The 72,089-nt window shown below is 39.3% G+C and overlaps 2 pseudogenes and 4 gene segments (V, D, J or C); all 6 read right to left on the bottom strand.

Annotated features, from left to right (window-relative positions):
* Nucleotides 1-9,754: 9,754 nt before the first annotated feature.
* On the bottom strand, nt 9,755-10,196 carry LOC118575296. The segment is given in 2 exon segments: nt 9,755-10,071; nt 10,151-10,196. Coding segments are annotated over 2 exon segments (363 nt in total).
* Nucleotides 10,197-18,438: 8,242 nt separating this feature from the next.
* LOC118575294 lies at nt 18,439-23,689 on the bottom strand. The segment is given in 3 exon segments: nt 18,439-18,494; nt 23,191-23,541; nt 23,644-23,689. Coding segments are annotated over 3 exon segments (453 nt in total).
* A 7,113-nt stretch (nt 23,690-30,802) lies between these two features.
* Nucleotides 30,803-31,365, bottom strand: LOC118575293. The segment is given in 2 exon segments: nt 30,803-31,215; nt 31,320-31,365. Coding segments are annotated over 2 exon segments (459 nt in total).
* A 14,752-nt stretch (nt 31,366-46,117) lies between these two features.
* LOC118575292 lies at nt 46,118-46,732 on the bottom strand (annotated as a pseudogene).
* A 5,104-nt stretch (nt 46,733-51,836) lies between these two features.
* LOC118575291 lies at nt 51,837-52,414 on the bottom strand (annotated as a pseudogene).
* Nucleotides 52,415-67,381: 14,967 nt separating this feature from the next.
* On the bottom strand, nt 67,382-67,891 carry LOC118575313. The segment is given in 2 exon segments: nt 67,382-67,713; nt 67,816-67,891. Coding segments are annotated over 2 exon segments (378 nt in total).
* Nucleotides 67,892-72,089: the final 4,198 nt, after the last annotated feature.

Here is a 72,089-nt window from a genome sequence, read left to right as displayed (position 1 = left end):
AGCTCTGGGTCTGGAGCCATGTGTACCATCAACTATCAGAAGCAGTTCTATCACAGCAGTGCATACACCAGAAACCTTTTTTTTTTTCTTTTAAACTAGCAAAGGCTAAATCTACCATGCAGCAGAGTAAAGTGCCGCTTGTAGACTCCTCATTCCTGCCACATGGCAGGTCAGACACACATGCCAGGAACCCGCCATAGTAGCTCAAACCCACAAGCTGCCACTAACTTAAGAAAAACAACTAGGAAGCTGTTTTTAGCTCCGGTTTAGAATCTTTTTTTTTCCTCAGGTTTTAGGTGGAAACTCTTGACAACACGTTGGGCGCCATTTATAGTTAGAGTTTTCCTGCCTGGCTCAGTCAGGACAAATCTCTCTCACCCACCAGTCCCATAGTCGCTCAGACCCAACCAAGAAAGCACACAGAAACTTATATTGTTTATAATCTGTATGGCCATGGCAGGCTGCTTGTTATCTACTTCTTTTATCTTAAGTTAACCCATTTTTGTAAATCTGTACTTTGCCACATGGCTTGTGGCTTACCAGTGTCTTTACATGTTGCTTTACATGGCGGCAGCTGGAGGTGTCCCTCTCCAGTCTTCTACTTCCCAGAATTCTCTTCTCTCTTGTCCCACCTATACTTCCTGCCTGGTCACTGGCCAATCAGAACTTTATTTACACAGAGCGATAACCACAGCAGATGACTATGGCAAGTTTCCTCTCAATGTCTTGGTATCTGAGGGCAATGAATTATGTGCTTTTTTTGGCAGGAGGAAAATAACAATTTGTGATTTGAAATAAAATTTGCAGTAGCATATCTCTCTCTGTCTCTGGGATTCTCTGATGAGTTATTTACACACTCAAATACCTTTGTGGAGATTTGTCCTGCATGCAACATGAAGAGCCTGAGTACTTCAAAATGCCTTGGCAGTAGATAACAGATGAATTCTTGAATTGTGGTCTTAGATCCACTTGATAGATGCCTTACTAGTACACTAGAGCATCTTATTCTTTTCAGAGGCCAGATATGGAAGATTCCCCTGTCTTCTTGTTAATCCTTATTTTCCAGTTGGAGGAGTCAGAAGGGTACTTTCTTAAGTCACTGGTATTTCAAACAACAATTTGAATTCAATATAGACTTGCATAATCTCTTGCAGGGAACCATGGACATGTGGTCTAGCTTTTTGTGAGAGGTAAGCCTTCTAAGTTTTATGGGTTATGGTTCATGGCTATTAGGATACTGTATGGTTTTCACTTCTTGAGAAATCCTGGCACTCCCTCAGGCCATGTAACATGCAGGTCATTCCCTAGAAATCAATGGAATATATAGAATTTTCACAAAAATAATTCTTAGACATTAATCTTGCTTACGCTGTATAGTTTGTAAATGACATTCTATCCAGGAAGATGCAATTTTTCTTTGAGGCAACTGCCATTATATTCTGTTTTGATAAGGGTATAAAAAGTCTGATTTAAACAAAAAAAACACTAAAATTGTCTTGGCTTCAGGCTTGCTGAGACTCCTTTACCTGGTCTGATTTTCATTCCCACTGACCATAGTCAGGTATTCTTGACTCGTAAGTAAAAATTGGCTGGCAATTATAACCTTTAACATAGAATTCGTCTAGGGGTTTCATGCCTGTCCCAACACATTTTCCATATGATTGCATCTATACTAATCATAGTACATTCATATTCATATTATGGAGAGAATGTCTTATAGAGGAACATGAACAAATAAGGTTCAAAGATAAAGCCTTTTCACTAATATCACACCCTTCAGATTACTAAGTATCACAGCAATTATCCAAAACCAATGTTCTTTAGAACAAATGTGACCAATAATGGACTGTGAATGATGATGTATCTTGTAGATCCTTGTTCTCTAAAGGGTTGAGATGATAGGGCAGGATGCTGGGACTGGGAAGGCAGAAAATATGAGATCAGAAAATAATGCATAATTGAACTGGACTAGACCCTCTGCATATGTGAGACAGTTGTGTAGATGGGTCTGTTTGAGGGGCCCTTGGCAGTGTGATCAGGATCTATCCCTGGTGCATGAGTTGGCCTTGTGGATCCCATTACCTATGGTCAGGCACCTTGCTCACTCTTTATGTAGGGAGAGGGCCTTGTTCCAGCTTTGACTGAATGTACCAGGCTTAGCTCTCTCTGCATGAGAGGACTTAACCTTTTAGAGGAGAGGATGGGTGGTAGGTCTGGGGGAACAGGAGGAGGAATGAGAGGGGGATCTGTGTTGGTATGTAAAATGAATAAAAATTAAAAATATATAAATTAAATAAATTGAAAAACATATTCTCAATTAACATGTACATATAGTAGATCAATTTATGAGTTTTGTGAAAAATAGCACTTTTAACTTGTGTCTTAAGGTTTTATTTGATGTGCCGAGGCACCATGATTATGGCAACTCTTATGAAAGAGAATACTTAATTAGGCCTAGCTTACACTCTCAGAAACGTAGTCCATTAACTTCATGGTGGGAAGCATGTTGGCCCCCAGGCAGACATGCTGCTGGAGAAGGAGCTGAAAGATCTAGATCTGGATCAGCAACAGAAGGAAGGAAATGCAGATCTCAAAGTCCACTCCCTTGTCACACACTTCCTCCAACAAAGCCACACCTCCTAATAGGGACATTCCCTATGGGCCTATGTGGGTCCTTTAATTCAAACATTACATTCCACTTCCTGACCCCCATGAGGTTGTAGCGATATCCCAATACAAAATGAATTTAGCCCAACTTCACAAGTCCCAATAGTCTACTAGAGTCTCAATCTTGTTTAAAAGTCCAAAGACTTTTCTGAGATTCAGGCAATCTTTTAACTATAATGACCTGTAAAATCAAAATGAAAAATCAGATCACATCCTTCCAACTTATAATGGCAATGAATATACATCACCATTACAAAAAGGTGGAAAGATAACATAGTAAGAAAATGCTGGACAACAATAAGAACAAAAGCAAACACCAGACTCTGCATCTCCATGTCTTTTTTTTTTTTTGGTTATTTTTCTTTTTTAAAAATTTATTATATTTGTGTTTTAATTTTACACATCAGCCATGGGTACCCCTGTCCTCCCTTTCTCCCGTCCTTTCCCCCTCCTTCCCTCCAGCCCCTCCCCTGCATTCCCATCTCCTCCAGTGCCAAGAATACCCTGGGAATTCATTTCAACCTGGTGGATTCAGTACAGGCAGGTCCAATCCCTCCTTCCAAGCTGAGAAAGTGTCCCTGTGTAAGTCCAAGGTTCCAAACTGCCAGCTCATGCACTAAGGACAGGTCAGGATCCCACTGCCTGGGTGCCTCCCAAACAGTTCTAGCTATTCAATTGTCTCACTTATCTAGAGGGCCTGATCCAGTTGGAGGCTCCACAGCTTTTGGTTCATAATTTATGTGTTTCCATTCATTTGGCTATTTGTCCCTGTGCTTTTCCAATCTTGGTCTCAACAATTCACACTCTTACTGTCCCTCCTCTTTTTTGACAATTGGACTCCTGGAGCTCCACCTGGGGCCTTGCCTAGGATCTCTGCATCCACCTCCACCAGTTATTGGATGAGAGTTCCAGCTTGAGAGTTAGGATGTTTGGCCATCTGATCACCAGACTAGGTCAGACCAGGCTTTCTCTCGACCATTGCCAGTAGTCTACAGTGGTTGTATCATTGTGGATTTCTGTGGACATCTCTAGCACTTTGCTTCTTCCTGTTCTCATGTGGTCTTCATTTATCATGGTCTGTTATTCCTTTTTCTCCCTTTCTGTTCTTGATCCACCTGGGATCTCCTGCTCCTCTAAGCTCTCTATCCTTCGAACTTTGCCCTTAATTACTCCCACTGTCATCCAGGTTGTTCATGTAGACCTCATCCATTTCTCTGTCATTGGGAGATCTCTGTGTCTTTCCTAGGGCTCCATTTGTAGGTAGCCACCCTGGAGTTGTGTAGCAGTCTAGTCATCTTTGTTTTACATCTAGTATCCTCCTATGAGTGACTACATACCATTTTTGTCTTTCTGAGTCTGGGTTACCTCACTCCATATCTTATGTCAAAGCACTCTTCAGATAACAAATTCCTCTCAGATTTTTTCACTGTAAAACAGTTATTTCTCTTGGGCTGCTTTATTTCCCTGTTATTAGATTTTCTTGGAAATTATCTCCAACATCCTGGGGTATCAGAGGAAATCCAAGCTTCACCTTCATAGCTTCACACAATGACCTCTATATGCCTCCATGAAGGGATACTCCTGACATATACTTGACTTTAGTGGCTTTCCTTTCATCTCAGAGGGGAGATTCCAAAACCTCTTTGTTCTATACTTGACTCTAAAGCCAGAAAATGCCAAAGCTGCCAAGATCACTTGCTTATTGGGCCTGAACATGGTCCCTCATTCATTTACATCTTCTCCAGATTTCTATTTTTTTTATTATTTTCCTAGCTGCCTGTAGCATGAATTTTAACAGGTCTTATTAATAAAATCAAACCTGAGCCAGGTATTGGGGTGAATGCTGGAAGATCAGAGAAGCAGAACAAGCCACAGCCACCTCACTTTACCAGTTTTTAGCTGATTTTGTTTCCTCGGGATAGAAGGTTCTGAGTCCTCATCCAAATGGATCTCAGCTGAACTGTTCCATTCAAAGCCTAAATGGTTAACCAGCCTACTTCCTGATTTTCATGGTTTTTATACCTTTCTGCTTTCTGCCATTACTTCCTGGGTTTAAAGGCTTACTTCCTGGGATTAAAGGCATGAGTCACCATGCCTGGCGTGTTTTGAGTATGTCTTTAAACTAACAGAGATATGCATGGATCTCAGCATCCCAAGTGATAGGATTAAAGGCGTGTATGCCACCATTTTCTGGCCTCTATATCTATATCTAGTGGCTGTTCTGGTCTCTGACCCCAGATAAGTTTATTAGGGTGCACAATATTTTGGGGAACACAGTATCACCACATTTTCTTTTTTGTCTAAAATTTTAAAAAGCTTATACCTAATACAAAGTATATCAATAAGTAATATATATAATATATATATATATATATATATATATATATAATACTTAAACAATGTCTAGGCCACTGCCAACCTCACCTTACTGACAGCTCAGCCTCCAAAGAGACCCATTTCCTGCATACCACAACTCTCTGCCTTTCTGTCCCTGCTCTCTTACTTCTCTCTAAGCAGCTATATCATTTCCTCTTTCTGCCCAGCTCTATCTCTTCCTGTCTGTCTGTACAGACCTCCAGACATCCATGGTTAGTGCTAGGATTAAAGACATTTGCCACCAAGCCTGGCTCTGTTCAGTGTATGCCCTTGAACTCATAGACATCCTGATGGATCTCTGTGTCCTGAATTCTAGGATTAAAAGTGTATGCTACCATTGCTGGACTTGTATGTGTACTATAGTGCCTGGATTTTTTCCCCTGATCCTTGGATAATTTTTATGGGGGTACACAGATAAAAAATCACCACTCCTCATGAACCTGCCCACACATGTCCAATCACCGTCAGCCCCACTATTTCCCATGCTTCTACTAGGTTACCCATTAAGCCCACTGAAAGTGCTCAATTGCAGCTCTTCTAATCCAAAATATCAAAGTCCACATTCCTCCAAGCAAAAGCATGTTCAGGCCTAATATAGCAATATCCCTCTCCTCATACCAACTTCTGTCTTAGTTAGGGTTTATTGTTGTGAGGAGACATCATGACCATGGCAACTCTTACAAAAGAAAATATTAAATTTTTGTTTTATTACAGTTCCAGAAGTTTAGTCCTACCATCATGGCAGGAAACATGGCAAAAATTATGCTGGAGTAGGACCATGAGTTCTATATCTGAAGAAACAGCAAGAAGGAAGTGTATATAGACCCTAACACCCACCCCTTTTCGATACACAATATCCCATATAGTCATATCTACTGTGACAGGCCATAACTCCTATTATTGCCACTCCCTATGAGCCTATGGGGAACATTTTTATTCAATCTACCATAACAAACTTGTAGGAAATATACTTATGTGACAGTACTTTAGGATAATAAATATCACTTGCATTCTAAGAGACTGAAACCTTTGCCAGACCACACAACCAGGATGATTAATAAACTTTGAGGTCATTTATAAATTAAGATTGCTTTCTTACTGTCTACTACTCATTTTTTTTAACTTGCTTTCATGAGCATACAGTTATAACCAATCTTACTTGTCTTGGATTTACCATGCAATCAGCTTTTCCACCTAAGATAATGTACAGCTCTAATCTTAAGTTGTATGTTTCTCCAAGCTCTTGACTCAAGACTAGTTCAAGTGAGTTTGTATGAAATGTGGGATAATCATTTGCTGAAAATACAAAATACAGTTTTGAATACATCTTATAAAACAAATACGCAGAATAGTTGAAGAACACATACAGATAATCGTGGATAAATGATGTTATTTGTTGTACTGTTTCTTATTTGATTCAGTTGGAGTCAAACATAAAGGATCATACTTGTAAAATTCTGTGAAAGATTAATTCTGTAAATATGCCTCATTCCTCTCTGATGGTGGCTTTGTGGGTTGTTCAATGAATACAGAGAAAAGATCTTTGTTAGCGGACACACACACACACACACACACACACACACACACACACACAGGTAGGGAAGAAATAATGAATACAAAGAGAGATTGAATCACAGATATAGACAGAGATTAAGCCTCATTTAGCAGACAGGGACAAAAGGAGACACAGAAAGTATGAAATGTGAGTGCCAGTAATCACTAGGATTTTTTCTTCCCATGAAGTGAGAGCCTTTTAAGTAAATTTTAAATACCCCAATGGTGTACAAAAATTGTGATAAAGTTTATATAAGAGTTTGTAGCTGATAATCAATCAGTCTCCATAGCAACTTTTTTTCTGCATGAAGACCCTCCAAACAGATAATTTTTTGGTTCGAGGATACAGGTTCTTACTTGCTGTGGATATAGCTCTGTACAAATAAAATTCTGTTTGCTAGTATCCAGGCAGGAAGTATAGCTGTGACAATTAGAGAAGAGAATTCTGGGAAGTGGAAGACTGAGGCAGAGAGACGCTGCCTGCCGAAGCCATGACAAGTGAGATGTAAGGTACTGGTAAGCCACAAGCAAGATGGCAAAGTATAGACTAATAAAAAATGGGTTAATTTAAGATAGAAGAACTAGATAACAAGAAGCCTGCTGCAGCCATACAGTTTGTTAGCAATATAAGTCTCTCTGAGTCTACTTGGTTGGGTCTAAGCGGCTGCAGGACTAGCAGATGAAAGAGGGCCGGAAAGGACTGGAGAAAACTCCAACTACACTTACTTCCTCAGGTTATAAAGCAAAGGGAGAATCTTCTGGTACCTGTGGTCTTGAAAAAGCTCAGCTTTCACCAGGAAGAAGGGATGGCAGAATCCTATTTCTGCATCCCCAGAAGAGATATTATGCAAACCAAATCATTTACAATGTACAACATATATTGTGAATGCTAACTTAACCTCAACAGTCCCTCTTTTAGAAAGACTTGAATAAGAAGACAAGGAAATTCACACAGATTATATAACAAACATTATGGAAAAACTAGGAATTTTAATCTAGGACAAAATTTTATGGGAGTGAAATGTATTTGACTGATGATCCTGATGATAACATAAAAACAAGTGTATCTACACCCTGATATGCAGCATATTTTCAGGGATGTATGTTTACCTGCAAGTCATAAGTATGTACACACAGTGACCCAAACATGCTCTTTAGCTGATGATCTGTTACACTATTCTACAGCTTCTTTCCACTAAGCTTATATATAGCAAAACATCAAAATCTCTGAATATCTTTAGCTCATATAGCATGTCTTGAAATAAGAGGTGGTCGGGCTTGGGAAATTTGATCTAGGGAAAGAGGAGAGTTGTCTGAGGACACAGCAACATCTTCCACACAGGATGATTTATAGCAAAGGAATCTACCCATGTTTAGCAAAGACAAAATAATCAATGTCAGCACAGATGCTCCCTTTTGAGAAAAACGATTCCTCAGTTAACTGCCCTGATATCTCACTTAGTGAAGAAAAGGTGTCTGTCACAATATTTATACAAATTACAGTGTAGAAACATGGGAAATTTGACAATGGAAGGGCATATTTCTGTTTCAACATTTCATAACTTTTCTATAACAAAATAGAACAATAGAGAGAAGACTGAAAATACAGAAATAATTTAAGAGTCAGTGTTTTACAAATTATCATATTAAGAACAGACTTCTCTGGAGGCAAATACTAATCTTTTATTTGGACATTTGAAACTAAAAGTAAACCACAATTTACAACATATCACAATGTGGTTTTGCAATGTAATAATGTCACTTGAGCCTGAAAGCTAGAAAGAAAGAAATACTTATTATGATTACAACTGGAAATTTTCAGTGAAGTTGAAAGAAGCCACAGACCCAAGTCCTGAGATCTTGGATCATGACAACCATGTCTAACCACCTCTAAAATTCAGATTCAAGCCTCAAATTTAGCTTTTATGACTAAAAGGTTTTCTTATATTTTAATCTTTTTGTGGTGATATTTTATCTGAGTTATAACAAATAAAGCTTGCCTATGAATCAAAGAAAAAAGCCAGCCACAATATTAGACATAGAGGTCAGGCAGTGGTAGCATACACATTTAATCATAGCATTCGGAGAGCCGAGATACATTGGATCTCTGTGAGTTCAAGGCCACACTGGAAACAGAGCCAGGTATGGTGGCACATACCGTTAATCCCAAGAACTAATTGACGATAGAAGTAGGGGGGTCTATACAAACAGACAGGAATGATAGAGCTAGGCAGAGAGAGGAAGTGATGTAGCTGAGCAGAGAGAGGAAATGAGATACATGGTACAGAAAGATACTTAAGGAGTGATATATATGGTCCCTCTCTTGAGACAGTCTTGGGGCTAAGGATTTCATAGAGGTAATGTCATTGCTGGCTTATTCTGTTTCTCCAATCTTTCAAATCTCATCCCAATATCTGACTCTGTTTTTTTTATTATTATTATAAGACCGTTTAGCAATTTGTGTTACATCTTATAATTGAAGTTTTCTTCTTATCCTTTTCCAGTTATGATTTCTGAAAATATTCGTGTGTGTGCGTGTGTGTGTGTGTGTGTGTGTGTGTGTGTGTTTGTATTTTACATTTCACTGCACCATATCGTTGAACACCTGTAAATAATCACTTCTTGGGCTATGTATGTGTTTTGTCTTCAAATACTCACATTCATTGTGAGGCCACTAAGCAGACATACTGCAAGCATGGGTGTCTGCTGATACTTGTTGTCTACAGTGGCTGTTCTGGAGGCCAGCACTTTCCCAGAGCAGTTGAGATTTCTACTCTCAGTTGTAAGCCTGAAGATCACTGAACTGTTTGTCTTCCCTGATATCATGAAACAGGCTGATGTTACTCTTTTTAATTCATAATTTAAGAATTGTTTGTGGAAAGATTATTACATTTATATTAGGATGTTTTATAATAACTATAGTTTTTATACCAAGTTGATGATACTGTTCAGTGGTTCATCTCCTTTTTATGTGGCTTCTTTTTCAACATATCATGGACAATATTCAAGTGAAGAACAGAGATCAATTTTCTGAGTGTCCACCCACTAACCTCGGAATTCTGATCAAAGACCAAGAACAAGATACTTTATCTGTTGCTGTTTGGGCACAGCAGAACCATGTTCCCTCAGGGTTTCTGACACCATCAGTATGTGGTTTTCACACTGTGTTTCTCGCACAGTAATAAGTGGCCTTGTCTTCATTCTTGAGGCGACTGATCTGCAGGTATGCAGTGCTGACAGAGGTGTCCAAAGACAAGACAAACTGACCTTTGAAATCCTCAGCATATATTGGATTCCCAGTGTTGGTGTTGATACAGCCCATACATTTCAGGCCTTGTCCTGGTGCCTGCCTCACCCAGTGCATTGAATAGTCTGTGAAGGTGTACTCTGAAGCTTTGCAGGAGATCTTCAGTGACTGTCCAGGCTGCTTCAGCTCAGGTCCAGACTGCACCAGCTGAACCTGTGCTTGGACACCTGTGGAGAGAACATGGGAAAGTGAGGGGTCATCAAACTGCCTCAGTTTCCTCTGCAACTCTGGGATCTGTTATCTTACTTTGGACAGCTGCCAGCAGGAAAAGGAGACTCCACACCCACTCCATGAAGTATGAGATTGGGACACAGTAGTTTCTGGATACTAATACAGCATTCCCTTGCTGAGTGAGTGTGCAGAGAGACTCAGATTTCTGCTCTAAAGTCTTTGCATAGGCCAGATTTGCATATGACCTTGTACTGAACAAAACCAGACGTACAATCTATTATACAGAGATCCATAACTCTTGGTCACCTGTCAGTGTCTTTTGTTCATGTCTTCAGGCAGGTTATGTTGTCCCCTAAAACCTCAGCTTGAGCTGGGTCTGCACACTGATGTACTCACCCATGCACCTCACAGTCTTACTCCTGATCCTGCCTAACAGGGAAACAGTGGCCTATGCCTCACATTCATCATGTGCCTGTTCTATTCTGTGATCAGACTCAGTGACTTTGTCCTTTTCACTGGAGCTGCCCTCTACACACTAAGACCTCTGCAGCAGTCCTTCCTTGCCTATTGCTTCTAAGTGGGTGCTGTTCTCTAAGGCTTAGGGGCCTCTGCACTCTCATATCAGTGTCTAACTGTTCTTGACGAAGCAGGAAGAAATAAAGTACATTTCAATTTAAATTGATAGAAGCTATGCTCTCCATTTGCATAATTCATGTAATTAAAGTTATAGATCTGGAAAAAAGTGTTAGGGGATACATGTGGAAATTTGGAGAACATGATGTACTATAATTAACATAAAATTAAAAACTATTATAATAAAAATTGAGAAGCAGACTTTATAATAAAGAGTAGTTTAGATATCTGAAGAGAAGGATCAGTGGTTATACACATATGTTGATTTTCATAAGACCTGAGTTTGATTTCTAGTACCTACATCAGGTAGCTCACAACCACCTATAATACTGGTTCCAGGGTAAGCCAACTCTTTCAGCATCTTTGGGCAACTACAAGCATGTTCACATACCCACACAAGAACATGGACACATAATTAGATTTTGAAAACAAAGAACAGTTTATTAATCAACAAACCTCACACTAAAACATAAATTTGAATTTACTTTTTGTAATATTGTAATTGCCAATAAGTCTGTGTTCAAATATGAAGAAATTTCAGTACAGACGATCTGTTTTGGATAATTTGAAATCTCATGAAAAACCTTTGCTCATTTTAAACTCATTGCAGCTCTTTTATAATCCAAACATAAAACTGCACATCATTACAGGAATCTGATTCTACCTACTTTCCACATTTGATGCTTGTAATGAGATAGAAAGAGCAACAATACATTGAGTGATAGAAACAGAGTTCATAGAATCATTGGAAGCAGAGTTATGAATAGGGGCAGGGGGAGATACTAAGGATGTCTAGGCATGTTTTGCATCTGACTTAAAGTGAAGCAGTGTTGTTTGAATGTGGATGTTAGTCTGTGCTGATAGTGTGGACTAAGGACAGGCAACTATAGCAGGGTGCAAAACAAAAACAGTGGGGTGACACAGGAAATGAAAGAAATGAGTAAAAGTGTGCTGCGCACATAGACCAGACTTTTGTGCTGCACCATCCATGTTCTTGTAGCACACTGCTATTTGTCAAAGAAAGTCAACATTTGTCACCTTCAAAGTCCTGCTCTTTGTTCTGCCTACTGGGCAGGGAGAGGAAGTCAAGGCAGACTGGAAGTCCTTTCTGGCCCTCTCTGAACCTGGCTCAAGGATACAATTGAAACCACAGCGATTTGGCGCCCCCTGATGAATCATTTCAATAATTATTTTTATCAATAATGTCTACTAGTCTTTCCTAAAGCATTCCAATGTGTCAGGGAAAAATGTGAGGAACAAATCGTGTTAGGATTAATGAGGCTCATAGGAGAACTATGAACCAGAGTGGACGTATGAGGGATACCACAGGTATACTGAAACATCCTGACACAGGACAGATGTTAGAAGGCAGAGGGATATACTCATGTAATAAATGTGGTAATAGAGAATGTAGAGTGAAAGTCTTGGTCACAGATGATGCACTGTAAACTCAGCCAGTGATCCAATATCAATGGAAAATTTTAGCACAGGGGATGAGAATAACTCCACTATATGTCAATATTTCATGTATAAAGCTCTTAAACAAGTATGGATTAAATTTCCTGAGGTATTAGTCATTCATTGTATGGATAGCATTCTCCTCTTCTGCTCATCTAGTCAATACTTAAATAAGTGCTTAACATTCTTGGTAAATAAACCAAAAGAAAAAAAATTAAGGAGAGTTCCAGATAAAATACAAAATCAATCACTTATTTAAGCTACATTATTTATAACAATCTTAGTTATTTAAGACATATTATTACTCAATAATAAATTCACCATCACCCTCTCAGTTTAAAATTAGCCAAATAATAGACCATGAATTACTTACAAAAATCAGGACTATGGCATTATGATACTTTCTCATCTGTCTCTCAGAGCTAAGGATTTGGCTCTGCTTTTAAAGTTGATTTCTGGAGAATGTCAGTAAAACTCTATAAGAAATGCCACACATAAGCAGAGTGACTTGCTAGTTTATTCAATAATGCTGATGCTAAAGCAGTAGCTCCTAGAATTAATTCCTTATCAACCACTTTTTCTTCATGACCATCACCTACTGGAATTACATTCCAGTAAGATTCTGGCCTTATAGACATTTACACATGTCATAATTATCCAAAATTATCTGTAACTGCTTATTTACAAGACATTTTAGACTTGATAATGATGGGAAGGATATATTTTCAACAACTTACTGGTTAAAAGCCTAAAGAAATCATTTTGTCATTAAATGTACTTACATATTCTTTAAACATACCTCCAGATGAAATGCAAAACAATCACTTTATAAATCATTTATGATAAATTATTACTCAACAACAAATTTGCTATCATTCTCTCAGTTTAAACTTCCAGCAAAAGTTTTACCACAACTACTTACAAAAATTGGGCCATGTCAGTTGGGCATGTTTTATTTTGGGACAACAGGGTCTCACTATATAGCTGTGGCTTACCTCCAATTCACTATGTAGACCAGGCTAGCCCCAATCTCAGAGATCCACTTGCCTCTGTCTCCCTAGTGCTGGTATTTAAGACATATACCACTATGCCTGGGTTAATTGGCTATGTTCTTATCTGCAGGTTATTTCCACCCTGGTAGTAATTGTCAGGTATCAATAGCATGCTAATGTAGAACTAGAGATAACCTTTACCCAGAGGATTCATTTTTAAGATTGTTTCATGATACCACATAGCTATTTCCTAAAATTATATATAAAAATCCTGTAGAAATCTTTTAAGTCTTTTGCAGATGTCTCTTCAAATGAAAAAGAGCATATTTGTATAAAATTATATACAAATTCCACATGTTCCCCCCAGAAAAGATAATACTCATCCCTAGTTGTACAGCTCAATACTCTGAACTTACCATGATCAATTAATTTTTATTAAACATTTCTTAACTATTGAATAACTTAACTGTCTGTTGGTATTGTTCTCAATCTGTTCCTCTTTTAGTAAATGCAAGACAACCCAACCCCACTACTAATGTTACTTCACAATTAATTTTCACCTTTCAGATGTCTATATGAGAATGTATTCAACAGTTTTCATAACTCATATTCATGCTCATTCTAATTTTTCAGCTCTGTTAACATCTACTAATGCCAACCCAACATTTTGGCATCCTCTTGGCCCCGAGTACTTTCTTTTTATGATATTCAAAATATCTTTACAGGTATCTTTGTCTTTACCTTCTGAGGAAGCATGATAGATAATCAGTTCTGATTTTTTTATTTGATTTTTCACCTCATTGCAACCTGCTAATGGAATTAGTCCTTGGTGGTTAAAATCTAGTGCCATTAGGAAAACAGATATTACTAATATTGCAGAATTTGGACTTTTCAAATATGTTCATGTAGTGCTTGATAATTTTTCTATTATAATTGTTGCTTTTGCTCACATGATTGAAACAATTATGAATACCCTTAGCCATTTGTTATACACCTTAACTTTTCTAGGTAATTCATTACAACTAAAAACTGATAATGGTCCTGCTTATCCTAGACCATACTTTAAAGAATTTTGTAATTGATACAATATTAACTATGTTACCAGAATCCTTTGCAACCAATGGGGTCATTATCATGAAACAACACAATCCAGTATTAAACGAAAATTCTTTAAAATTAAAGTATATATATATATCCCCATGCTACATTTAGCCATGATAATTTAATTCTTTTCATTTATAGGATAATGCTTTTTCTCCTTCCCCAAAGCATTTTGCCCCAAAGAAGACAGAGTCTAAAGAATATATTAAATGGAAAGTTCTAGAAAATAATTGATAGAAAGGGCCAGATGTTCTTCTAACCTCAGGGCAAGGTTATCCTTGTGTCTTTCAAGAAAATGGACTACATCTCTCTCTGATGCGTCTGACCAGGACATCATCCCAGATAAAAGTGGACAAATAAAGTAGCATATGAAGAAAGACAACAAACCCATCAAGAGGAGAAGTTTCAAGAGAAATAGTAGGCCTATAACTTATGGACACACTAAGACCTTAACTCGCCAAGCTTAGAACTTAGGGAAACAACACAGACACAATATTATCGATGTCTAAATGATGCTGTTATGTTTACTGATTTTCTTACATGTTATTACTTAGCTTGTTAATGCATAATTGAAAGGCATTTGTCAAATGGTGTAACAAGCACACTGTAATGGGAGACAGTATGGTATGATATTGTTTTGCAATGCTAAGCATTATTTTTAGGATTTTTGTTACCAGTCCAAGAAATAATAACTGAAATAAAAAGAGACCTTTCAAAGATTGCTTGTATTAATGTCAATCTATTAACATTAGAGCAAAAGTATGATTAGAAACTATTAAAGCTGGGCGGTGGTGGCTCACACCTTTAATCCCAGCACTCAGTAGGCAGAGGCAAGAAGATCTCTGTGAGTTCGAAGCCAGCCTGGTCTACAAAGTGAGTTCCAGGAAAGGCACAAAGCTACACAGAGAAACCCTCACTCAAAAAACCTAAAAAAAAAAAAAAAACTATTCATAAGATGGGTAAATTAAGAAGCACAGTTTTTCAAAATATAAATACTATAGATAATTTGTTGCTAAAGCATGATCATGCTTGTCAACAGTTTCCTGTCATGTGTTGCATTAATGTATCAGATTTCTCATACTCCCAATATTCAAACTTTGATCTGCATAAAGGGATAAACAAAATCTGTCACATTACTGTTGAATTACCATTATGATTAAGATGACTTTCTTCTCTCTTTGGTTAGCTATTCTTATAATTCTCTTATAATTTCCTGTGTTAGTTACAGTAGTAATGCATTCAATCTTGACCTCTATCACAGCTATTGTTTTCTCTTTAAGAAATAAAAAGGAGAGATGCTGGTGCATGTATGTCCTTGTACTCACAGATAAGCTTTGGAGAAACTCAAAGTATTAAACACTCACTGTTGTGTCTTCAAAGGGAGAGATGTATAAATTATTTTCTTCCCAGAAGTCTGTTAGCGGACAAGGCTAACAGCCTCATGTCCTTTGTACTATCTTTGTGGCCATGACCATACTAGATCCTCCCCCAGAACAACATCATGAACTGGTTATCTCAGTTAATTCATAGAGCCTATCTGTATGTAAGATGTCATTTGTATGTTACAAAGTGTTTCAAAATACTCATGTGTTAAACTTTTTGTGCATATGGGATTGAGATAATTATCATCAGGAAACTTTTTATTTCCCTAAATTTGTCCTGTGCTTAAATGTTTCTAAAATAAACTACTCTAGAAGTTTGAACCTAAATCCACTACTGTGGAACTGAACTACCTCCTTGCCTCCTTTAGACTGATAGTTACTCTTCTGGCTATGGTGGTCTAGGAGTCCCAAAAATTGTGGCTATGTGGGTGGATAAATAATTGTTGTGTTTAATAGGCTTTACTACTGGGTATGACTACTGATTTCTCTTTTTCTGTGGCAACTTTTATAGCATGTTCTGATACTTTGAAAGCTAGTATTCGATGAGGAGGAATCAATTTGGCTCCCTCTCAATTCCTCTGATCCTTGTGCTCAAAGTGTGTAGTGTTTCTATAAGAGGATCTTACCTTGACATTCTCAGAGGAATTGAAAGGTGATGAAAATATCCTTAGGGCATGGACAACTTATCAGATTCCATACCCACAAAATAGAGTGACTTGTCGTTCCCAGAAATGAGCTGCCAATCATAGGTCCTCAGACATGGGTAGGGCTTCAGAAATCTTTCTCCCATCCATACTGGAATTTTGGCCACCTTCTCTGTTGTAGATAGTGTATAAAAAGCCACTGTTCCTCTGAAACCAAGTGTCCAAAGGTTGTGTCACATCTGGAATGTCATCCTTTCCCAGCAGCACTCCTTCCCACCCTGTGGCTGTTAAATTATTTCCATTTCTTCTTCTGTGATATTACCTAAGCCTTTGGTTGGACAGGTAATAAAGACGACCTATGTATTTACATTATACTGTCTTCCCTGTGAGAAATGACTCCTGATATTTCAAGAACAATGAAGGAAAACTCTAATAACAGCACATGAATATTTCTGGCTAATTCACAAAGGAGATCCACCATCTTAAGACAGCAACATTTACTACCTTATATAGACCTGAGGCTTATAAAATCCACATATGCAGCCGTCCTTGAATCTCTCTCAGGTCCCAGGTTAAACTTTGAACAATTTAAACAGAGACAGCAGACTGCAGTCTGGCCTCCTGGGATGATTAGAGATTTACAGAGGAAAGATATTGCCTATCTACATCAATTTTTTATTTTTTTATTATTATTATTATTATTATTTTTTACTAAAGATGACATAACTACCAACCAAACTTAATGATAGTGTTTTCTTGCTCTGCTCCCTTGAGCTGCCCTAAAAGGCAAGTTCTTTGGTATAGGAATGGGCTCAATAGCTATTAATAAATCAAGACTGTCTTCTTTTGTTATGGAAATGGAGCTTCATTGGAGGTCAGTCCTGGTAAACAAATGTTTATAGAAGTTGGTTCCCAGCATGTCTAAACTTCAATTATGCTACAAACTTTTGTAACAAGCAGGTTCGCTATACTACTCATCATACACTCAGATTAGTGGCAGCCTTCCTTTGCTAAATTCTACTTTGTGTAAAAAATTTCCTAAGTAGGTTGATATTGAATCCTTCATACCATCAATTTTATCACTTCAATAATGTTCTCCTGTATCACTGCTGAGTGCTCAAAGTCACATGGTGTCAGAACTTTGACCAGGTGTGAGTCAATACAGTATACAGTATCCCTGACACATTTGAAAAAAACAAACAAACAAAAAACTTATCTGATCCAGGTAAACAGCAATGTAAACTAAAGTGTTACTGTGTGTGTGTGTGTGTGTGTGTGTGTGTGTGTGTGTGTGTGTGTGTGTGTTTTACGTGTCACTGTACCATGCCTTTGAGCACCTGTAAATATTCAGTTATTGGGGTATATGTGTGTTTTACCTTCAAATGTTCACATTCTTTGTGAGGAACCCAAGCAGACCTAAGGCAGGCACATTTGTCTGTGGTTGATTGTAGTCTACAGTGGCGGCTCTGCAGGCCAACACTTCCCAGCACAGTTGTCTTCTCCGTCTTTTCATTCTCCGTTGTAAGCCTGTAGACCATTACATTGTTCATGTTCTATGACAGCATGACAGAGACTGATGTTACTGTTTCTAATACATAATTTCAGAATTGTTTGTGGAAGTTCAAAACATTTATTTAGGGATGTGTTATAATAACTATAGGTTTTATACCACATTGATGATACTATTCAATGTTTCATCTCCTTTTCATGTGGCTTCTCTGTCACAGCACTTAGACTATTTCATCAAAGAACAGAGATCAATTTTCTATGTGTCTCACCATGAACCTCACAATTGTAGTCAAAGAGCAAGGGCAGGGTATTTTCTCTCTTGCTGTCTGGGCACAACAGAACTACCTAACCTCAGGGTTTCAGACACCCTCAGGATGTAGTTTTCACACTGTGTTTCTCACACAGTAATATGTGGCTGTGTCTTCATTCTTGAGGCCACTGATCTGCAGGTATGCAGTGCTGACAGAGGTGTCCAAAGAAAAGACAAACCGACCTTTGAAGTCCTCAGCATATGTTGGATTCCCAGTGTTGGTGTTGATCCAGCCCATCCACTTCAGGCCCTGTCCTGGTGCCTGCCTCACCCAGTGCATTGCATAGTCTGTGAAGGTGTACCCTGAAGGTTTGCAGGAGATCTTCACTGACTGTCAAGGCTGCTTCAGCTCAGGTCCGGACTGCACAAGTTGATCCTGTGCTTGGATACCTGTGGAGAGAACATGGGAAAATGAGGGGTCACAGAACTACCTCAGTTTCCTCTGCAACTCTGGGATCTGCTGTCTTACTTTGGGAAGCTGCCAGCAGGAAAAGGAGTCTCCACACCTACTCCATGTGGTATGATATTGGGGTACAGTAGTTTCTTGAGACAAATCAGGTACTCCCTTGCTGGTGAGGGAGGAGAATCTCAGACTTCTAATCTAAAGGTTTTGCATAGGGCTGATTTGCATATGACTAGGCAGTGAATAAAATCAGATATACAATCTAATATACAAGGATCTGTATCCCTTTCAGGGTCTGATGTTCATGTCTTCAGGTGAGTTGTGTTGTCCCTCTAGGCCTTAGCTTGACCTAGGTTTGCACCTTGATGTCCTCACTCATGTGCATTCTCGCAGATTGATCCTGTCTAACATGGAAACAGAGGCCTATACCTCCCATTCATCATGTTCCTGACCTATTCAGTGGTCAGACTCAGTGATTTTATCCTTTCCAGGGGAGACAGCTCTCTGCACACTGAGACCTCTGCAGCAGTCCTTCCTTGACTATTGCTTCTAACTGCATGCTGTTCTTGAACTGTTAGGGTCCTCTGCATTCCCATATCATTGTCTAACCATTCTTGATGAGGCAGGTAGACATAAAGCTCATTTTTTTAATTAATTAATTTATTAATTTATTTATTTATTTATTTTACTTACATACTTATCTATCTATATATCCATCTATCTATATCTATCTATCTATCTATCTATCTATCTATCTATCTATTTCTTTCTTTATTTTGTTTTTTCAACACAGGGTTTCTCTGTCTAGCTTTGTGCCTTTCTTGGGACTCACTTGGTAGCCCAGGCTGGCCTCCAACTCATAGAGATCCGCCTTGCTCTACCTCCCAAATTCAGAGATTAAACGTGTGTGCCACAACTGCCTGGCTCATTTATATTTAAAATAATGAAGTATGTGTCTCTCTTTACATAAGTCACTTAATAAAAGTTACAGATTTGAGAAAGTATGAGGGTATATGGGGAAATTTGGAGAAAATTATGTATTTATATTAATATAAAAATTAAAGATTAATATAATAAAAATGATAAAGCAAACTTTGGAAGAGATAACTCCTCTAGCCTCCTTGATCACCCACCCTCATGTTCTTTACCCACAAAAAGAAAAAGGCACATAATTAGGATAATAAGAACTTGAAAACAAAACTTATTTTCAGAATAAATCAACTTATGTGAAAAGACTTAAATGAAAATATAAAATCTAGGTTTATTTTTGTAGTATTGTAACTGACAATAAATCTGTGCTAAAATATGAAGAAATTCAAACACAGACAATCCATCCTGAATAAATTGAAACCTCATGAAAAGCTTTATTCATTTTTATCTCATTTCTCCTCTTTTACAATCCAAACTTAACTGCACACCATTACTGGATTCTGATTCTACCTACTTTCATATTTGATTCTTGTAATGAAATACAAAGAGCAACAATATCTTGAGTGATTGAAACATACAGAGACTGACATCATCAGAAGCAGAGTTATGAACAGCATTGGAGGGGATTGAAACTAGGGAAGTCTTGCATCTGACTTAAATTGAAGCAGTGTTGTCTGAATGTGGATGTTACTATGTGCTGATAGTGTGGACTGAGGACAGGCAATTATAGCAGGGTGCAAAACAAAAACAGTGGAGTGAGACAGGAAATGAAACAAATGAGTACAAGTGTGCTATGCACGTAGACCAGACTTTTGTGCTGCACCATCCATGTTCTTGTAGCACAAAAAATGCTTTTTGTCAAAGTAAATCAACAATTGCCAGCTTTCAAGTCCTGCAGTTTGTTCTGCACACTGGGCAAGGAGAGGAAGTCAAGGCTGACTGGAAGTCCTTTGTGGCCTTCTGTGCACCTGGCTCCAGGTTCCAATATAAACCATAGAGATATGGGGCCTCCTGATGAATCACTGGCTCCCTGAAGTTTGCTGGTCTCACTCTGATGGTCAGAACATCACGTTGACTCCCTTTACATAAAACATCTTGTCAGGGAAAAAGTCCTGTCTCAAAGTCATGGCATGATTTGGACTTGAGAAAGATGAGATTGCAGAATTAAATAATTTTCTGATATTTTCAGATTATGACTTGAAATCATGTCTTTCTTTTCTTCTGCTCTTGACATGTGGATAAGCATAGGTGACTTCTTATGGAGAGTGAAACTGTTGGATAACCAGAAACATTTAGATGTAGCCCTTGTCAGATACTGATGGGGTAGGGCAGGCATGGCTCTGTGTGAGATCTTATGATCAATCAATTCCTTTTGTGATGTTAATAGATTCTTGGTCTGAGTGCATACAGAGGTGTCATAATCAGTGACAGAGCCAAAGTGTTGGTCTTAGATGTGTTTGAATATGTATCACCAAGGACAAGAAATAGGAAATTTTAGTTTCTGGTGTCCTCTGTGCTTCTGTCTATCTCACTGTGGAAACATCTCAGAGCCTCATTGAGAATCACATATATGTTTTCCTCATGAAAGTATGCAGATGTATGGCAATTTATGGAAATAGAACATATGTTTAGTCATTCAAGATCTAATGATTTCTGCAGTAGATTGTCATAGCTTATAAGGCAATGACAATCTGTATATCAATTGTAATACACTTTCCAAACTTTGGTATTTTATGGAAACCACAATGAGGCAAATTGATGGAGCAAACGTTAACTCTTGGTTTTGAGTATTTATCCTCTTTCTACAAGCCCACTTAGTGTTCCCTTTAATTCTGTGTGTGTGTGTGTGTGCGCGCGCGTGTGTGTGTGTGTGTGTGTGTGTGTGTGTGTGTGTGTGTGTGTGTGTGTTTAAGATTTGTGGATGTGTACAGTTGTGGACATAGGTTAGGGTGCTTGTGCGTATAAACAAATATAAAGTCTAGAGGTAGATTTTGAGTGTCTTTCATCTACCACCTGATAAGCCATCCTTAAAATAGAGTTTCCAACTGAACATGATATTCATCAATTAAGCCTAAATGAATTCTCTATAAACTTCAATGATCCACTTGTCTGTCCCCAGTGTTGGAAGTATAGACACCAGCTGCCAACCCCAGCATGCTACTTGGATACTCGGGTTCCCAATTTGAGTTTCTTGCATATACAACTACTTTGTCAACTGAGCTGTCTTCCCAACCCCCAATTTTCTTTCTTTTAGGGCATTTGTGATTGAACCCACGGCCTAAAATATACTAGGTATGCAGTGTGTTACTGAGGAATATCATTGCCCTCACTTGTCACTCATGTTGAACATGAAATCATTTCTGCAGTACCTTTCCTGTGACCGTGTGGAAATGACATTAGGAACAGATGAAGAATAGTTCAAAATGCTAAGTTTAATATGACAAACATAGAGGTGTTATCATATACAGTGTAGATAGTTTCCTTGCATATGATAATTTAATTTCTCTGAATAAACCCCAAGACATAACATCGTTATGTTGCACAGCAATTCCCCCCTAATTTATTAGCACCTTCCTTATTAATCACTTGTCACCACAGATTAACGGTGCTGGTTATGGCCTGGAGAAAAGGTCGTGAGCTACGGCCACACTGCCTGGTAGCAGGGAGCACTATTAGGAGGAAGTGGGGGGAGATGAACAGACCTGGGAAGAGCACATACAGAAGACAGAGAGAAAGATGGTGGGGGGAGCAGAGCAGAGAGAGAGGGGGTGGGGTCTGAGTCAGAGCTCTTTAAGACACAGATGGGCTTACAGAGCCACACCACACAAGCACAGATTGTGTGACCACATGTAAGTGATCACCAGTGCACACTGATGACATGGGATGCAAGACACTTTGCTTAACTTCTGAAATGTGCAAGTGCAGTCATGCAGCTGGAGTGAGAGCAGAATTCTAACAAGTCTCTGTTTGTTCATATATGCATGTTGTGTTCTAAAAACACGGTTTCCTTGTTGTTGTCCAGAAATCACGGTTCTGCGAATCATTATACCCCCTCTTCTGCATAGATTGATGAACAGTGGAGGGAGAGGTGTCTGTATAGATTCTGATGACAACAGAAATTTATGTTTTTTATTTTTTAGGTAGGGATATTTCACTTCTCATGATTTTTTTAAAAGTGATAAGTTTCTACAGATTTCTATGATCAACCAGGATAAAATTCATGGAGTCATAAAGTGAATTAGCTAAAATCATAGCTGGGTTGCATTTTCACCTGAATTGCACATGCCTCAGGGAGAGGAGGGGGAGGATTCAGACAAACAAGGGTTTATGATCTAATGATCTTGGCCACATACTCATCTTGGTTTTCACCTAAACCTCTGTGCTATTATACTCCAAAATTCTGATCAAACTCTGCTTGAAATGTGAAAAGGCGGAGGAGTGCCCATGGGTTTCCTTTTCATGTAGTTCCAGTGACCAAAGTGGGGCACTTCATGTTCACAAAGCTGTCAGTTGGCATTATGATCATGGGATATTGTGTCTCAATTTTTTTTTAAATATGGAGAACATGTAATATTTTAAGGACAGTGGATCCATTCAGAACATGTACGTAGAGAGAATTTAAGGGAAAGTAAGAAAAAGTGCAGCCCAGGTCCCTGAGAGGAGTGCTTAATGGAATGTTATTGACATAAAATCCTGGGGAAAGCCTTTTTTTCTGTGTGCTGTGCGCCCCCTGGAGCCCATGAGCAGCCTCACAGTGAGTTTTATGTCTGGGTGTACACTGATGTCCTCTCACTGTGTCTCTAGCACAGTAGTAAGTGGCGGTGTCCTCAGATCTCACACTGCTCATTTGCAGGTACAGTGTGTTCTTGGCATTGTCTCTGGAGATGGTGAATCGGTCCTTCAGGGATGGTGCATAGTTTGTGGTACCACCACCTGGATTAATTTCTCCAACCCACTCCAGCCCCTTCCCTGGAGCCTGTCTGATCCAGTTCATCCAGGAGTCACTGAATGTGAATCCAGAGGCTGCACAGGAGAGTCTCAGGGATCCCCCAGGCTGTATCAGGCCACCCCCAGTCTCCACCAGCTTTACTTCACACTGGACACCTGCAAAAACAGAGAATCCTATTAGCATTCTGCCATAAAGACTCACTCTGTTTCCTGCTCATGTCCATTAACACACTCAGTATCTGCTTCTCCATGAATTACCTTTTAAAAGAGCAACAAGGAAAACCCAAATCAGCCCCAAATCCATGGTGTGCTCTGTGTTCAGTGCTGATCACTGAGTGGGGAGACCTGGGAATCCAGGGCTGATCGCTTTTGCCTGAGCTTCAGGGTCAGTGCTGGTGGTTTTCAAGAGAAGAGAGAGGCCTCATTTGCATGTCTTCTTGCTATATAACAAGTTTTGTAGCTGGTGCTAATGGATGACATGTTCTATTTTCTAAATGTGTTGGAGTCTGGTAATAAAGACAGTGGTGGGAAAATTTTGTATATGATACTAAGTTATTTTTCTTGGCACACACTCATTATCATCTATTTCATTTAATATACACAAACAAAAGATGCATTTATAGTTAATTTTAACTATTTCTTCATGTCCTGTTATAAATGGTGGTAACATCGCTTTGTTAATGCTCTAGAGCTCTTCTGTTTTACTATGTGCACTTCACACTGATGGACTTAGCACTGCTTTAGTCAGCTCCAGTGCTTAGTGTCACTGCTCAGGATTTTGGGAACTCCTTTACATTTTGTTAATTAATTACCTTTTTTCATTTATTTTACAAACCAACCACAGTCTCCCCTCCCTCCTCTCTTGCCTTTCCCTCCCCAGCCTCCCTTCTACCATCATCCACTTCTCCATACAGAAAAGTGCTGGCTACTCCTGGGAGTCAACCATGACTTGAAAACAAGTTGAGGCAGGGCTAATCTCTCACTGCATCAAGGATGGGCAAGTAATCCCAGCATGGGGGATAACAGAACTTCCTTTCTGTGACAAGATCTTGTGACAGCACTGAATTCTAGTGATCATCTAGGAAACTTGAGATGCCTGTACTGAATTTACCAGGTTGAGCTGAATCCCCAGGGGATTCTTGGCCCTGAAGAAGATATGAATGGAGGGGAGGAGCTGGGGGGAAAGCAGGGGCAGAGCGGGAGGGGGAAGGACAGGGGAACCATGGCTGATATGTGAAATTTAAGCACAAATATAATTAAAAAATAAACATGAAAATATTTAAAAAGCAATTTAAAAGGGAGTTAAAACAGCTTTCTAGTTGTCTCCAGTTGGTGGGTTCCTAGATTGTGTGTTGACCATCAGTATGGCAGGAATGAGGTGTCTGCAAGCAGCACATTAAGCTGCATGGTGGATTTGCTAACACACACACACACACACACACACACACACACACACACAAGTGGTTTCTGGGCTACACACTGATTTGATAGAAGCATAGAACCACTCTTTCTAAGAGTTAATGGTGGCTCACAGAGCTAGTGGTAAATGTACCATTGCCATATTGGGAAGATGAGGTGGGCAGAGCCACCAGCCAAAGATGCTACTTTAGCCCTATTAATGCTGCAGTTTAAAACAGTAGAATCACAATAAGACATATTCAAATGAAACAAGACTTTAAATGCTTTGACCTGGAATGGCTAACCACTACAGTTTCCATTTCTTCAATACAGATGATAAAGGTGGGATTTTTATTTCAAATGTGTTTAATTGTACATACTACTTTTTTGAACCAGAAATAATGATGAAACAGTATGTTCATTGGTTGCACTTCTGTTTCCACACTGTGTTCATAAATCAAACAGAAGATAACTAATTATTGTATGAAATAATTATTTGCTCATTAATGACTCTTAAAAACCAAATGTTTAACAATAGTGATAGTGTGGAAATTCACTATTGACATGTACTGTATCTTCTCATGATTATACTTGAACAAAATACATGCATATGATTACTGTATTGATAGTACATGTGTCCTCAGCACATGAGCATGATGGTTTTCCTTTTTCTTTAGTTTAATTTATTTTTTAAAGTATTTCTCTCTTAACACTTTGCAGATTTTCACTATGTATCTACCATTCCACTTTCATGTTCTTTCTGTCACTTAGCAGTAAAAACAGAAATGGTACAAAAAACACAAAAACATCCAATGCAGTCCATGATGTGTTGTCAAACTCCTGATTGTGTACCTTGCCTGAGTGTGACTGACATACCTGGTGTCACTCCACTATAGAAAACTGTCTTTCCCCCAGTGCTGTCAATAGTGTATGGCTTCCTTGCTGAGAGTGAGACTTGTGCCCACTTCCCCTCCTCCACGTGTGGATTTTGTCTGGCTTTCACATCTAAGGTCTTGTTATTGCTGCTGTGAAAATCATCTTTCCAAAATTCAGGAAGTGAAGAAGAGGAGTGGAATTGGCAAACTACTTGCTCAATTGGCTTTTTAATTTTTTAATTAAAAATTTTTCTTTATTCATTTTACAAAGCAATCAAAGGACCCCCTGTTCCCTCCTCCCTCCCTGCCTGCTTGCTTCCCCTATCCCATTCCACCTCCCTCCACAAAGAGGCAAGTCCTCTCGTGGGAAGGTACATCCAGTAGAGACAAGTCCAGGCCCTTTCACCTGCCTCAAGGCTTCACAAGGAGTCCCATCGTAGGTAATGGACTCCAAAAATCCTGCTCATGCACCAGGGATAGATTCTGATCCTAATGCCAAGGGAGCCTCCAAAGCAGATCAAGCTACACAGTTGTCTTGCCATGCAGAGTGCCTAGTATATTCCCATGCTGGCTCCACAGCCATTGATCCGACGTTCATGAGTTCCTCCTAGTTTGGTGTGGTCATCTCTGCAGGTTTCCCCATTTTGATCAATTGCTCATAAAATCCTCCTTCTCTCTTTTTGAAAGGATTCTTGAAGCATTGCCTTGTGCTTGTCTGTGGGTTTCTGCATCTGATTACTTCAGTAATTGGAGAGAAGCTCTCTGATGACAAGGTATTCACAGATCTGATCACTGGGGTAAGCCAGGTCAGTATTTCTAGTAGTCCAAGCTAGGGTCATCCTTGGGGATTTCTGGCAACCTCCCTAGCACCAGGCTTTTCTCTTTCACCATGATACCTCCCTCAATCATGATATGTTTTTCATTGATTTCCCACTCCATCCCTGTTCCAGCTCCACCATCCCATTCCCTTATGTTCTCATCCCCTATCACCTTCTCTCCACTGAACACCCCTCATTCCCAGTTTACTCATGGAGATCTCATCTATTTCCCTTTCCCAAGGCAAACCATGCATCTGTCTTTGAGTCTTCCTTGATAGCTAGCTCCTCTGGAGGTGTAGGTTGTGGCCTGGTTATCCTTTGCTTTACATCTAGTATCCACTTATGAGTGGGTACATACCATTTTTGTCTTTCTGAGTCTATGTTACCTCACTCAGGATGATATTTTCTAGTTCCATTCATTTCCCTGCAAATTTCATGATGTCATAATTTTTCTCTGCTCTGTAGTACTCCATTGTGTATATATACCACATTATCTTAATCCATTTTTTTGGAAGGGCAATTTACGTTGTTTCCAGTTTCTGGCTATTAAAAACCATGCTGCAATGAACATAATTGAACATGTGTCCCTGTGGTATGGTTGAGCATTCCTTAGGTATTTTCCCAAGAGTGGTATAGTTGGCTCTTGAGGAACATTGATTCCCAATTTTCTGAGAAACTGCCACACTGATTTCCAAAATGGCTGTACAAGTTTGCACACCCCCACCCTTGGAGGAGTGTTCCCCTGATTCACATCTACTCCTACATAAGCTGTCTGCAGTGCTTTTGATCTTAGCCATTCTGACAAGTGTCATTGGTATCTCAGAGTCATTTTGACTTTTTAGGTAAAGGAGTAAAACTTAACTCTCTGGGCCAGTGAAAAAGGGAAAAACACAGAGACACTTATTCAGGCTCTCTCTATATCCTACTATCTTTATTTTTCCCTTTCTTGCTTATATGCCTCAACACAATCTTTCAGAGAATATAAAAATTAAAACATGACTACTACTTTCTATTTATCAAGTGAATGATTATAATGAATACAGGTAAAAAACAATGTTTCTCATTTCCCTTATATAATTTACCATTTTAAATATAATGGGAGAAAAACAAATTTTCCCCAAGAAATCACATACATCTGCATCCAAATAACTTGTTAAAGATTAATAATGTTAAGTAAGCAAGGTATTTTTTCAGCTAGTTCTCTTACCTGCAGTCTACACGTTACAATTACAAAGAAAGGATCAAGCATTTTATTATTTATTAAAATGTAATCAAACAAATTCTTAAAAGAATCACATAGCAAAACTTTTATATATGAAAACAATCATTAATTTCTACTTAAAATCCACCTGGCATATACCCATTCATCAGTAGTATTTTTTCTTAATTAAATCTTATCAGAATGCTGAGGGAAGAAATGGGTGTATGGAATTATAAATCTCAGTTGTTGCCCAACCTCTCCTAGCAAGAAAGGCATGTCAGATAGTAGTAGTCAACTGCCTTTGTTCTTGTGCTTGACCTCAACAATTCCCTCACTCAACTATTAAAATTCTGACTTTCTAAACATTTAAGCCAGAATTTCTACATGAAAGCAATTAACAAAAATATCTTAACCTTACTTTACAAGCAATCTACATGTCTAAATACATTCTAAGGGTGGTTATTGCATCATTAATCTGCTCCAGTAGCAATGCTTGGAAAGAAGACCATCACTATCATTGTAAAGAGCAGACACAGTGCACAGTGAGGTGCTAGAAACCCCCTTTGTGTTTTCATATAACTCATAGTTTAGGAGGGATGTGGTGGCCATGAGAGCCATAAGCAGAGCTATGCTCAATAACAGAATGAGGTCCTGTGGACATGTGGTTCTTGGGGTTCTGCCTTTCCAAGGCTCCCTTGAAGAAGCTTTGCTGCCAACCAAGCCTTGTTCTATGAGTTCCAGTGCAGCCTGTAGGTCCTCTTCCCTGTCTGTTGACACTTCATGTGGTCACAGTATCTGTGAGTTCATGTGTGCATCTGTCATGTTGTGTTCTAAAACACGATTTCCTTGATGCTGTCCATAAATTGTGGTTCTGACAGTCATTAAACCCCCCTCTGCATAGATCCATGAGCACTGAAAGGAAGGGGTGAAACGGACAGCCCATTTAGGAACGAACATGCCAAAGTTCATTGAGTTGTGGATTTGATGTTGTTATTCTTAAACACAGCAGGATACTGAACAGACCTTTTGGAGAGCTGACTAATCTCTGCTGTCAATTTCAAGTTCTGTCACATGATCCTGTCCCTTTAATATAATCTCATCTTAAAATAGAAACTTTCTGCTCCCATAAGTTGCCTCTTGTGGAACCTGCTTCAATATACACTGTGGACCATCAAATGTGATAGAAAACCATTTTTTATGGACAGATCTTGGTCCACTTACCTCAACCCTCCTTCATTAAGCTAACATTGTGACTCATGTCCTGCTGTACCTGAGAACTGTCACCTTCTCTTCCAGCCAACATATTGCTGATTGCTTGCTATCTGCCCAAACTGCAGTCCCTTCAGGGACTGTGGAAGTGTTACTTTGAATGAGAATACCATACCACAAATAAGATGATAGCTTTGAATACTTGTTTCATTATTGGTGGAACTGTTTGGGAAGGATTAGAAGGTGTGGCCTTGTTGGAGAAAGTTTGTCATTTGGGAAAATTTTCAGGATTTTAAAGACTCATGCTATTTTAGAGACTTCTGCTTCCTGATTATAAATCAATTTTGAGACTGTGTTCCATTTCATTTTGCTCATCTTTTAGTCATCATTAATAAACTATGACAAAACAGAGTTATCATTTCCAACCATTTTCCCTCAAGTTTTGATATCATTGATAAAGTGTTATCATTTTTAATCATTAGCCATATAACCCAAGTTTTAAGAATGAAGAGGCAAATGACAGTCTGTTTTCACCTGATAGCTTTTGTAGCTACAAGGACACTAGAACAAAACAAAACCTCTTAGCCAACCTGGGTATAATGACATGTCACATTCAGTGTATTATTAACTCTTAATGGTGAGAGTGCCCAAGACAAATCCTCAAGCTAAAGCTGCTGCAATTGTTTTTCAAATTCTGGCATAATACAATGTTAATCCTAACATTCTGTTGTTTCTTGTTCATATGTCAACACAATGGCTCTGTATGTGCTAACTTTTCTAAGAAAGTGAGGTCCTGACATTTCATTTTTTTAAGTCATTGTTCCACTCCATTCATTGCTCATCAATATAAGTCTCTGTAGGGCTGAGGTAACTTCAGCTACTCTAACTTGTTGTTGTATGCTACATGATTATCTGAGTGTACACTGGAAAAGACTTGCAATCTGATCTGTTGCCAAGTCCTCTACCCCATTGAATCTTGTTAACTTTTTAAAGTTTACTTTGTTTTGAATGTTGTGTTCATAAGTAAACACAAGAACAGGGGTCTTTATGTGTGTCACAACCTCCAATTCTTGAGGAAGACCTTCAAGTAGATAAGGTATCTCCCCCAAAACAAGAGGGTAGTATGTTCAGGAATTTCCTGGGGAAGCTTAGAAGCAGTACTCATGGGAGAAGGCATAAATGATTCATCAGAAACTTTCCATCAATCCAATATCCCCAAACTGTACAAATATTAAGTTTCCCAAGTATGCAAAAGTTGGTGATGAATACCACCACAGGAGGCACAGAGGGCATCATGTAGCTCAGCTTTGCAGGATCTTTGGCAAGCAGCTGTGATGGCTTAATGACTTCTGTCTTTTCCACCAGATATGGCTGTGCCAGGAGTTCTTACTTCTCTTGATGCTTGATTGAAACAATCAGTTTCTACAAAATTCCACTATGAACAGAGATGAAAGTCAAGAAGTAATAAGCTGAATTAGCCAAACGCACAGCTGTGTCTCAACTGAACTTGAAATGCAGTGTTCAGGAAGAAGAGGAGCAGTTGTAGACCTGCTAGGATTTACAATATAAGAATCATAAATGTTCACCCCATAATCCTCTTTGTTTTCCCTTAAACTTATGTACTATTCTAATAAAAAAAAATCTGATCAAGGCTTTGCCTGGAAAATGAAAATACTCAGAATGTTCATGGATTTCCTTATCATGTAATTCCAGTCACCAAAGCTGTCAGTTGGTATTTTGTTCATGGGATATTATTCCTCAATTTTCTTTTTTAAATAACAGAAGAAAACATGTAATGTTTTGAGGATATTAGATATCTTCAAAATATTCATGTAGAGAGAATTTCAGGGAAACTGTAAGAAAAATGTAGCCCCGACATCTGAGAGGAGTGTTTAATCTAGTCCTATCCACATAAACTACTGGTGGGAGCCTGTTTTCTGTGTGCTGTGCACCCCCTGGTGGCCCAGAGCAGCGTCACAGTGAGGTTTGTGTCTGGATTCACACTGAAGTCCAATCACTGTGTATCCAGCACAGTAGTAAGTGGCGGTGTCCTCAGATCTCACACTGCTCATTTGCAAGTACAGTGTGTTCTTGGCATTGTCTCTGGAGATGGTGAATCGGTCCTTCAGGGACGGTGCATAGTTGATTTGACTGCTATCTTTATTAATATCTCCAACCCACTCCAGCCCCTTCCCTGGAGCCTGTCTGATCCAGTTCATCCAGGAGTCGCTGAATGTGAATCCAGAGGCTGCACAAGAGAGTCTCAGGGATCCCCCAGTCTGTATCAGGCTACCCCCAGATTCTACCAGCTGCACTTCACACTGGACACCTGCAAAAACAGAGAATCATATTAGAGTACTGCCACAAAGACTCACTTTGATTCCTGCTCATGTCCACTAATACACTCAGTATCTCTGCTTCTTCATATATTACCTTTAAAAAGAGCAACAAGGAAAACCCACATCAGCCCCAAATCCATGGTGTGCTCTGTGTTCAGTGCTGGTCACTGATTGGGGAGACCTGGGAATCCAGGGCTGATCACTTTTGCCTGATATTCAGGGTCAGTGCTGGCCTGGTTTTCAAGAGAAGAGAGAGGCATCATTTGCATGTCTTCTTGCTATACAACAAGTTTTGTAGCTGGTGCTGAGAGATGACATGTTCTATTTTCTAAATGTTCTGCGGGAGTCTGGTAATAAAGACAATGATAGGAAAATTTTGTATATGATACTAAGGTGTTTTTTCTTGGTACACCACTTAGTATTATCTATTTCATTGAATTCCTCACAAACAAAAGATGCATTTTACAGTTAATTTAGCCAATTCTTCATGTCCTCTTATAAATGGTAGTAGCATTGCATTGTTACATTCTCTGGAGCTCTTCTATTTTACTGTGTGGACTTCAACACTGATGTAGTTAGTACTTACTGCTTTATGAGCTCCAGTGCTAAGTGTAACTGCCTCAGGAATTTGGGAACTCCCTTTCATTTTATTTATTAATTTTTTTATTTATTATACAAACCAATAACAGTCTCCCACCCCTCTCTCTTCCCTTTTCCTTCCCAGCCTAGCTTCTACTATCATCTACTTCTCCATACAGAAATTTGCCTGCTACCCATGGGAGTCAACAATGCCTGGGATATCAAGTTGAGGCAAGGCTTATCTCTTCTCCCTGCATCAAAGCTTCGCAAGTAATCCCAGCATGGGGGATAGGAGAACTCCCTTTCTGTGTTGAGATTATGTGACAGGACTGAATTCCAGTGTTCATCTAGGAAACCTGAGAGGCCTTATCCAGATTTGTGTGTGTCTAGGAGTGTGAAATTCTCATGTTATTACATATTTAAATACTCGTTTTCCTGCACATATACCTATTTGTTCACTAGAAAGGGAGTGACTGATCAACTGAACTTTGGGGTATAACTCAGCATTTGATTTCTACATGTCCTCCACATGTGCCCACATTAGCTTACCAGAAGTGTGACTTCACTCCCAAGACCCCGATCTTTGTCATTCTGAATCATCTTAATTCATGTCCTAACTCAGGCACTTAGAAGTCTTGATCTTACTTGTAGTCTCTCACATTAGTTCTCACTATTTAGAGGCCATGGAATTAGACACACAGGATTGACTGTGGTTTGGTTTCTCACATGGCACAACCATGAATGACACCAACATCAGGTGCTCTGTGTCCATCATTCACTGCTTTAATGTTGACTGACATGCCGACAGGACAATTGAACAGTAGGTTCTATATGTTAGCTTACTGATTCAGTTTGAATGGACTGAGTTTCCAGCATTGTAGATAAACCAGCTGAGCTTTGGGATATCATTGGAGAACAGAGTTGTTCTCACTCTTTATCAACAAGAGTAAAACAGAACTGACTGAAGGTTATTCTGCACAGGACATAAATTCAGGAGGAATGATGATATCAGAAAGCATTTTTGTTTTAGAAAATTCAGATACACAGGATCATTGTAGAAACTGTGCATCATGGAGTGACTGAACCTTGTGGAATCAAAGTCTGAAGGAAGAAAGTCAACAAGAAGATTCAGGAAGATTTTATCCACAGAGGGCAGCACTGATCATTTTAGCCCAAAGTCTTTTGTGATGTAGCTCAAGATGGTTCAATACGTAATTCCACATCTTTATAATAAAAAGAAAGGAAGAGAGAAAGAAAGAGGAGAGATGTGAGGGCAGAGAGGGAAGATTGGATGTCAAAGTTGATGCATTTGAAACCCAATAAGTAAATGAAAAACAGATGCATATGAAAATTTCAGGCATAAATATCTGAAAAGGAATCAACTTGTAAATAAGCACTTAACCTCAAACCCAGGAACCTAAGAAGGACATAAGCATGTCACACACACATTTCTAAAAATATTGAAACTGTAACAAATATAGAAAAAAACATTAAAAATAACCCCAACTTATATATCTTATATTTTATACCCTCTAAAGAAAATAGATAAATTAGGACAAAGTGCTTTGTTAATGTAAATAATATCTAAGGAGAAGTGAGAGGAGTTAGCCTAATATCATTCTGTAAACATCAAGATACACAGTGAATTTGATTAATAAGGAATCATTAATTGATTAAGGGACATGCATTATTGCAATATAAAATAAACAGGTGTTGGTAGAAAAAAAGAGGGAGAAGAAGAAAGAAAATATAAATAAGCAGCTAGATGCTTTACTTGAATGCAGGTTTGCCACAGTTCATGGTACAGGATGTACCATTGAGCAACAGGTAGAAAGAAGTGGTCAAATTAACTGGATGAAAATTATAAGAAGTAAAATAAGTATTTTTTCAAAAATGAATTCCTTTAAGTATAAATGTGAAGAATAAAATGTTGGAGAAATAAATAAAATAGTGAAAATGCAAGGCAAAAAGAGATTTTAGTGTTTTTACTGATTTCAGTTGAAAATAATGTCATAAGGAAAAACCATTATCATGCTGTGTGGACGACTTCCTATCATAAAGGAACCTGCTCTGCCAAAGAGTAGGACTTCCTGCAACAGATTTCACAAATAAACTGTCCAACCACACTGAGATCCTCCAGCACCTTCAGTGTGCACAGGTAAACAGACATTTTGGCACAGACCATTCAGGGGGACAGCAATTAGAATATGACTACTGGGTCTTGGCTAGGAGACAGAATGTGGAAGGATCCAGTAAATATAAATAAACCCTGTAGTATAATAAACGTAGAGACAGGGAACCATTTATACATAGTGTATGCCATGTGCATTTATTCAGATGGGAGCACAGGATAAACTTGAATTTTTGTGTGGCCAGATGTTTCTCTTACACTTCTTGAAAAACAAATTTATTCAAAAATAAATACATTGTAGAAGACTAGATCAGCACTAAAACCAGAAGACATCATGAAACTAATTTCTGGAAGAGATAATGGAAACAATGTTAGGAATACTTACATTAGGAGATGTTATGAAACAACTGTTTGACTTAAAGGGCTCTCAGTAATAAGTAAATCATGCCTGGTACTGAAAACCTTGTCAATACACAGATAGGACTTGGAGGAGAATCTGTAACTGCCACTGTAATAATTAGAATCATCCCTAACTACATTCTAAATATTTATCCTTACTCCCACAGAAAAGTACAGTTATTTCCACTCATTCAGCAAACTACTCTTTGCAATACCTGGAGACCATTAGAGAAAACCATAACAGAGAAAAATGTAGAGTTGTGAAGCCAAGCCACAACTGAGAGAACTACAACAGAATTGCTATATGTAAGGCTCAGAGATCACAGCAAAATGGGGGGGGGACATCTGTGATTCAGAAGAACAAGAATTTTTCTGTGGGATTCTCTCTCCTAGAAATGGTAGATACAGCCAGGTGGTAGTGGTGCATGCTTTTAATCCTAGCCCTCTGGAAGCAGATCCAGGCAGATATCTGTGAGTTGGAGGCCAGCCTGGTCTACAGAACGAGATCCAGAACAGATACTAAAACTACACAGAGAAGCCCTGTCTTGAAAACAACAAACAAACAAAATATATGAGAGACAATATGCCCTTTAAATCTAACCAACATGGTTGCTGAAGTGTGGCCTAAACAATAATGACATAACAGACATGCTAACACAGAAGGAGGGAAGATCACCTGGTCTCCACCCTAGTCAAAGGATTAAAGACAACTAAGGAGCTGTATATGGCAGAAACAGTATTCTAGAGAGAAAAGTACACCAATTACAAAAATTCACGAAAACACATTTGTTAGCAACATTATATGGATTAAGATGCTTTTATTTATACATTTAGGTATATAAATGGATATATGCAGGATTAAATTTCAAAGAGAGCAGGAGTAGAATAGAGTGTAACATATTATTCATTATGGAAATGAAATATCTCATAAAAATTGTATTAATATCACAAACTGAAGAAGTCTAAATTATAGTTTCTCAATATAGGAGACATCTGATTAAGTGAGCAAGGGGGACTCTGATGTCTGTGCCTTCTCTGGGACTCTGCTCCTTTTGCTGATTTGCTTTGTCCAACTTTGATGTCATTGTTCTTGTTACAGCTTGTTATACTTATTTCTATTATGTTTCATTGTTAACAATAAACATAAATGTATTACTGCACACTAAGATCACACACTATCAAATGTTTAAAAGAAGTATTTGGAGAATATATCATGGCATTTTGGGCCACATTTTTCATGGATTAAAACTCCAAAAACAAAGGAATCAGAAAAATATTAACAGTATTACATCAAACCCCAAAATTTTTCTGTATATAAAATTAAATTAACAGAGGAAAGTGATAACCTGAAATTGAGAGAATATATCTAGAAAGCAAAACCTGATAATGAGTTAGAATTGTGGATATAGAATTAGGTAGTAGTCAGTAGCTAGAGAATAAACATGCCATACACCAAAGAAGTAGAATTGTGTTAGAAGAAGGCAGAAAGACTCCCACAGGGGTATGAAAAGTGTTCCTCATCACACTTCATCAGAAATAAGAAAGAAAACTCTTGCTGAGATGTCATCTCAAATTTTGTATGCCTATTCCCCAAAGAACTGAATGAAAAAATAGCTAGTATCGATGTGGAGGACATGGAACCTCATTCATTTTGGAGGAATGTAAATTCTACCAACCATTAGTAGAGACAGAATGGAGTACTACAAATCCCCGACCTCAAGTTCTACTATAGAGCTACCATAATAAAAACAGCTTGGTACTAGCATAAAAATCGACATGTGGACCAATGGAATCAAATTGAAGACCCTGACATAAACCTGCACACCTATGAACATATAACTTTTAACACAGAAGCCAAAACTATACAATGGAAAATAGAAAGCATCTTCATCAAATGGTGCTGACATAACTGGATGTCAATGTGTAGAAGGCTGCAAATAGATCCATATCTGTCACCATGCACAAAACGTAAGTCCAATTGGATCAAAGTCCTCAACAAACATCCAGTTACTATGAACCTGATAGAAGAAAAAGTAGGAAGTAGTCTATAACACATTGGCACTGGAGATCACTTTCTAAATATAACACCAGCAGCACAGACACTGAGAGAAACAATCAATCAATGGTACTTGTTGAAACTGAGAAGCTTTTGTAGAGCAAATGACACGGTCAACAAGACAAAGCAACAGCCTAGAGAATGGGAAAAGGTCTTCAACAAACCCACTTCTGACAGAGGGCTGATATCCAGAATACATAAAGAACTCAAGAAATTAGACATCAAAATGCCCAACAGTCAAATTAAGAAATGGGCTATAGAACTAAACAGAGAATTCTCTACAAAGGAAGTTCAAATGGCTAAAAGATATTTAAGGAACTGCTCAACATCCCTAATTATTCAGGAAATGCAAATCACAATGACTCTGAGATACCACCTTACACCTGTCAGAATGGCTAAAATCAAAAACACAGAAGACAGCTCATGTTGGAGAGGATGTGGAGCAGAGGAACTCTCCTCCACTGCTGGTGGGAATGCAAGCTTGTACATCCACTTTGGAAATCAATATGGCTATTCTCTAGAAATTTGGGAATCATACTCCCCCAAGAGCAGCAGAACCACCTAACCTCAGGGATTCTGACACCTTCAGGAAATGGTTTTCACACTGTGTGTCTCACACAGTAGTAGGTGGCCATGTCTTCATTCTTGAGGCCACTGATCTGCAGGAATGCATGCTGACAGAGGTGTCCAAAGAAAAGACAAACCATCCTTTGAAGTCTTCAAGATACGTTGGATTCCATGTGTTGGTGTTGATCGAGCCCATCCACTTCAGGCCCTGTCCTGGTGCCTGCTTAACTCAGTGCATTCCATATCTTATGAATGTGTACCCTGAAGCCTTGCAGGAGATCTTCGACTCAGATCCAGACTGTACCAGATGAACCTTTGTTTGGACACCTATGGAGAGAACATGGGAAAGTGAGGGGGTCACAGAACTACCTCAATTTACTCTCCAGCTCTGGGATCTGATTTCTAACTTCGGGCAGCTGCCAATAGGAAAAGGAGCCTCCACACCCACTCCATGTGGTATGATATTGGGGAACAGTAGTTTCTTGAGTCTAATCAGGTACTCCCATGCTTTTGAGGGAGGAGAACCTCGGATTTCTACTCTACAAGATTTGCATTGGTCTGATTTTCATATGACTAGGCATTGAACAAAATCAGATATATAATTTAATATTCAAGGATCCATATCCCTTTCACTGTCTTGTGTTCATGTCTTCAGGTGAGTTATGTTGTCCCTCTTGACCTTAGCTTGAGCTGCCTTTGCACATTGATGTCCTCACTCATGTACAATCTGGCAGATTGATCCTGTCTAACATGGAAACAGCAGCCTATACCTCCCATTCATCATATACCTGACCTATTCAGTGGTCAGACTCAGTAATTTTATGCTTTCCAGTGGAGAGTGCTCTCTGCACACTGAGACCTCTGCAGTAGTCCTTCCTTGCCTATTGCTTCAAATTGGGTGCTGTTCTTGAACTGTTAGGGTCCTCTGCACTCCCATATCAGTGTCTAACAGTTCTTGTTGAGGCAGTTAGACATAAAGTGCATTTTATTTATTTAATTTACTTATTTATTTACATAGTTACTATTTACTTGTTTGTTTGTTTGTTTATTCCTTTATTTATTTTGGTTTTTCTACACAGGGATGCTCTGTGTAGCTTTGTGGCTTTCCAGGGACTCACTTGGTACCCCAGATTGGCCTCCAACTCACAGAAATCTGCCTTGCTCTACCTCCCAAGTGCTGGGATTAAAGGCGTGTTCCACCACTTCCTGGGACAATTATATTTGAAATAATGTAGTATGTGCTCTCCCTAAACATAAGTCATTTAATAAATGTTACAGATTTGAAAAAGTATAAGGGGATATGGGAAAATTTGGAGAAAATGATATATTTATATTAATATAAAAATGAAAGATTAATATAATATAAATGGTGAAGCAAATTTTGCAATAAAGAATAATTTAAAAATCTGGTGAGGTGGATCAGTAGTTATGCACATGTACTTCTTTCCCAAAGAGTTGATTTCTATTACTAACATGGGGTAGCTCACAACCACCTAAAATAGTGGTCCCAGGAAGAGATATCTCCTCTTGCCTCCTTGAGCACCTACACTCATGTTCTTTACCCACAGAAAGATAAAGGCACATAATTAGGATAATAAGAACCTGAAAACAAAACAGTTTCATAATAAATCAAGTTATGTGAAAAGACTTAAATGAAAATATAAAATCTAGGTTTATTTTTTGTAATATTGTAACTGACAATAAATCTGTGCTAAAATATGAAGAAATGCAAACACAGACCATACATCCTGAATAATTTGAAACCTCATGAAAAGCTTTTATTCATTTTAATCTCATTTCTCCTCTTTTACAATCCAAATGTAACTGCACATCATTACCGGATTCTGATTCTACCTACTTTCATATTTGATTCTTGTAATGGGATACAAAGAGCTACTATATATTGAGTGATTGAAACATACAGAGCTTGGCGTCATCAGAAGCACAGTGATGAACAGAGTTGGGGGGTTGATACTAGGAAAGTCTTGCATCTGATTTAAAGTGTGACAGTGTTGTTTGAATGTGGATTTTGGTATGTGCTGATAGTGTGGACTAAGGACAGGCAATTATAGCAGGGTGCAAAATAAAAACAGTGGAGCAAGACAGGAAATATTCATGTAAGGAATAATGAGGCTATAAGAGGACTGTGAACCAGGGTGGACATATGGGGTATATTGAAATAACCTGAGAAAGGACAAATTGTTAAAAGGTAGAGTGATATATACATGTAATTCATGTGGTAATGTAGTGTGTGGAGTGAAGGTCTTGGTCACAGATGATGTACTGTTGTCTCAGTGAGTGATCCAATATCACTGGAAAATTTTATCCAAGATGATGAAAAATAGCCCCTCTATATGTCAATATTTCATGTATAAAGCTATTAAACGAGTGTTGATTACATTTCCTGATGTATTAATCATTCATTATATGTATGACATTCTCCTCTCCTACTTGTTTAATCAATAATTAAATAAGTGCTTAACATTCTTGTTAAACAAAGTTTTCTGAAATAAACAAAGGTTCAGATATTGCCAGAGTTCTTAAAAAAATAAATAAAATGATTAAAAAATATCTTTAAATTATTCAACCTTTTAAGGAACTATGAGTATGCAAATTCCACCTATTTTGAGAATTCTTCTTATGACAATCAGAATGGATAAATAAAGAAAAAACTAGCAAATATGCCAAGGACAGTGTGGGAGAAGGGAATCTTCATTAACCATTGGTTGCATCCCAATTGGTGCATTCACCACAGAAATCAGTGTGGCTAACCTTCAAAATGCCAAAAGTAGTTCTATCACATGACCCAGTTATACTCCTTCTTGGTATATCCTACTCCACAGACCTTGTCTGTTCTATGTTTAATGCTTCTCTATTCACAACAGTTAGGAGATGGGGACTCTTCTCATCAAAGTAATCATGTCTATTTTTATAACCCCTTAGAATCTATTCAAGAGGGGCAACTAAATGATCTTGGGCAACAAGAAGTGAGAACATCACAAACCAGGCTTTCCTGATGCCTTGAAGGAGCTAAAACTGAGCAAAGGCTGAGCTCCTGGGGAACTGCCCACCTCCTTAGACCCTTGGGATCAGATTTGTGTACGGTTGAGCACAGTGAAACAGCAGATTTGACTTTGTGACACACAGAGTATGAATGTGAAATATGTAAAGTATAGCAGAGTCATATATGAACCTGATGCACACATTCCTTAGTGGGAAGAGAAGAGATTTGGTAAGGTTTGATGATGTCATGTCTTTCTGTGCATATTTGTGCTTTAATTTGGAAGCATTACCCAAGGGGACAGTCTACTCTCTACATGGCTATTCCAATGTGGAAACTCCAGCTGGCTGCCTTAAATAAGCTAACCCTGTGGGTTTCTCCTCAGTGACCTGGGTAACTACTTGATGATCTCTCTCTGACTCAATTATCTTTGTCTCACTCTCAAAATTCATTATTTAACAAGCACACTCATTTGAAAGAGAAAAGATGTTTATCAGAGATAATTAGCCAAACCAAACAAAAGACTCTCCTGGCTGATTACAGTTCCATCCAAGGTCAGTCATATGTGTGTCTGTGCATTTCTTTGTCCATGTGCACATGAATGAAGTTGGCTGTGGAAGACAGAAGTGGGTGACAGATCTTGTGGAGCAATAATCCCATATAATTATGAGTTGATAGTTTTGGGTGCTGAGAAACAAGTCAGGTCCTCTGCAAGAACAGAAAGTGCTTTTAAACAGTGAGTGGTGTCTCTGGTCTCAAGAGTACTCCAAACCTTTACTGTGTTAATGCTATTGTAACTCTCAAAGACTAAAAGCTAAGAGGAATCAGTGGATTGGAATGCCAGTTAAATAAGAAAACCATGTATCTTCCTATATACATTGTCATGGAGTAAACATTCCCTTCAGTATGGTCCAATGGACTGCACAACGGATCAAACGGTCTGTAGCCATAGCTGTGTGTCTCATGTGGTCATCATGTGGCATGAAAACTTAGCGATCTCTTACCATTTTTATTCTTTTTCTCCCATCTCGATAGATCAGTAAGTAGACAGACTAGTTAACTGGGGATATGCTGTATTCTCGTTTTCATTATTCTAATCAGTGCTGACCTGCAGACCATAAAGGTGCCATTTATGTAAACTGTGACTATTGCCTCCTTGGTTATACCTCTGTGGAAACACCCTACATCCTCTGAGTAACACTGTTACGTGATTTCAAATGAAGTCAGCCTAACAAGGAAGAGCAACCATCACAATTTCACCCCTGTGACGTTAACATCGAACATATTCATATTTAAACAAATGCTATGAGCACGTGATTGTGTGAAAACCCATGAAAAGCATTAAAATGAACAAAAGGATTTCATCAGTAGGAATAGTTGTGAATCTGGTTATCCTCAGGAAAAATCACATACAATAATATCACATTAATAATGAACACAAGCTCAATGCCTGTGAATAATTGAGACATAACAACTAAAATAGTAATATTTCTAGAAATAGACAGATGGCAGTCTCATGGATATTGTTTGGGGAAATTATTTTATTGAAAGACAAATGTAAAGTGCAAAAGTCAGAATCTACAATTGAGATTATTTCAGCAAGCAAGTTTCTGCATAGCAGAAATTTCATGAATAATGGGAAGAAAATACACAAACTTGAAAAAATATTTTAATTAATATTTTTATTAAAATATAACTTCATATTTTTTCTTCCTTCAAAAACCCAAACTCTTCTGTCATCTTGCATTTAAAAACTCCTGTCTGCCTCTTCCCTAATTGCTATTATCACTCATGTAGCTATCTGCATGCATCCACATACAGATATAAATATAGATATACAACATGTTGAGTTTGTTCAGTGTTGCATGTATATGATTCAGGAATGACCATTTGGGGGATTTGGCATTTAGCTTAGTGGTAGAGTGCTTGCCTTGCAAGCACAAGGACCTGGGTTCAGTCCTCAGCTGTTAAAAAAAAAGGAATGACAACTTGGTATTGGATATTTAAAAATGTTTACACAGCAAAAATGTGATTATGAGTCTATAACAATATGCTGGTAACTCAATTCAGTTACAAGCTCAGAAAATTCAAATAAATTTAAGCATATTAGATAGATATTTTTTCTAATATATATATATATATATATATATATATATATATATATATATATAACCACCTATATTTGAATCATCACCAAATCACAAATTAAATACAGCAGGGAATGTCTATCACATATCTCTGGATAAGGACATTTAATTGGTTTTATTGCAGATAAGAATAGTTACACTGAGGTGTATCCTTCAACAAACAAAAAATAGCATCATCATATCTTCTCCAGTCACCAGTGTGCTATGTATTAAAGACAGGAATGTGTGTCAACGAGATGTATATGACAGCTGACACAACCACTGCATGATTATTTACAGGAGCCAAGAAGAAATGTACCTCATTATGAAGTAGAGATAGGCTTGTGTGGTGTGGGAATCTAGGAGTTGGCCAGAGGAATGGCTGCTGAATATGATCAAAATGCATGTTATAGATGTATCAAATGATCAGAAGACAATAAAAATGATTAAGAAGAAGTCAATCACTGAATATAGTAGGAAGAATGGATAAGGAAATACTGATACAGTGTGGCCTTGACAAGAAGAATATGCTGTCCTATGAGACAGCAGAATGGACCTGAGTTAGTTTCACCAAGTGAGGTAACCGAGGCACAGGAAGACAAAGACTGCCTGGCCTGAGTTACATGAGTCTGAAAAGGTGGAAATCCTGGCATTGTTCTGATTCACAGAGGCTGAGGAGGGTATATATTACACATTTGAATGATAAATAATGGTGTGAAACATCATGTTAACAGCTTGTGCTTCTGTTTCCACACCATGTTCAGAAATTAGACACAAGATCAATAATTGATACATGAAATTAATATTCACCAGCTGGGTGGTGATGGTGCATGCCTTTAATCCAGCACTCAGGAGGCAAAGGCAGGGTGATCTCTGTGAGTTTGAGGCCAGCCTGGAGTACAGAGTGAGTTCCAGGAAAGGCTCCAAAGCTACACAGAGAAACCCTGTCTCAATAAACCAAAAAAAAAAAAATTATATTTGCCAGTCAATGCCAGTCAGTACTTCCCAGATTTCTCACCACATCTCTGTCCTTCCACTTTCACGTTCTTTCTCTCACTTAGCAGTAAAAACAGAACTAGAAAAAACAGAAATCATCCAATGAATTCCATGATGTGTTGTCAAACTCCTGATTGTGTGCCTTGCCTGAGTGTGACTGACATATCTGGTGTCTCTCCACTATAGAAAACTGACTTTCCCCCAGTGCTGTCAATAGTGTATGGCTTCCTTGCTGAGAGTGAGACTTGTGCCCACTTCCCCTCCTCCATGTGTGGATTTTGTCTGGCTTTAGTTTTTACAGTCTTGTTCATTGCTGCTGAGAAGAGGAGCTTTCAGAAGCTCAGGAACTAAAGGGGAGGCATGGAGTTGGCATCTAATCACTCAATTAATTTTTTTGTTTGTTTTTTGAGACAGTGTTCCTCTGTGTAGCATTGCACCATTCCTGGAACTCACTTGGTAGCCCAGGCTGGCCTCAAACTCACAGAGATCTGCCTGGGTCTTCCTCTCAAGTGCTGGGATTAAGGGCTTGAGCCACCACCACCACCTGGCACAATTAACTTTTTATCTAAGGGAGTAAAACTATGTTTTCTGAGGATAGTGATCAGGACAAAACTTAACTCTCTGGGGCAGTAAAAAATGGAAACACACACACACACACACACACACACACACACACACACACCACACTTCTTCAGGCTCTCTCTAAATTCTTCTATCTTTATTTTTTCTTTTCCTGATTATATAGCTCAGTAAAATCTTTCAGAGAGTATAAAAATTACAACAAGACTACTTTTTATTTTTTCAATTGAATGATTAAAATGAATACAGGTGAAAGCATTGTGTTTCTCATTTACCTTTCATGATTTAACATTTTATGTATTACTTGTAAAAATAAGCTATTCCCAAGAACTCACATACATTCACATCCAATCAACTTGTTACAGAGTAATGAAGTTTAAGTAAGCAAGGTGTTTTTCACAGCCGGTACTTTCACTGGCAGTCTATATTTTGCAGTTGCAAAGAAAGGATCATTCATTTTATTAGTTAGCTCTAAACATAATCTTATAAAAAAGGCAAAAAGAATCATAAATCAAACCTTTATATATTAAAATGATCAGTCATTTCTATGTTAAATTATATCAGGAAGATGAGGGCAGAAATGGGTAAAAGGAATTAAAATCTCCTTTGATCCCCAACTTGTCCTAGCAAGAAAGACATGCTAGCTAGTAACAACCAGCTACCTTTTTCTTTTTGTTTCTTGATCTCAACATGTCTTTCACTCAACTATTAAAAGTGTGACTTTTCAAACTTTAAAGTTTTCCCAAGATTTTCTACATCAAAACATGCTCTATAACAGCATGAGGTCCTGTGGACCTGTAGTTCTTGGGGCTCTGCCTCTCTACGGCTCCCTTGTGGATGCTTTGCTGCCAACCAAGCCATGTTCTACCATGTCCAGTGCTGCTGTTGGTCCTCTTGCCTGGCTCTTGGCAGTTCATGTTGTCGCAGTTGAAATGAAGGATGAATGTAGATGTAACTGTCGTGTTAAATAAGAAACAGAGAGTCAACTGCAGAGTTAAAAGCCAAGAGGTCAGCGCAATAGCTGAGAGCTGAAAACCTACCCTTCACTGCTGCTCTGTCTTTCCTGTCTGCCAAAGAGCTACTTCCTGCGTCCTGTCTTTTATATAGACTTTCTGTTCTGCCTTTTCATTGGTTGTAAATCCAACCACATGACCTCCTCATCACTGCCAGTCTATACAGAACTCCAGGTCTTCTATGGTTGGTATTGAGATTAAAGGTGTGTGTCGCCATACTGGCTGTGTCCTGGAACTCACAGATATCCACCTACCTTTGCCTACCAGTTGCTGGGATTAAAGGCGAACACCACCACCGCCCAGCTTCTGCTATGGCTTGCTCTGACCCCAAGGCAACTTTATTAATATACAAATAAAATTACATTTTACAAATAAAGTGTCACCACAGATTAATGTTGCTGGTTATGGCCTGGTGAAAAGGTCACAAACTTTGGCCACACTACCTGGTAGCAGAGAGCACTATTAGGAGGAAGCGAGGGGAGAAGAACCAGACCTGGGAAGAGCAAATGCAGAGGACAGAGAGAAAGATGGTGTGGGGGGGAGCAGAACAGAGAGAGAGAGGGTAGGGTCTGAGTCAGAGCACTTTAAGACACAGATGGGTTTACAGAGCCACACCACACATGCACAGATTGTGTGACCACATGTAAGTGATCACCAGCACACACTGATGACAGAATTCACAAGACCCTTTGCTAAACTCCTGAACTATGCATGTGCATGTGCAGTCATGCAGCTGGAGTGAGAGCAGAATTCTAACAACAGTCTCTATGAGTTCATATGTACATGTTGTGTTCTAAAAACACAGTTTCCTTGAAGTTGTCCACAAATTGCAGTTCTGACAATCATACCAGCTCTTCATAGATCCATGAACAGTGAAGGGAGTGGTGTCTGTGATGGATTGTGATAACAGTAGAAAATTCTGTGATTTTTTAATTTTATGTAAAGATATCTCACTTCTTATGATGATTTTTAAAAGCGATCTGTTTATACAAATTTCTGTGATCAACAGAGATGAAAGTCATGGTGTAATAAACTGAATTAGGTAAAATCATAGCCAGGTTGCATCCTTAGGGGAATGGGGTAGATTTCAGACATACTAGGGTTTATGATCTAATGATCTTTGCCACATAGTCATTTTGGTTTTCCCCTAAAACTCTGTGCTATTATACTCAAGAATTCTGACCAAAACTCTGCCTGAAATGTGAAAAGACGCAGGAGTGTCCATGGGTTTTCTTACCATGGAATTCCAGTGACCAAAGTGGGGCACTTTATGTTCTCAAACCTGTCAGTTGGCATTATGATCATGGGATATTGTGTCTCAATTTTTTTTAAATACGGAGAACATGTAATATTTTTAAGGACATTGGATCCCTTCAGAACATTTATGTAGAGAGAATTTAAGGGAAACTAAGAAAAAGTGCAGCCCAGATAACTGAGAGGATTGTTTAATCTAATGTTATTGACATAAACTCCTGGGGGAAGCCTTTTTTCTGTGTGCTCTTCGCCCCCTGGTGGTGCTGAGAGGCCTCACATTGAGGTTTATGTCTGGGTGTGCACTGCGGTTCTCTCACTGTGTATCTAGCACAGTAGTAAGTGGCGGTGTCCTCAGATCTCACACTGCTCATTTGCAGGTACAGTGTGTTCTTGGCATTGTCTCTGGAGATGGTGAATTGGTCCTTCAGAGATGGTGCATAGTTTGTGCTACCACCACCTTGATTAATATCTCCAACCCACTCCAGCCCCTTCCCTGGAGCCTGTCTGATCCATGCCATCCAGTAGTCACTGAATGTGAATCCAGAGGCAGCACAGGAGAGTCTCAGGGATCCCCCAGGCTGTATCAGGCCACCCCCAGACTCCACCAGCTTCACTTCACACTGGACACCTGCAAAAAGGGAGAATCATGTTAGCATACTGCCATAAAAACTCACTGTGATTCATGCTCATGTCCACTAATGCACTCAGTATCTCTGTTTCTCCATAAATTACCTTTTAAAAGAGCAACAAGGAAAACTCACATCAGCCACAAATCCATGGTGTGCTCTGTGTTCAGTGCTGATCACTGAGTGGGGAGACCTGGGAATCCAGGGCTGATCGCTTTTGTCTGATCTTCAAGGTCAGTGCTGGCCTGGTTTTCAAGAGAAGAGAGAGACCTTATTTGCATGTCTTCTTGCTATATAACAAGTTTTGTAGCTGGTACTGAGAGATGGCATGTACTACTTTCTAAATGTCTTGGGGGATTCTGGTAATAAAGATAATAGAAGGAAATCTTTGTATTTGATACTAAGCTATTTTTTCTTGGCACACACTTAGTATCATCTATTTTGTTTAATACGCACAAACAAAAGATGCATTTTATGATTAATGAGGCCCAATTCTTCATGCCCTGCTATAAATGGTGGTAACATTGCTTTGTTACATGCTTTCGAGCTCTTCTGTTTTACTGTGTGGACTTCAACACTGATGCACTTAGCACTGCCTTAGTCAGCTCCAGCACTGAGTGTCACTGCTCAGGATTTGGGGATCTCCCTTTCATTTTATTTATTAATTTATTTTTAAATTATTTTTAGTTATTACACAAACCAACCAGTCTCCCCTCCCTCCTCTCTTCCCTTTCCCTCCCTAGCCTCCATTCTACCTTTCTACCATCATCTACTTCTCCATACAGAAAGGTGCAGACTAACCATGGGCATCAACAATGCCTGGCATAACCAGTTGAGGCAGGGCTAATCTCCTCTCCCTGCATCAAGGCTAGACAAGTAATCCTAGTATGGGGGATGGGATAATTCCCTTTTTGTGATGAGATCATGTGACAGGACTGAATTCTACTGTTGATCTAGGAAACTTGAAAGGCCTTGTCTAGATTTGTGTGTATCTAAGAGTGTGACATTGTTGTGTTATTGCCTATGTAAGTTCTCATCTCCCTGTACATCTACCTATTTATTCACAAGAAATGGACTGACTGATAGGCTGAACTTCTGTGTATAACTCAGCATTTGATTTCCCCATATACTGTACATGTGAGAGAACAGATTGGACCTCAGTATTTTATACAAGTGAGATAACCCAGAAACAGGAAGATAAATGCTCCCTGACCAGAGTCACATGGGGTATGAAAAGGTGGAGTTCCTGCAATGGAGAGCATTGTTCTGTTTCACAGAGGCTGAGGTGGGAAGGGGAGGTGATATGGAAGAGCTCAGGTCCCAGTTTTGCAGTACAGATGATAAAGGTAGGATTTGTATTTCAAATATGTTTAATTGCACAAACGATGTTTTTGAACCAGAAATAATGATGAGACAGCATGTTCATGGTTGCACTTCTGTTTCCTCACTGTGTTCATAAATTAAACAGAAGATAACTAATTAATGTACGAAATAATTATTTGCTCATTAATGACTTTTAAAAACCAAATGTTTAACAAAAGTGATAGTGTGGAAATTCCTTGTTGACATGTACTATATCTTCTCATGATTATACGTGAACAGAATACATGAATATGATTCCTGTATTGATAGTACATGTGTCCTCACCACATGAGCATGTTTGTTGTCTTGTTTCGTTAGTTTAATTTAATTTTTTAAAGTATTTCTCCTGTAACACTTTGCAGATTTTTCACTACATCTCTATCTTTCCACTTTCACGTTCTTCCTCTCACTTAGCAATAAAAACAGAAATAGAAAAAAAAACTGAAATCATCAAATGAATTCCATGATGTGTTGTCAAACTCCTGATTGTGTACCTTGCCTGAGTGTGACTGACATACCTTGTGTCACTCCACTATAGAAAACTGACTTTTTCCCAGTGCTGTCAATAGTGTATGGCTTCCTTGTTGAGAGTGAGACTTGTGCCCACTTCCCCTCCTCCATGTGTGGATTTTGTCTGGCTTTCAAAGAAAGGATCAATCACTTTATTATTTATTACAAAAGGTAATCTTACTAAAAAATCTTAAGAGAATCACAAATCAAAACTTTTATATATGAAGACAATCATTCATTTTTACTTTAAACCCTCTAGGTACATACACACTAATCAACAGGTTTTTTTTTATTCTTAAATCTCATCAAAATGCTGAGGGATGAAATAGGTTCAAGGCATTAAAATCACCTTTGATCACCAATTTATCCTAGCAAGAAAGGCATGTCAGACAGTAATGGTTGACTGAGTTTGTTCTTGTTTCTTTACCTCAACAATTCTCTCACTCAACTCTTAAAAGTCTGACTTTCTAAACTTTGAAGCCAAGATTTTCTACATGAAAGACATTAACAAAAACATCTTAACCTAACTATACAAGCAATCTACATGTGTAAACACTTTCTAAGAGTGGTCATTGAATCATTAATCTGCTCCAGTAGCAATGGTAGGAAAGAGACAATCACTATCATTGTAAAGAGTAGACACAGTGCACAGTGAGGTAATAGAACCACCCACTTTGATTTTTCATACAACTCATAGATTAGGAGGGATGTGGTGGCCATGACAGCAATAAGCAGTACTGTGCTCAATAAAGGCACCGAGTCCTGTGGACATGTAGTTCTTTTGGCTGCACCTCTCCAAGGCTCCCTTGAAGAAGCTTTGCTGCCAACCAAGCCTTGTTCTATGAGTTCCTATGCTGCCTGTTGGTCCTCTTCCCTGGCTCTTGACAGTTCATGTTGTCACAGTCTCTGAGTTCATGTGTGCATCTGCCATATTGTGTTCTAAAAAAACTGGTTTCCTTGATGTTGTCCACAAATTTTGGTTCTGACAATCATTGTACCCCCTCCTCTTCATAGATCCATGAGCAATGAAGGGAAAAGTGTGAAAATGACAGCCCATTTAGGAATGAACATGCCAAATGTCATTGAATTGTGGGTTTCATGATGATATTCTTAAACATAGCAGGATACTGAAACAGACCTTTTGGAGAGCTGTCTAACCTCTGCTGTCAACTTCAAGTTCTATAACATGATCCTGTCCCTGTAATATGATCTCATCATAAATTAGCAACTTTTAGTTCCCATAAGTTGATTCTTGTGGGACTCACTCCTATACACACTGTGGACCTTAAAATCTGATACAAAACCACTTTTTTATGGACAGAAATTGGTTCATCTGCCTCAGCCCTCCTTCATTAAGCTAACATTGTGGCTCATGTCCACTGTCCCTGAGAAGAACTGTCACCCTGTCTTCCAGTTCATAGTTTACTAAGTTCCTTCAGGGACTCTAGCTATGTACCCTTGAATGAGAATGCCCCCCACCGCACGTGCACACTCTCTCTCTCTCTCTCTCTCTCTCTCTCTCTCTCTCTCTCTCTCTCTCTCTCTCTCTCTCACACACACACACACACACACACACACACACACACACACGCACAGGCTCATAAGTTTGAGTTCTTGACCCTCACTTAGTGGAACTGTTTCAGAATGATGAGAAGGTGTGACCTTGTCAGAGAAAGTTTCTCATTTGGGAAAATTTTTGAGGATTCTAAAGACGCATACTATTTTAGACACTTTTGCTTCCTGGTTATAAATCAAATTGTGAGCCCTCAGCAGCTGCTCCTTCCACCTGTCTTACTTGCCAGCATCCACTCTGAGGCTTGAAGTCGTAAGATTCATTAAATGAATTCTCTTTAATTTGTTTTATCACAGCAATAGAAAACTAAATAAGATAGTTATCACTATTTTGCACAGTGAGGGGAACTATCCAAAAAATAAGGTTGGAATTTCTTTGGCTCTTAGACAAATAAGCCTGCAGCCTGTCAGAGATGAGATTTCACCTTAAAGATCCAGTGTGATCCATGATGGATTCAGATAACAATGGAAAATTGTGTGATTTTGATTCTCTAGGCAGGTAGATTGTAATATTCCAGCTCTGGATGAGGGCAGGGTCTGAAGATGTGTGGATGCAAGAACTGCCACAAGAGAAATCAGACATAGGACTCTTCTTAGTTTCATTTTTAGAAGAGATGGACAGAGAGGAATTACATCTCAGCCTGGCTGTTCTACTCTGACAGGACCCAACTTGGTGGCACCAGTCTTAGCAAGGATATAAGGAGTTGACAAGGGAAGGAGGTGAGCCAGACCCTGGTGGTCCTGAGAATCTTTCAGCCTCACTGACTAACAGCCAGAGTACTTCTTTATTCATACAGAATTTAGCATGCAGGGATATATTCATGATGTTCCAAAATATAGATCACATAAATTTGTTTTGGGACATGTGTTTCACTTCATTTTGCTTGCCTTTTAGTCATCATTAATAAACTATGACAAAACAGAGTTATCATTTCCAATAATTTTACCTCAAGTTTTGACATCATTGATAAAGAGTTATCAGTTTTACTCATTAGCCATATAACCAAAGTTTTAAGAATCTAGAGGAAAATGACAGTCTGTTTTCAAGCTGATAGCTTTTGTAGCTGGAAGACACTAGACCAACACAAAACCTCCTAGCCAACCTAGGCATAATGTCATGTCCCAGTCAGTGTATTATTAACTCTTAATGGTAAGAGTGCCCAAGACATGCCAGGCAGTGGTGGCACACGCCTTTAACCCCAGCACTTGGGAAGCAGAGGCAGGTGGACCATTGTGAGTTCGAGGTCAGCGTGGTTTACAAAGCAAGATCAAGGAAAGGCACAAGGTATACAGAGAAACCCTGTCTCAAAAAAAAAAAAACCAAAAAAAAAATGTCCAAGACAAATCCTCAGGCTAAAGCTGCTGCAATTGTTTTTCAAATTCTGGCATAATATAATGTTAATCCTAGCATTCTCTTGCTCCTTGGTCATATGACACCACAGTGACTTTGTATGCGCTAACTTTTCTAAGAAGGGGAGGTCCTGACATTTCATTTTTTTTTTTTTATCATTGCTCAACTTCTTCTTTGCTCATCAATATAAGTCTCAGTGTAGGGCTGAGGTAACTGAGGTAGGGCTCTGCCTGGAATATGAAAAGACTCAGGAATGTCCATGGATTTCCTTATCATGTAATTCAAGTGACCAAGGTGAGGTACTTTATGTTCTCAAAGCTTTCAGTTGGCATTTTGTTCATGGGATATTGTGCCTCAATTTTTTTAAAAATAATACAAGGAGATCATATAATGTTTTGAGGACATTGGATTCCCTTCAGAACATGCATGCAGAGAGAATTTCAGGGAAACTGTAGGAGGAAGTGCAGCCCAGATACTTGAGGAGAGTGTTTAATCTAGTCTTATCTGCATAGTCAACTGAAGTGAACCTGTTTTCTGTGGGCTGTGCACCCCCTGGTGGCCCAGAGCAGCCTCAGAGTGAGGTTTATGTCTGGATTCACATTGAGGTCCCCTCACTGTGTCCCTTGCACAGTAGTAAGTGGCGGTGTCCTCAGATCTCACACTGCTCATTTGCAAGTACAGTGTGTTCTTGGCATTGTCTCTGGAGATGGTGAATCGTTCCTTCAGGGATGGTGCATAGTTGATTTGACTGCTATCTTTATTAATTTCTCCAACCCACTCCAGCCCCTTCCCTGGAGCCTGTCTGATCCATGCCATCCAGTAGTCACTGAATGTGAATCCAGAGGCTATACAGGAGTGTCTCAGGGATCCTCCAGTCCACCCCCAGACTCCACCAGCTTCATTTCACATCGAACACCTGTGAAAAAGAGAGAATCTTGTCAGTTAACTGCCATAAACACTCACTATGATTCCTGCTCATGTCCACTAAAATATTCAGTATTTCTGTTTCTCCATAAATTACCTTTTAAAAGAGCAACAAGGAAAACCCACATCAGCCACAAATCCATGGTGTGCTCTGTGTTCAGTGCTGATCACTGAGTGGGGAGACCTGGGAATCAAGGGCTGATTGCTGTTGCCTGATCTTCAGGGTCTGTGCTGGCCTGGTTTTCAAGAGAAGAGAAAGGCCTCATTTGCATATCTTCTTGCTATATAACAAGTTTTGTAGCTGGTGCTGAGAGATGGCATGTTCTATTTTCTAAATGTGCTGGTGGAGTCTTGTAATAAAGATAATGGTAGCAAATTTTTATATAAGGTACTAAGTTTTTTTCCTTGGCATACATTTAGTATCACCTATTTCATTTAATATTCAAATTTTACAGTTAATTACAACCCAATTCTTCATGATCTGTTATAAATGGTAGTAGACATTACTTTGTTACATGCTCTGGAGCTCTCCTATTTTACTGTGTGGCCATCAACACTGATGTACTTAGCACTGCCTTAGTCAGCTCCAGTGCTAAGTGTCACTGCCTCATGATTTTGGGAACTCCCTTTCATTTTATTTATTATTATATTTAATTTTCATTTATTTCATATACATTCATACAAATATACATATATATTTCATTTACAAACCAACCACAGTCTCCCCTCCCTCCTCTCTTCCCTTTCTCTCCCCCAGCCTCCCTTCTACCATCACCCACTTCTCCATACAGAAAGGTGCAAACTACCCATGGGAGTCAATAATGCCTGGCATAACAAGTTGAGGCAGGGCTGATCCATTCTCCCTGCATCAAGGCTGGGTAAGTAATCCCTGCATGGGGGATAGGAGAACTCCCTTTCTGGGTTGAGATGTGACATGAATAAATTCCATTATTCGTCTAGGAAAACTTGGGAGGCCTTGTCCAGATTTGTGTTTATATAAGAGTGTGAAACCTTTGTGTTTTTACCTATTTAAGTTCTTGTCTACCTGCACATCTACCTATTTGTTCACTGACATGAAAACAGGACAACTGAACAATAGGTTTTATCTCTTATTTTACTGATTCAATTTGAATGGACTCCAATTTCCAGCATTGTAGATAAACTAGCTGAGCTTTGGAATATCTTTGGAGAACATTGTTGGTCTCACTCTTAAACAAGAAGAGCAAAATAGACCAGACTGCAGGTCAGCTCCTCTAATTCTGCACATGACAGGAACTGAAGAGGAATTTCGGTTTAGAAAATTCAGATACAGAGGATCATGAAACTTTGTAGCATGGAGCGACTGAACCCTATGGAAGGAAAGTCGGCTGGAAGAAAGAGTCAAAGAAAGATTCAGGAAGATTTCATCTATAGATTTTATCACCGTTAGCCTAAGGTCATTTGTGATGCAGCTCAAGAAGGTTGATATGTAACTCCACATCTTAGTAAGAAAAATGGAGAAAGAGAGAAAGAAACGAAGAGGAGAGATGTGAGGGCATAGAGGGAAGACTGGCTGTCAAAGCTGATGCACTTGAAAACCATTATGTAAATGAAAAAACAGGTGCATATGAAAATTTCAGTCACAAGTATCTGAAAAGGAATCAACATTATAATCAGCACCTAACCTCAAACCCAGGGATCTAAGAAGGACACAAACAGGTCACACACACACACACACACACACACACACACACACACACTAATAAAAATATTGAAACTGTAACTGTAACTAATGTAGAAAAGAGAAAACATTAACAATAACCACATCATATATATATTTGTTTTTTTGAGACAGGGTTTCTCTGTGTAGCTTTTCACCTTTCATGGATCTCGCTCTGTAGACCAAGCTGGCCTCAAACTCACAGAGATCCACTGGCTCTGCCTCCTGAGTGCTGGGATTTAAGGTGTGCTTCACCACTGCCTGGCATATATCTTATATTTTATACTATCTAAAGTAAATAGATAAATACATGAGGAAGCATTGATACTTCTGTAATGTATGCAATATCATAGCATATATGAGAGTACTTAAGATAAAATCAGATAGCTTAATATAACTCTGTAAATATCAAGACACAGTGAAATTGATAAATAAGGAATCATTAAGTAGTTGATTAACGGACATGCATTGTAGCAACCTAAACTACAACAATTGTTGGTGGATAAAAGAGGAAAAAGGAGAAAGAAAATGGAAATAATGGGTGCTTTAATTTTTTACAATTTTACATCAGTTAAATTTTCTGGATGATCCTTTGAACAACATGTTGAAGTTATCAAATTAATTGGATGAAAAATATAAAAGTTCAAGTATGTGTTTTTCCAAAAGAAATTTCCTCTAAGTAATAAAAATGAAGAATAAAATATTAGGAAGAAAATTATACACTGAAAATGAAAACCAAAATGAGATTTTATTGTCTATACTGATTTCAGTTAAAGATAATATCATCAGGGGAGATCATTAGCAAGCTCCATGGATTATTTCATATTATACAGACATCTGCTGTGCCAAAGAGCAAAACTTCTTACAACGGTTCTCAGACGGGAAATGAGCCAAACAACCTAAGATCTAGGGGCATCTGCAGTGTGCAGAGGTAATAGGCTTTCAGGCAGAGATCATTTAGGAGGCCATGAATTAGAATATGGCCACAAAACATGAAGATGTACGAGGTGTAGGACTCTCATCTAATGCAATAGAACATTGGGGCAGTAAGCCCACTGCCTGTGGGAGACAGAATGTGAAAGGAACTGGTAAATTTAAATAAAGCCTGCAGTGTATTGAAGATAGAGACAGTGAACCAAATATACATGGCATACTCCATGTGCATTTATTGAGAAGGGAGCACAGGATAATCTTGGGGATTTGTGTGACCAGATGTTTCTCTCACACTTTTGTGTTTTGTTTTGTTTTTTGTTTTTTGTGACAGGGTTTCTCTGTGCAGCTTGGCGCCTTTCCTGGATATCACTCTGTAGACCAGGATGGCCTCAAACTCACAGAGATGTACCTGCCTATGCCTCCCAAATGCTGGGATTAAAAGCATGTGCCACCAGTTCTCAGCTCTCTTACACTTCTTTAAAAATAAAATTATTCAAAATAAATATTATATATAAGAAGATATTCTTGTATACCATGAAACTGATTTCTAGAAAAGATATTGGAAACAATGTTAGTAACACTTATATTTTTGTTTTTTGTTTTGTTTTTGTTTTTTATTATATTTTTGTTTTAATTTTGCACATCAGCCATGGGTTCCCCTGTCCTTCCCCTCCTGCCCCCACCCCCACCTTCCCCTCAGCCCCTCACCTCCATTCCCATTTCCTCCAGGGCCAAAATTCCCCTGGGGATTCAGCTCAAGCTGGTAGATTCAGTACAGGCAGGTCCAGTCCCCTCCTTCCATGCTAAGCAAAGTGTCCCTGCATAAGCGCAAGGTTCCAAACAGCCAGCTCATGCACTAAGGACTGATCCAGGTCCCACTGCCTGGATGCCTCCCATACAGTTCAAGCTAGTCAATTGTCTCACTTATCCAGAGGGCCTGAATTAGCTGGGGGCTCCACAGCTTTTGGTTCATAATTCATGTGTTTTCATTAGTTTGGCTATTTCTCTCTGTGCTTTTTCCAATCTTGGTCTCAACAATTCACACTCTTATAGTCCCTCCTCTTGCTCAACAATTGGACTCCTGGAGCTCCACCTGGGGTCTTGCTAAGGATCTCTGCATCCACTTCCATCATGTGGCTTAAAGCCCTATCAATGAGAGGGAAAACATGCCTAGATATCTGGTACTGGAAACCTACCCTATAACCAGTGTTTATCAAGTCATAGTTCTTTGAGGGAGAACTTATAACTGCCAATTTCCTAAGTAGCATAATGTCTAACTACATTATAAATATTTGTCCTTATACTCATTGACAATTGTAGTTATCTCCACTCATCAGCAAAATTTTATACTCTATTCTATTCCATACACTCTATTCTGCTTCTGCCTCCACTGAATCTACCAGGTTGAGCTGAATACCCAGAGGAGTCCTTGCCCTGGAGGAGATAGGAATGGAGGGTGGGTTAGGGGGGAAGTAGGCGGGCGGGAGGAGGGAGGACAGGGGAATCTGTGGCTGATATGTAAAGTTGGATTAAATTATAAAATTTAAAAATTTACTCAAGTATGGGAAACAAATTTGTGTTTTAAAAAATTAATGTAACAAAATGAAGAAGTCTAAATTCCTATTTCTCAATATATGAGACACCTGAGTACGTGAATGAGTAGGACTCTGATTTTTGTTCCTTCTCTTGGGACTCTTTTCCTTTAGTTGATTTGCCTTGTCCAACTTCACTGTGATAGATTTTGTTATACCTGATGGTATTTTATTTCATTATGTCTTGTTAACAACAAACTAATGCATCACTGGAAGGTAAGATCACAAACTATGATACTTTTTAAAGAAATATTTGAAGAATATGTATGGCATTTGGCCCAGGTTTTTTATGGATTAAAACTCCTAAACCAAAGGATCCAGAAAGGAAATTAACAGTATTACATCAAAACCAAAAGTTTCTGCATAACAAATTAAATTAACCAAGTATACAGGCAACCCAAAATTGAGAGAATATATTTAGAGAGCAAAACCTGATAATGAGTTAGAATCGGGAATATACTAGTAGTTAGTAGTAAATAGGCAGGGAATAAACAGGCCATAGACCAAAGAAGTAGATGAGTATTAGAAGGAGGCAGAAAGAGTCCCATAGAGGAATTAGAAGTGTTCTGCATCACATATAATCAGAAATATGAGAGAAAATCCTGCTGAAGTGTCTCAATTTTTACATGGATATCACCCAAAGATCTGAATGAAAAAATAGCTGGTACAGATGTGGAGGACATGTAACCTCATTCATTTTGGACAAATGTAAATTCATCCAACCATTAGTAGAGACAGAATGGGAGACTGCAAATGTATACGGCAGAAATGCCTTAAGGAGTTGTCAGAATCCCACATAGAATAAGTTGTGAATCTCATGACAGAAAATTGTCCTATATTTCATGAGCTTCTTTGGCATCTGAACAGAATAATTTCTATACTCACCAGCAATTTTATGCATTTTATTCTTGTGAATTGCCACATATTACTAAAAGCTTATATCCAAGAGTACTCACTTTCATGATAACACAGGGTCCTACAAATTTAATGTGAATATGATCCCAAGGAAGCTATTAGATAGAAAGGAAGCCTCAAGAAATGAAAAGCATGTCAATTATGCTTATTTGTTTTGTGGCTGTGCCTCCAGACCCCTGAGCAAGACCACCACAGAGCCAATATCCAATGGAAAACTCACGGGGTGTTATTGATAACGAGCAAGTCAGGGCTTGGTCCATGTCCAACACACTGGCTAGTCAAGTGAGGGAGGACAGCCCTGAGCTCTCAAGGTGAGGGGTTTTTAAAGGGAAAAACTGCAAGGAGGGTGGTACAAGCCTTGGCATCGTATTTTTGGGTGAGGGGTTATAACCTTCAAATTTTGGTTGGGAGTTACAGTTGTCATTTGGGGGCAGACCTAGACAAGTCCCAGGCTTTGTCGTTGAGCCTCCATGTGGCCAGGCTGGCCTTGCACCTACTGACTGTGGGGGCTGACTCAGTGGCCCAGGCTCTGTCCTTGAGCTGCCATGGAGACTGGCTGGTCTCACACGTTCACATTGACCCATGCATATAGCTCTAAGTTGGTGAAAGGTCCCAGACAGTAAACAACTGGATGAATAGTCAGAGTACGTGCAGAAAGGGAGCTACTGCAAGGACTATGTCTTTTGTTCACCATCCTCCTAGAAACTGCTTGCTTAAGTGTCAGGAAACTGAAATTGAGGCCTGGTCTCAGAGAGAAGACTGAGCAGCCTGTTATGGTTTCTGCTTGGTTCTTTAACTGTCCATTGTTGGCTTGACCTAGAACCCCATGTTTACTGAGAGACCACATAATGTTCCTGCGCATCCTTCAGGTAAGTTTACATCCAAGATCACAATGACATCTCATCACTCTCCAGACTACACAGAAATAGGACAATGTTTCCTTATATCTCAGACTGTATATAGGCACTGCTGTATGGATTGTCTCTTGAGATGGCAAGTCTCCCTTTAAAAGAGGAAACATCTTCTGCAATAGAACCACTATCTTTGTTTCTAATAAAACCAAACCACTAAGATCCTTCCCTGGTCTACAGGACACACTTCATTTAGTAATCACTGAAGGTGACTCCAGGGATGGCACAATAGCCTCTTATTGATCTCTGGGGCTTTGCTGAGATTCCCCATGATTCTACAATCCACCTCACACAACACACCTAAAAATACAGAGACTTCTGGTCAGGAAACTATCACACTTGTCTACTAGGCCTCTTTGATATCCACTGTTGGGGATGATCACTCAATGGAGAACCTGGGAGTCTAAGGCTGGGGTTTTCTGCCAGAACCACAGGGTAAAGGCTGGATTGTTTCCATGAGCACAGTGAAAAGTTTGCTTGACAAAATGGTCCTTCAGGTTCCTGCTTCGCAGAGGAAACTGCCAGACATTCTACAAGACATTGAGAGAAGTGACTGAGAGACTCTAGCCTTATGGGCTGAAGACAAATGACCCAACATTACAAAGAAACATTAGGTGACTATCCAGGCTGCCAGCTGTCTCTGTCTACTCTTGCAAGACTCCCGAAAAATGCTTGCATCCTTCTCCCGGTTCTCAGGTAATATTATATCCTTCTGAGGTCTTTGATGTGGTTGAAGGCTAGATAGTTATAATTTCCTCAGTTATGATAAAAGATAAGTTAGATATAAAACCTTAGACTCACAAATATAAGATAGATAGGCATCTTCTTTAATATTGTAACTGTAATTCTTGCTTGATAATTGTTTTGTTATATGTAATTGTACTATGTAAAAGTTAAAACCTTCCTTAAAAACAAAAGAAAATGGGAACAGTTGTGAATATTGCTCTTTGTAAATAAAGTTCTGATTGACCAGTGGCCAGGCAAGAAGTATAGGCGGGAGAAGAGAGAAGAGAATCCTGGGAAGTAGAAGGCTGGAGAGAGACACAGCCAGCCCCCACCATGAAAAGCAACATGTAAAGACACTGGTAAGCCACAAGCCATGTGGCAAAGTATAGATTAATATAAATGGGCTAAATATAAGAGTAAGAGCTAGACAATGGTAGGCCTGAGCTGATGGCCAAGCAGTTTAAATAATATGAATGTCTGTGTGTTTATTTTATAAGTGGGTTGTTGGACTAATGTGGCTTGGTGGCACCTGGAGAGAAGCTCTCCAACTACATGCACTGCTGATAAAATCTGGCAAGTAGAAATCTGAAGAGCATAGTAGCCAGAATTAAATGTTTGCCTTGTGGAAGTTTCATTAACATTTATTGTATTAAAGAACATAAAGCATTTAGCCATACTTTGAGTACTGGCATATTCCTATTTTTTATACATAAGAATAAGAATAAAATTTATGAAATTAGTATGGATAATTCTCAAAATTTGAAAATTGATCATTATATAACCCCAGTTTACTTCTTGACATATACACAAAAGACAAAATGTTGTACTACAAAGAAAGTTACTCAGTCATGTTCATTGCCCATCTAGGCACAAAAGCTAATAAATGAAACAAGCTACATATACTTTGAAGAATGGACAATGAAAATGTGGTACATATAAACAATTGAATTCTGTTAATGTGTGAATAAACATAAAACAATAAAAATATATAGGTAAGAAGATGGTGTACTAGCTGGTTTTGTGTGTCAACTTGAAGCAAGCAAATGTTGTCAGAAAAGAAGGAGCCTTTGTTGAGGATATGCCTCCCTGAGGTCCAGCTGTAAAGCATTTTCTCACCTAGTGACCAATGGGGGAGGGCCCAGACCATGGTGAGTGGTGCCATCCCTCCACTTGCAGTCCTGGGTTCTATCAGACTGAGCAAATGAGGGGAAGCAAGCCAGTAAACTGCACCTCTTCATGCCTTCTACATCAACTCCTGCCTCCAGGATCCTGCCCTGTTTGAGTCCATGTCCTGACTTCCTTAAATAATGAAGACCAATTTGAGAGTGTAAGCCAAATAATTCATTTTCTCCCCAACTTGCTGTTTGGTCATGGTGGTTCTTCACAGTGACCCAAACCTCAAGAAAGACTGAATTAGAAATGATTATACTTAATGAGGTAACCTACATGCATAAATACAAACACATATTCTTTCTAATTGTGGATTTAGAGATTCCATCTCCAGATCTTTAGATTTCAGTAAATAACATGGAGTAAACATGCAAGACAGGTAAACAGAAATTAACGTTTTTATTCCTTGTCTTCCAGAACTTGATATTAAATTTTAATTGTTTAAGACACCACACTCTGTGGACAAAGGACTTGGAGTAATCAATTTGGCACAGACCTGGAAGCCTCCTGCCCAAAGATGAGCTCTCCTAGCACTGGATGGTGCGGTACAAACTGCAAAGTACCTGTCAGAGTGGTTTATAGAGTCAGTGAGAATCCATTTAGAAATTAGTTTTTCTGTTTGGTTATCCATTTGAGATATCTTTTAGGTTAGGGATGGTAGCTTGTATCCATGTCTAGCACTGGTTCAGGCCTGGGATCCCATCTGGATTCTATGTGTGCATAACATTTCATAATGTAACTGGTAACCACATTCTTCCAAATTAAAGACTGAAAAGGAGATAATTCCTTTAGAACTCAATGAGATTACATTGTATCTAAAAAAAAACATAAGAAAATGAAAATTGTGATTTCTTTCTTTAAACACCACACAATAGTTCACATATATTTTTGTGAAACACTATAATTTTTGTATCACTATTGTGGGTGACTATGCCAAGTTTCCTCTCAATGTCTTGGTGTCTGAGGGAAATTAATTGTGTGCTTTTTTGGCAGGAGGAAAATAACAATTTGTAATTTGAAATAAAATTTACAGCAGCATATCTCTCTTTGTCTCTGGGATTCCCTGATGAGTTATTTAGACACTCAAATATAACTGTGGAGATTTGTCCTGCATGCAACATAAGGATTAAAGACATGTGCCACCAATCCTGGCTCTGTTCCCAGTATGGCCTTGCACTCATAGACATCCCAATGGATCTCTGCCTCCTGAATGCTAGGATGAAAAGTGTGTGATACCATTGCTGGACTTCTATGTTTACCATAGTGGCTGGCTTTTTCCTCTGATCATTGGATAATTTTTATTGGGGTACACAGATAAAATATCACCACACCTTTGAGCCTGCCCACACATTTCCAATCATCCTCAGCTGCTGTGGGGTGTTCTGTATGTCAAATGTGTTGCTCTGATTGGTTAAAATAAATAAAGTGCTGATTGGCCAGTAGCAAACAGGAAGGATAGGGTAGGCTGGACAAGGAAGAGGAAAATGTTGGGAACAGGAAGGCTGAGGAGAGAGATACTGTCAGCCACGGCCATGACAAGATGTAAGGTACTGGTAAGCCATGAGCCACATGGCAAAATATAGATTAATAGAAATGGACTAAATATAAGAATAAGAGCTAGACAATGGTAGGCCTGAGCTAATGGCCAAGCAGTTTAAATAATATAAATGTCTGTATGATTATTTTATACATGGGTTGTAGGACCACAGGGGCTTGGTGGCACCTGGAGAGAAGCTCTCCAACTACACTCAGCCCCACTATTTCCCATGCTTCTACTAGGTTACCCCTTAAGCCCATTGAAAGTGCTCAATTGCTGCTCTTCTAATCCAAAGTATCAAAGTCCACATTCCTACAAGAAAAAGCATGGTCAGGCCTAATATAGCAATATCCTTCTTCTCATACCAACTTCTGTCTTAGTTAGGGTTTATTGTTGTGAGTAGACATCATGACCATGACAACTCTTATAAAATAAAACGTTTAATTGGTGTTTTCTTACAGTTCCAGAAGTTTATTCTTATCATCATGGCAGGAAACATGGCAAAAATTATGCAGGATTAGGACCATGAGTTCTATATCTTAAGAAACATCAAGAAGGAATTGGATATAGACCCTCACACACACCCCCTTGTGATACACTATTTCCCACATAGTCACATCTACTGTGACAGGCCATAATTCCTATAATGCCACTCCCTATGAGCCTATGGGGAACATTTTATTCAATCTATCATAACCAACTTGTAGGAAATATACTTATGTGACAGTACTTTATGATAATAAATATCACTTGCATTCCAAGAGACTGAAACCTTTGCCAGACCACACAACCAGGATGATTAATATACTTTCAGGTCATTTACAAATTAAGACTGCTTTCTTACTGTCTACTCACTCCTTTTTTTTAACTTGCCTTTATGAGAATACTGTAATAACCAATCTTACTTGTCTTGATTTACCATGCAATCAGCTTTTCCACCTAAGATAATGTACAGCTCTAATTTTAAGTTACATGTTTTTCCATGCTCTTGACTCAAGACTAATTCATGTGAGTTTGTATGAATGTGGGATAATCATTTGCTGAAAACAGGAAAGACAGTTTTGAATACATCTTATAAAACGAACACCCAGATTAGTTGAAGAACTAGAAATTTTAATCTAGGACAAAATTTTATGGGAGTGAAATGCATTTGACTGATGATCCTGCTATTTACATAAAAATAAATGTATCTATACCTTGATATGCAGTATATTTTCAAGGATTAACATTTACCTGCAAGTCACAAGTATGTACACACAGTAACTCAAATATAATCTTTTGGCTGATGGTCTGTTAAACTATTCCCCAGGTTCCTTCCACTGAGCTTATTTGTAGCAAAAACATCAAAATATCTGAAAATCTTTAGCTCCATAGCATGCCTAGAAGTAAGAGGAAGTCCAGCTTGGGACATTAGATACATAGAAAGAGGAGAGTTGCTGAGGACACAGCAGCATCTTCCAAAGGAAACAACCCAGTTTTGCAAAGGCAATGCCATCATTATCAGCACAGATGCTCCCTCTTGAGAAATATGATTCCTCAGATAACTGACCTGATATCTCACATAGTAGGGAAAAGGTAAGCAGCACAACATTTCTTAAATTACAATGTAGAAACATGGGGAATAATAACAAAAAATAACAAAATAGAACAATAGAGAGAAGACTGAAAAAAGAGAAATAATTAAGAGTCAGGATTTTGCAAATTATCACATTAAGAACAGACTTCTCTGGTGGCAAAAACTAAACTTGTTACTTGGACATTTGAAAGTGAAAGAAATGCATAATTTACAACATATCAAGATATGTTTTTGCAATGTAATAATGTCACTTGAACCTGAAAGCTAGAAAGAAAGAAATACTTTTTAAGATTGTAACTAGAAATGTTCAGTGATGTTGAAAGAAGCCCCAGACCCAAGTCCTGACCCTACTCCCTCACCTGGCAAGAGAGTACCAGATTAGTCTCCAGAAACTACTGTGTTCCAATCTCATACCTCATGGAGTGGGTGTGGAGGCAGCTGCCCAAAGTAAGGCATCAGAGCCCAGAGCAGCAGAGGAAACTGAGGTAGTTCTATGACCCCTCACTTCCCTATGTTCTCTCCACAGGTGTGCAAGCACAGATCCAGCTGGTACAGTCTGGATCTGAACAGAAGCAGCATGGACAGTCAGTGAAGATCTCCGCACTGCAGGTCTGAGGCACACACTAGGAACCCGCCTTAGTAGCTCAAACCACCAGGCTGCTGCTAGCTTGAGAGAGACAACTAGGAAGCTGTTTTTAGCTCTGTTTTAGGAAATTTTTTCTCAGGTTTTAGGGGGAAACTCTTGCCAACATGTTGGGCACCATTAGTAGTTAGTTTTCCTGCCTGGCCCACAGTCTTAGCTTAGGCCCATGTATGGTGGTACACACCTTTGATCCCAGCTCTCACAAGGCAAGAAAGGGGTTATGGTATCTCCCTCTGTGACTGAGAAAGCAACCAAGTCTAGGCATATATCACTTGTCACTACATGGAGGCCCAGGGAAGGCATTGTGTGAAGCTGTGAAGCCAAAACTTGAATTACCTTGGAGACCCAAGATGTTGGAGAGGCCAGAGTTGTGGTATACCTGCTGAGGAGAGCTGCTAAAAGGGATTGGAACCAACTTAAAAATAAAGAAATGTTTACATTTAATAAAGCTGAAAGGAGTTGGAGATCTGAAGAGAGTTTTGAGATCAGACATGGAGATGCAGAGTTTAGAGTTTGCCTAGTTGATTATCAAGCTTGTTTCAGCCCAGAATTTCCTCACTATGCTCCTTCCCCTCTCTTTTGTAATGGTAATGTGTATTCTGTGCCAATGAATGTGGGAAGTATGTGTTCTACTTTTTAATTTGATTTTATAGGGGGTATGGCAGTTTGAATGTATTTGGATTCCATAGTCTCATAGGGAGTGACACTATTAGGAGGCGGGGCCTTGTTGGAGTGGGCATGGTCTTCATGGAGGAAGTGTGCCACTATGGAAGTGGGCTTGAGCTCTCATAAGTACTTAAGATACCTCCAAGTGTTCAGTCCAGTCCCTGTTGCTTTTTGATGAAGATGTAGCCAGCACAATGTCTGCCTGCATACCCTCATATTCCTTACCATGATGATAATGGACTGAACCTCTGAACTTGAAGCAAGATACCACAATTAATTTTTGTAAGAGATATCATTGTAATGGTGTCTCTTCACAGCAATAGAAACCTAGCTAAGACAGGGGGATGCATTTAAGACATGGCCATGAATCTCTCAAGAGATTTGGACTTTTTTTTATTATGTTTGTGTTTTAATTTTACAAATCAGCCATGGGTTCCCTTATCCTCCCCCTTCCCACACCCACCCCCACTTTCCCCCCATCCTCTCCCCTCCATTCCCATCTCCTCCAGAGCCAAGACTCCCCTGGGGATTCATTTAAACCTGGTGGATTCAGTATAGGCAGGTCCAGTCCCCTCATCCAGGCTGAGCAAAGTGTCCCTGTGTAAGTCCAAGGTTCCAAACAGCCAGCTCATGCACTAAGGACAGATCCCTGTCCCACAGCCTGGATGCCTCCCAGTAGTTCAAGCTATTCAGTTGTCTCACTTATCCATAGAGCCTGCTCCAGCTGGGGGCTCTACAGCCATTGGTTCATAATTCATGTGCTTCCATTCATTTGGCTATTTGTCCCTGTGATTTTTCCAATCTTGGTCTCAATAATTCACACTCTTTCAGTCCCTCCTCTTTCTCAACAATTGGACTCCTGGAGCTCCACCTGGGGCCTGGCTGAGGATCTCTGCATCCACCTCCATCAGTTATTGGATGAGAGTTACAGCATGATTGTTAGGGTGTTTGGCCCTCTGATCACCAGACTAGGTCAGATTAGGCTTTCTCTCGACCATTGCCAGCAGTCTACAGAGGATGTATTGCAGATTCTGAGGACCTCTCCAGCACTCTGCCTATTTCTGTTCTCATGTGGTCTTCATTTATCATGGTCTGTTATTCCTTGTTCTCCCTTTCTATTCTTGATCCAGCTGGGATCTCCTGCTCCCCTAAGCTCTCTTTCCCTCAAATCTTTCCCTTCATTACTCCCACGGTCGTCCAGGTTGTTCATGTAGATCTCATCCATTTTTCTGTCATTGAGTGATCCCTGTGTCTTTCCTAGGGTCCCGTTTTCTAGGTAGCCTCCCTGGAGTTGTGTAGCAGTCTAGTCATCTTTTTTTGTTTTACATCTAGTATCCTACTATGAGTGAGTACATACCATGTTTGTCCTTCTGAGTCTGGGTTACCTCACTCAGGATGATTTTTTCTAGATTCATCCATTTGCCTGCAAACCTCACGATGTCATTGTTTTTCTCTGCTGAGTAGTACTCCATTGTGTATATGTACCACATTTTTTTTTATCCATTCTTCAGTTGAAGATCATCCAGGTTGTTTCCAGGTTCTGTCTATTACAAACTATGCTGATATGAACATAGCCCTTGTGGTATGATTGAGCATTCCTTGGGTACATGCCCAAGAGTGCTACAGCTGGTTCTTGGGGGAGATGGATTCCCAATTTTCTAAGGAAGCACCATATTGATTTCCAAAGTGGCTGTACAAGCTTGCATTCCCACCAGCAGTGGAGGAGAGTTCCCCTCTAGCCAAAAAGAAATTTGCATCCACATTACAGTCTCTCATGTTCAGCCATTCTGTACAGTTTCCACTTTTATTGCAGAGACTTCTTGGTAGCTCCAGCATTGTAAGTACCAAACAACATTCTTTTTATTTTTTAAATTTAATTTAATATTACATATCAGCCACAGATTCCCCTATCCTACCTCCTCCCGCACCCCCACTCCCCCCCAACACACCCAATTGCCATCTCCTCCAGGGCAAGACTCCCCTGGGGATTCAGCTCAAACTGGTAGATTCAGTCCAGGCAGGTCCAGTCCCCTTCCTTCCAGGCTGAGGACAGTGTCCCTGCATATGCCCCAAGTTCCAAACAGCAAGTTCATGCAGTTCAGTCCCACTGGCTGCATGCCTCCCAAACAGTTCAAGCTAATCTCACTTATGCAGAGGGCCTGATCCAGTTGGGGGCTCCTCAGCTATTGGTTCATAGTTCATGTGTTTCCATTAGTTTGGCAATTTGTCCCTGTGCTTTTTCCAGTCTTGGTCTGAACAATTCTCACTCATACAATCCCCCCTCTTTCTCGCCTTTTGGACTCCTGGAGCTCCATCTGGGGCCTGGCCAGATCTCTTTATCTGCTACATGAGCCACCTGACGTGTGGGGGTAAAGAGAGCTTAGGGGAGCAGGAGATCCCAGCTGGATCAAGAACAGAGAGGGAGAACAAGAAATAATAGACCATGATAAATGAAGACCACATGGGAATAGGAAGAAGCAAAGTGCTAGAGAGGTCCCCAGAAATCCAAAAAGATACCTCTACATTAGACTACTGGCAATGGTCAAGAGAAAGCATGAACTGACCTACTCTGGTGATCAGATAACCAAACACTCTAACGGTCATGCTAGAAATTTCATCCAAACAACATTCTTGATGAAAATTTGTACAGAGAGTAACGTGCACCCTGCCTTTTTCTCTGGCCCTGAGCGCCCCCTGTTGGTGATGAGCGCCCCAGCAAGGAGGTTTGTGTCTGGGTTCAAACTAAGGTCCTGGCACTGTGTGTCTTGTACAGTAGTAAGTGGCTGTGTCCTCAGCTTTCAGGCTGTTCATTTGCAGGTAGAGGGTGTTTTTGGAATCATCTCTGGAGATAGTGAACCGGCCCTTCACAGATGCACTGTACTCTGTTGTGTAACTATTAGCTTTGTTTCTAATAAAACCAACCCACTCCAGCCCCTTCCCAGGAGACTGGCGGACCCAGCTCATGTAGAAATCACTAAAGGTGAATCCAGAGGCTGCACAGGAGAGTTTCAGGGAACCCCCAGGCTGTGCCAAGCCTCCTCCAGACTCTATGAGCTGCACTTCACACTGGATACCTGGAAGAGTAGATAATTCAGGTCAGAAAAGTGTTACACACACCCACCACACCTCTTACTCATGCCCCCACACACTCAGCATCTCTTGTTCCCATTAATGACCTTTTAAAAGGGTTACAAGGAAAATCAAGCTCAGCCACAACTTCATGATGAGAGGGCAGTGTTCAGTGCTGGTCACTGAATTGGGAGAGAGGGGAACTCAGGACTCAGCTCCTCTGTTAGAGCTACAGGGGCTGGGCTGGTTTTCATGAGCAGAGGAAAGCCCAGTTTGCATTTCTTCCTGTATATCATCAGCTTTTGGGTTGAAGCAATAGAGGGTGAAGTTGTTAGTAAGAATACAGAGTTGAAATGGATGAGTTAGGTAGAAGTAACTGTGTTACAATATTGTTTATTATGTGTATGTCATAACAGTTCATTGTTTTATTGTGATTTACTTGTGTCCACAATTCTAATTCATGAATATAAGGAAATATTATTTTGAAAATTTAAGAAAGATTAATATAAAGATGAATTAATGTTGAATAGAAATGTTAAAATAAAGGAGGTCTTTTGAGGACATAGTTCAGTTCTGTATGAAGCACAAGGGCCTAGAATTGTGCCCTTTTCTGATGAAGATACATGAAAGAAATGACTACTCTCCAGAACAAGCCTCTGATAAATGACAAAGCATATTGAAAACCCATGTTTATGCCTAAACAGGCCATGTCTTGTAAACAAGCAAGACTTCCAGTGGAGGGATTGGGACACCAACACAACCATATTACATTTTTTTTGGCTTTTTGATGAAGAGGTTTTGTCTGTGTAACAACTCTAGGTGTCCTGGAACTCACTTTGTAGAGCAGGCTGGCCACAAACTCACAGAAAACTGCCTACCTCTGCCTCCCTGAATGCTGAGATTAAAGTATAGTGCCATCATGCCCATCTGCCACATAAACTTTGACCTACAGTTTGCCATGTCTATAAGATAAACTGGGATAAAAGTGGCACAGGAATTTGGGGGATGGCTTACCAATGGCTGGTCCATCTTGAGACCCATACCAGGGTGGGAAAACACCCTGACTCTGCCTGGAGGGCCAGGACTCAGAGGCTGGGCAGCCCAGAGACCTAGGATAGAAATTAATATGAATGGCAAAAAAAAAATCAGTCAATGAAATGATTTCTAGTGAAACACTGTTGTACTCATACATTGCTGCCTAGACCAATTTCATCAGAGATGCTGATGGAAACAGATGCAAGAGACCCACATCCAAACATTAGTCCAGAGCTTTGGAGAATCCTGTAAAAGAGGAAAGATAATAGGAGCCAGGGTATGAAATGACATAAGAAAACCCACAGAATGAAGTAACATGGCTCACTGAAGCTCACAAAGACTGAACCACCAACCAGAGAGCTTGCATGGGACCAACCTAGGCCCTCTGCACATGTGTCACAGTTGTGTAGCACAGTCTTCTCGTGGGAGTCCTAACAGAAGAAGCAGGGCCTGTCTCTGACTCTATTACCTAATTTGAGACCCTTTCTTCCTACTGGGTTGCCTTGTTCAGCCTTGATAGGAGAGAAGACAGCTAGTCTTGTTGAAGCTTGATATACATGGGAGACCTGCCCCTTTCTGAATAGAAAGATGGATAAATGAATTGTGGGAAGATAGGGGGTTGGGGAGAGGGTTAGGGAGAAAGGAGAGAGGGAGGGAAAATTTTGATTGGGGAAAATTTAATTAATTAATAAAAATAAATAAAAAAGAAAACCCATATTTATACTTTCTTGGGTATCTTAATATTGTGTTGGTTTATATTTATCATCAGTAGGCATCAACTCAGCTTTAATTATAAAATCCTTAAAGGAAACAGAGCTTCCATGTCTGTGACTACCAAGGAGTCTCCTGCCTGGACTCTAGCCACACTTGACTGTCTTTCCCTCTATCTGTATGCCTTGAAGACATGGCACTTACATACTGTTTGGGCAATAAGTCACAAGATGAGGAATCTTGAAATAATGATATCCTCCCTGAGAAGGAAATATTAAATTATAATTTTTCATTTGAGGAATTTATTCTGTGTGAAAGAAACCCTTCATTGTGGTTTTGGATTCTGTGGATTGGGATATTACAGCTTCTGTAGTTTTCCCTGGAAAGAAAACAAGCTCAAAGAAAAAACTACAGGTTTATTGTTTTTACTTTGGAACCTTCAGGGAAAACCTATAACTCCTTAGGGTCCCTTGACGGTTTCCTATATTCAAGGGAAAACATGTTAAGTGTGAGGAAGAAAGTCATGAAGGAAGAAATGCCATTGTTGGTTATTCTCTACCCTGCTCCTTGGATTCCTGCACTGAGGGAAATGTGAAAACCACATGGTGATTGTACAACCCTTGAATGTTTGCCAAGGGTTCAACTGAATATATTATTGCCTTCTAATTTTTTTCAAAATTTCAATATTGATTTCTACAATACTGTATCATCTCACTGTAGAGGAATCTTAAAAGTTCTTATTAATAAAATCAAACCTGAGCCTGGTATTGGGGTGAATGCTGGAAGATCAGAGAAGCAGATCAAGTCATAGTTTCCTCACCTTGCCAGTTCCCCAGCTGATCCTGTTTCCTCAGACTGGAAGCATCTGAGTCCTCATGTCTGTATGGATCTCAGCTGAACTGCTGCTCAAAAGCCTAAAAGCTTAACCAGTCAAATGCTTCTAGTTTCTGGTCTTCCACCTTATATATCTTTCTCTTTCTGCCATCACTCCTGGTATTAAAGCTGGCTTTCTGGTATTAAAGGCGAGTCACCATTCCCTGGCTTTAAACTCACAGACATCCAGATGGATCTCTGCCTCCCAAGTGGTAGGATTAAAGGTGTGTGTGCACCATTTTCTAGCCTCTATGTCTATCTATGGCTGTTCTGTCCTCTGACCCCAGATAAGTTTATTAGAGTGCACAATATTTTGTGGGACACAACATATCACCACAGCTCACCTTCCTGACAACAATATGGAAGGGTTCCTTTTTCGTTGTATCTACCCATATTTTCTACTTATTTTCACAGAGAAGACTTTAAATCAGATAGTGATTGGCTACTCTAAGAACATATTATCCATACTGCAGCACTGTATCATGCAGACTAGTCTCCCTTGTAGATCAAAGTATTTGTAGCTGGGTTTGCATTTAGCTTTCTCTTCTGATACTATGCAGTACCTTCCAGTACCATGACTACTAGTCAAGAGGGGTAAAAACTGTAGTTAGGCACCAGCTGCACCTCTCCATGTTCAACTAGATATTCAAGTTCTGACTTCAAAAACTAGAGCCTAGCCAGACACAAGTGGCACATGCCTTTAATCCCAGCACTCAGGAGGCAGAGGCAGGAAAATGTCTGTGAGTTCTAGGGCAGCTTGAACTACAGTGTGAGTTTCAGGAAAGGTGCCAAAGCTACACAGAGAAACCTTGTCTCAAAAAAAAATAAAGCCTTACCATCAGTTTGGGGGAGCAACCATTTACATTGCATGTCTGGAATATTAACCTAGTCCAAAGCTGGATGTAATAGGCTGTATGTTAGAAGGAACTGCTGAGATTTTGCCAAATGCATGTGTCCACACTCCTTTGTGAACATTTATGTTGATATTACAGTCTCAGTTGAAATCATATCAACTTCTTTTTTCTTTCTTTCTACCTGAGTGTTTCCAGACATTCCTAATGGTGCTACTATTTAATACAGTTCCTCATGGTGTGGTGACCCTGTAACCAAATGTGATCATGAATTATAATGTAAATTTCTGATGTACAGGTTATCTGAAGTGTGACCTCAAATGTGGTTGCAATTCACTGGTTGACAACTGCTATTCTAAAGAGTAATGGGAAATCCAGAGACTCAAAATCAGCCAAAGTATTGAAAGCAGACAACTGTGGATAGCTAAGCACTAAATGAAACATTAGTAGCTCCTCCTATCTCAAGGATTAAGGAACATCATGAATGATGAGATGGATAGAATGTAAGAGCCAGAATTTGGAGAGGTGTGCCATGTAATGCTATCTTTGGATATGACAAGTCCATCACAACCATGAATACTCAGAGGTTGTGACTATATGCAAAAAAGAAAACCATGAGACTAGGAAGGGAAATAAAGAGAAGGGACTGCAGGAGTGGATGAGAAGGGTCAGCAGGAGTGGATGAGAAGAGTCAGCAGGAGTGGATGAGAAGGGTCAGCATGAGTGGATGAGAAGGGTCAGCAGGAGTGGATGAGAAGGGTCAGCAGGAGTGGATGAGAAGGGTCAGCAGGAGTGGATGAGAAGGGTCAGCATGAGTGGATGAGAAGGGTCAGCAAGAGTTGATGAGAAGGGTCAGCAGGAGTGGAAAATGGAAAAAAGAGTGAAGAAAACGTGAATATGGTCTGAACTCT

Source organism: Onychomys torridus, unplaced genomic scaffold, assembly GCF_903995425.1.
Source record: "Onychomys torridus unplaced genomic scaffold, mOncTor1.1, whole genome shotgun sequence".
In the NCBI taxonomy this organism is placed as follows: Eukaryota; Metazoa; Chordata; class Mammalia; order Rodentia; family Cricetidae; genus Onychomys; species Onychomys torridus.
Note: the sequence above shows the minus strand (reverse complement) of the source record. Positions and strands in the feature narration are given on the sequence as shown.